The sequence below is a fragment of the Staurois parvus genome, unplaced genomic scaffold (assembly GCF_062004578.1).
Source record: "Staurois parvus isolate SC_StPar_1 unplaced genomic scaffold, SC_StPar_1.0 ptg000102l, whole genome shotgun sequence".
NCBI lineage: Eukaryota > Metazoa > Chordata > Amphibia > Anura > Ranidae > Staurois > Staurois parvus.
In genome coordinates, this window is record NW_028317898.1 from 5,683,878 (window position 1) to 5,755,966 (window position 72,089).

Genomic DNA, 72,089 nt, shown 5'->3' on the forward strand with positions numbered 1-72,089 from the left:
CTGGTACTGTCCCTTCACCACTTTCTCTACACCACCGATATCCTATATGAAAAAGGATATACAAGAGCTAAAGTAAACTAAACAGCTAGAAATATGGACTTTTGATGAGTATATATTTATGTATGAGAAGATCAGAGAATCGTCAAACCATATTTCTTTTTTGCAAATAAAATCCACGTTTTATTGAGAGCGTGTTAAAAAACACAGTATTAAAAAAGTTTAGTCACAAGTCATTGCATCAGCCACATACCATACATTCATCTGCCTATCCCCTTACCATTTAAGGACAGTCTCTTAGCATACAGTATATATATATATATAAGAGTGTGTATATATATATATATATATATATATATATATATATTTACATAGTTAGTCTGGTTGAAAAAAGACAAAAGTCCATCCTGTTTAACCATAAATAAAAAAAAAAAAAAGATGTAATCCTACACCCACAGTTGATCCAGAGGAAGGCAAAAAAAAACAGCAAAGCACAATCCAATTTGCTCCTGCAGAGGAAAGAATTCCTTCCTGATCCCCCGAAAGGCAATGGGATATTCCCTGGATCAACTTTACCTATAAATGTTAGTATCCAGTTATATTCTGTGTATCTAAGAAAGAATCCAGGCCTTTTTTAAAGCAATCCAGCTGGCCAGAAGAAACTCTTGAGGGAGTCTATACTACATTTTCACAGCTCTCACAGTGAAGAAACCTTTCCGTGTTTGGAGATTACATTTCTTTTCCTCCAGACGTAAAGAGTGCCCCCTTGTCCTCTGTGATGACCTCAGGGTGAATAGCTCTACACCGAGTTCACTATATTAACCACTGATGTATTTATACATGTTGATCATATCCCCCTTAATCTCCTCTTCTCAAGAGAGAATAAATTCAGTTCCTCTAATCTTTCATCATAGCTGAGCTCCTCCATGCCTCGTATCAGTTTGGTTGCCCAACCAAACAGCCCAACCAATATATATATGTATACAGTATATATCCAATACATTCTGCAAGTATTCATACAGTATATCAATAAATCATATATATTACATTTTCATCATTAAGCTTTCATTTATTCATCTTTACATCCCAAGGGACCAATGATTTGCCGCATGAACCTAAAAGACTCCCCCATGGGACTGCAGGGGAGGTGAGAGCCTATCAGCAAGCTTTCACAGGTACCCTTCCTAGATCAAAAAGAACAATGGGAAAATAGATGTCATGACTGTACTCAAAATGGTTGAATATCACATTATTGCTATCTGAGTGTGTAATTAAGAGCTCCACTATACAGTATATCTGTTTATTTCATAAGAATATATGTGGGTTTATTTTGGCCCTATAGTTCACCAAGTAGTATAAAATAACTATTATAGGTGCTTAAATGATAGATCCACAGTCCACACTTTCCAAACATCCACATAGAAGGACAGTCAGTTGTTTCTATGTTTATCGCTTGATGTTCTATATGTCCGCCACTAGATGTCACTCAGAACCATGTCATCCACATGCACACAAGGTGTCCAATCACTTAGCAGAATGATTGCAGGACAAGGAGCAGAAGCCGCTCTATATCTGGGGTTCCAAACTTTCTAAACAAAGGGCCAGTTTACTGTCCTTCAGTCTTTAGGGGGACCGGACTGTAGCTGACAGGAATACAAAATATTCCAGCATCAGTGGGAGTAAACAATCCCCTATCATTGCGTGACAGTGGGAGGAATTGTGCTGGGACAGACTAAAACATTTACTGTGAAAATGGCTTAAAGTAGCTTAACGTGTAATAAATTGCCTAAATCTCAATCGATTGACTTGAAACTTTGTACAGCCCAAGTTCTCAACATCCCAAATATGTCCTAGAAGTTTCATAGATTTTGGCCTTCCACAAAGAAAATGGGGGACCATAAGCTTGTTTTTTGGGGAGCTTAATGTGGCTTAATGTACAAAAAAGAGCTTAGATGTTTACCAATTTCCCCCAAACTTCACACAATAGAATACTCTATCTATGGCAACCTATTCTGAAAATTTCAGATCATTTGGTAAGTCACACCAAAAGTTATTCACGTTAAAGTGATATTAAAAGGCTGCTTTTTTTTAGCATAAAAATAACAAACGTGATACTTACCTCTTCTGATGCAGTTGGATTTGCACAGAGCAGCCCGGATCCTGCTCTTCTCAGGTCCCTCTTCTGTGCTCCTGGCCTCTCCCTCCTTTTCAGTGCCCCCACAGCAAGCAGCTTGCTATGGGGGCACCCGAGCTGTGTCACAGCTGTGTCCATTCAGACACAGAGCCCTGACTAAGCACCACCCCCTTTCTCCTCTGATTGGCTAGCTGACTTTGATTGACAGCAGTGGAATGGAAGTCACATGTTGACAAAGGTGGAATGGAAGTCACATGTTGCCAGGTGGAATGGAAATCACATGTTGCCTATCAAAAGTGGAGCTCCAGTCTGGAGCCAGATCCCTGTTTGAGCTGGTGCTGTTCATGTACATCTACCTGCTACCCACATTGGCTGAGTTTAGCATCCTGTCACTGTGAGAAGCTTGGATATCTGGATGGGTCATTCTCAGGGCTGCATGTAAAGGGGGATACCACCATTACTGCCTAACCTGAATCATTGAAGTGGATGGGTCATATTAATATACCTGGCAATTTGAAGGCTCATTGGCCCTTTGGGTCGCTGCAATAAGGTGAGGAGGCAATCCAGCCGTTGGAGGATCCTGATTTTTCACTCATACCACCTTCATCAGCAATATACAGTATGTGGTTCACTCGTTTGAAGAGTGCACAAGGGGACTTTTTCTCCATTATATATGAATGATTTAGTGGCACATTTTTCAGCAATATGTGGTTTTCTTTGAAAAGTTTTTTCTTTCACTATCTGTTATGGTGTTGGTGAACACTGCTTGTTTATGTGTTTGTGTTCACACTTATTTATCTCAATTAGGGATTGTATCCCACCAGCTAGACAACAATTGGTTGTCATTTATCACTTTGCTTTAACACATTGATGTGTTAGGAGGTCATGTGGTTTTAAAAGGTTTTTTTGTTATGAGGTTTTATGCTGACCATATCACTTTACTGCATTCACATTTGTTGTGAGTTATTTTTACAGGGCACTTTCTATTGAGGCACAATTTATGCCATTTATCTATCAAGTCACATTTTTTTCCCTGTTTTTGGGGAAGCATGTTTAGTTTTCACTTATTTATGTCATCATGTGATGTTTTTGTTTACACACGTATGTTTATTGATCTAAGTATCACATGATAATATTTATGTCGCTATGCATAAGATTATTGGTTTAATGTATATATTTATGGGTTCTATTTTGTTTATTTAGATACTATTTAGGGAGAGCAACACCATTTTTTTCATTGTTCATTAGCACATTCAGGTTTTAGTCAGGTGATAGCAGCCCCCCACATATATATATATATCTTTTTAGTGTATAGTTTGTGTAGTTGGAGTAGCGCAGGTGGTTTATCTATTAGTAATACGTATATTGTTTTTAAGGACAAACAAGGCTTTCTTTTCATGAACATTGTCTTGCAAAAAGTGCACATTTTATTCTGTAATTTGTCCTGTTTATAATGAAACTAAACTTATCACTGATATAAAGCATTGAAAAGGTTTTACAAATTAAATACATTTTTTTCACACAAAAAGATCTTTCTTTTGGTGGTATTTGATCACCTCTGAGGTTTTTATTTTTTTATGCTATAAACAAATAAATACCAAAAAGTTTGAAAAAAATTATATTTTTCAATTTTGGTTATAAGAAATATCCAGTAAACTCAAAGTTAGTCATACATTTAGGCTAAAATGTATTCTGCTATATGTCTTTTGCAAAAACAATCTCAATACATATATATTAATTGGTTTTAGTGAAAGTTATAGCATGTTATTTTTTGCCACAAATTTTTTGAATATGACAACTTTTTTTTTTAACACAAAGTTGTCACTTTAATGATATATTACTCATGCATGCCATGGGTATATGTGGAATAACACCCCAAAACACATTCTCCTACTTCTCCCAAGTATGGGGATACCACATGCGAGAGACTTTTTTGCAGCCTAGCTACATACAAGCCCCCAAAATCCAATGACCACCTCCAGGCTTTCAAAGGGCATATTTCCTCATATCACTTCCCCACTACCTACTACAGTGTCGGAGGCTCTAAAATGCTAGGATAGTACAAACACCCCCCAAATGATCCCTCTTTGGAAAGTAGACACCCCAAGGAATTTGATAAGAGGCATTGTGAGTATTTTACAGATATCATTTTTGTCACAGGGTTTTGAAAAAGAAAAAAAAATACATTTTTTTGTTTTCTTTCTTCATTTTCCAAAAACATATGGCAACAAATGAGATCTGTAAAACACTCACCATGCCTTTTAGCAAATACCTTGGAGCTTCTGCTATCCTGGCAGTTCAGGGCCAACATTAAAACTTATGCCACACATCACCCACTCTTGAAGACCAAGCCTTTTCTGACACTTCTTCTTCACATGCAAAAAACTGATTTTTGCTAGAAAATTACTTTGAAATATTATATATTTTTTTAAAGCAGAGGCCCTAGAGAATAAAATGTTGCGTGTTTATTTTTTTTACGTCACACAATATTTGCGCAGCGATTTTTTAAACGCTATTTTTTTGGGAAAAATACACTTTTTAGAATTTAATGCACAAAAACAAAATATATTGCTCAATTGTTTGATAAAATGTAAAAGATGGTGTTATGCTGAGTAAATAGATACCAAACATGACATGCTTTAAAATTGCACATGCCCATGCAATGACAACAAAGTTCATAGATTAGTATTATTGATAAGTGATGCTTTAAAAGCCTTTACAGGTCATCAATTTATATTTACACAGGAGGTCTAGTGCTAGAATTACTGCCCTCGATCTGACATTTGTGTCAATACCTCACATGCATGGTGCAACCACTGTTCACATACCGGCACAGGGTCAGCACTTGCGCATGTAGGGGGGCAAGGGTGCTTTTTTTTTTTTTCTTGACAGCTCCAATTGCTGGTATGTCTTTACACTTCAGCTGTCAGCAGGGGACCCTCTGACAGTCGCCACTCTCTGCTTAGAACAGCTATGAGAACCAAGCAGGCAGTGGTCATGTGATTGCTGAATTCTCATCCTTAGAACTGTCGGGGGACAGATTCAGCATCGAACCAATGCTGCATCCACCTGGGTTCGTATGATTTTTAAAAAAACATCACAAAAACACAGCCAAAAAGGCATTTTTACCGCGCTTTCTGAGCGTTTTTAAAGGACACGTGACTTAAAATCTGTACCAAAAACACTTCTCAGTGGCGTTTTTGAGGTGTTTTTGATTTCAATGGAAAGAAGTGTTTTTGAGGTGTTTTTCTAACTCCGCAAACATGCCCTAAAGATGCTGCAAGCAGGAGTTTTTACACGGCACCGCAATCGCATCGCCTCAGTGTGAAACATACATAGATATACATTCACATACACAGGGAAGCAATTTTCTTGAGCTTTTCAGGTGCTTTTTTTAACGCAAAACCGCTTGAAAAACTCCTCGGTCTGAAAGTTGCCTTAATTACCAGCTTTTTAAAAAAATGATATTTCTGCTGTTAGCAGGGAATCCTGCTGACAACTGAAATAAAGGAGCTTAAAGGTATCGAGCTCAGGTATTAGAGCATTTGCACAAGTACCGATACTTGTGCAAATGCTTAGTATCCTTATGTTTAAACACAGCACCCTATAGTGACCCAGAAAAGTTATCCACCTCTACCCTAGAAGGCTAATTGAACAAAATAATAAAACTTTTCCCTAAAACAAATAAATAACAATAAAATAAACAAAAAGATAAAATAAAACCCACATAAAAATATAAAACCATAAAAAATTGTCCCAAATATCCAAAATTCAAAAAATACAAAAATAATAAATAATCCAAAAAAATAATAATCCAGAAAAATAATAATCTAAAAAAATAATCCCCACAGGTGTAAATAATACTTTTCTTTCTTCTTTCATCAAACACTCCTTCTCAATATCCGCAAATCCTGATGACAGTACACCTCAAAAAGAAAAAACTTGACATAGTGTCATACCTTTTATATAATACAACACACGTGCCACGCAGCATGCAAAATCCTTTATAAATGTGTATACTCTATACACGAGTATCTATACACATGAAAATATTCTATAGTGAATATAGATATAAGTGAAACACACTCATATAAAAAAGTGTCAAAAACACCATGTGTAAAAACAACTCCCAATTAACACTGCAAGTGTGTATCTCAGTGATCCCCTGAACCCAAAACAACACTCTCCAACTCATATGCTGATGCCCACTTCCCAGCTGGGCGTGGCAGGGTTTGTGTTGATGCGTGGTGGGTGGAGCCGGTGAGTGATGGCCAGCTCTGTATATTGAGGAGCTCATCTGTATTGAAGAGACCGGCAGTCCGGGTACTTCTGAAAAAGTCATAGGAAGTGACGAAACGCGTCTGAGACATGTTTCCCTGAATCTGTCCACACTTGTATCCCTGTGAGGAGGAGCTGTTTTCACCCAGATTCTATGTGAGTTACTAATAAAGGAGGATATGTTATAGACTATCTGTGACTGTGGATTTTCTTGAGAATGGAAGAAAAACCCTAGCATTGGATAAAATCAGTTTGAGGAGAAATTAACCCAGAGTGGTGTCCTGCCTTGATGTTTTTGATATAGGGTAATTACCCATCAGCATATGAGTTGAAGAGTGTTGTTTTGGGTTCAGGGGATCACTGAGATACACACTTGCAGTGTTAATTGGGAGTTGTTTTTACACATGGTGTTTTTGACACTTTTTTATATGAGTGTGTTTCACTTATATCTATATTCACTATAGAATATTTGCATGTGTATAGATACTCCTGTATAGAGTATACACATTTATAAAGGATTTTGCATGCTGCGTGGCAGGTGTGTTGTATTATATAAAAGGTATGACACTATGTCAAGTTTTTTCTTTTTGAGGTGTACTGTCATCAGGATTTGCTGATATTGAGAAGGAGTGTTTGATGAAAGAAGAAAGAAAAGTATTATTTACACCTGTGGGGATTATTTTTTTAGATTATTATTTTTCTGGATTATTATTTTTTTGGATTATTTATTATTTTTGTATTTTTTGAATTTTGGATATTTGGGACAATTTTTTATGGTTTTATATTTTTATGTGGGTTTTATTTTATCTTTTTGTTTATTTTATTGTTATTTATTTGTTTTAGGGAAAAAGTTTTATTATTTTGTTAAATGCTTAGTATCGGCACCGATACCAATACCAGTATCCGTATTGGTGCAACCCTAAAAAAAAATCACAATCAACAATTTTTGATTAAAAACCAAAACCTTAAAGGCATAGTTCACTTTTACCAAAAAACTGCTTAAGTGGGCAAGCAGTGTCTGTACATAAAAACAAACTGTGCAACTCTGACCAAAGTTGGTCATGGTGTAGGCCACTTATGTACGTCCCAAAGCCTGATTGAAAAACTAAGTTGTCTCTGTGATATAAATTTTTTTTATATCTCTAATACATAAAAAGACAGTAATTTCTCTTTATACAGGGGTCTTTTTTCTAACTAATTCAGTATAAACTGAAGGGCAATTCTTTTGGTATAGATGCTCCACCAGTGTGTTACTTCCAGGGACTATTGTCCTATGATCCCCTCGATTTGCATAATTCCAGAGATGCAGAGCATAACAAATGTCAAAGGTCGGTTCCTTGTCCCAAACTTCATAGTACCGATTGAATGATCCGGGTCCAATAGGATAAAAATGTTCAGGGCTCAAGATAGTGATATTGCCACACATAAAATCCTCTTTTCCATTAAAGAAAGCCATATTACAAAACTGATTTCGAATACGAGTAAACAAAAATGGCCCTTGGTAGCCCCATATGTCACCACGATAATTTTTAACAAAGTCTTCCATACATTTCCAGGTGAACTCATGGTGGGAAGAGAAACCTAAAACAGCATTGCTAGAATACTGCTTTGACTCTGCAGCCAGAAAGCTGTGATGTGGTATGGGTCGAAGTGATATGAAATCAGTGTCCATGTAAATTCCACCATGTTTCCAAAGTAATGCTAACCTGCAGGCATCAGAACTGACATGGGCCCAGTATATTTCTTTTGCTGGATCAACCTGCAAATAAAATTGAGAGCCAGTTAGAAATAATAAAAAAAAAAATAACAGAATTCCAGTATTTTAAATATATAGCAAAATTTAACTTTGCACTGTTTAGTTGTGATCAAATGTTTTGCCACCTGTGTGTATAATAGGAATGTTACATTACGAATGCTGAACGTTGATGACAGATATAACGTACTAGTACCTGGCTCTTACACTTGGCACTGTACAGAAAAAGTTCACTGCAGTGTGCAGTGTTAAAAAAAAACCTACTATATTTTGTTAACCTTTAATTCTGCTTTTAAGGCACATCAAACAGTTTGAATGGTCTGGGTGCAGCAGTTTATATGATAAAGGGAGTTCTAAAGAAAGAGGGTGCACATGAGGTGTTCCTAGGCAGACTAGGTAGAGTTGGTGATATTATTCAAGAAGCTAATCTTTATACCCGGTTACGGAAAAGAGGATATAGCCATTCTTGTTTAAAGAAAACCTTTAATAAAGTTCATTAACAGGAGAGACGCTCCCTACTGTTTGGAAGATCAAAAATGAAAGACGATTCTAGGGTAAGGCTTATTACTACTTATACCAAACAGCATTCACAGATAAATAAAATTCTCCAGAAATATTGACCTCTTTTGTTGGCTGACACGACAGCAAGTAAATATATATCTCTAAACCCCATGGTTACATATAAACGAGCGCATTCTGTAAAAGATAAGTTAGTTCGGAGTCATTACAGTCCAAGTCTACCTAATCCTACCAGTAATACCGATTCCTTTTCCTGCCATAAATGTAATTTTTGCAGCCTTATGCCAAATTGTGGGGAAGTTCATCTCCCAGATGGTTCAGTCCACTGAATTAAATACAGAATTACCTGTCAAACACCAGCTATAGTTTATCTGATGAAATGCCTCTGTGCCTGTTTCTATGTGGGCAAAACAAAACGTCACTTTTTTGAACGAATAAGAGCTCACGTTTCCCTCATTAAAAATCATAAGATGGAAACTCCTATAAGTAGACATGTAGTTCTATACCATGACTTTGATCTAGGAATGATTAAATTCATGGCCCTTGAACATATTCCCCCACATGTACAAGGTGGGAATTATAACCAAATACTTCTCCAACTCGGGACACGATGGCTCTATAGGCCTAATGCTACTCAATACCTAGGCTTGAATGAATCCTTGAGTTTTAAACCTTTTTTATAATACACTTTTTGGCCCTGTCCTGCCTCCCCTTCTCCCATACAGAGATTAGATAATCATTCAAATGTTGTTGTTTTTTTCAATTACAGTCATAACAGTTTATTTATTTATGTAATTTGTATGTATAACTTGGTACTACAATCAGTGTTGGTATTTGTTTATATTCTTATTAGAATGATTTTTTGTTTAAAATTTGAATATGGTAATTTTTCTTGATTCTTAAGATGTGGACCCCCATGACTTTTCTGGATGTGAATTGTAAATGACTAATATATCCTATTAGAGCTTAACGTCCTTTTGGCAGTTGTACGGACGTCCAGGGCGTAGTCACCCTTCCACAACTTGGTTGACTCGCCTTTATATACAGCCGCAATTTCTACAAGGCTCCAAATAGTTTGAGATATAATATATTTAACTTAGAAGAACCTTTATCCAACCTGGAATTTATTATTACGTACTTAAACGCAGGAGATATAGAATGCACCTTCTGGTTAATTTTTTTATTTTTTGATCGATAGAGTTGGTGCCATTTTATTTTTTATTTTTGAGCATTTTTGATTCCAGTACTTAGGGTGCAATAGAGCAAAAGACTGTTTTGTCTTGACCAATCTCCAATTTGCTTAATTTTGATTTTCATTTTTTATTTAGTTATTCATGTTTTTGTTGACTAATTCTTTATAAAACTTCTTTTGGCCGTAATTTTTCTTTTTAGCCACAAGATGGCAGTAGAATTGGGATCTGGTTTAACCTGTTGCAGCCCAGCCACTGTATTAAAATGGTGGCAGGGCTGCGCAAAACCACGTTTTTAATCGTTTTGAACCGTGATCGGTTCCTGTCCTATCCTGTCCTGTGTTGACAGTTACACAGGACAGGATATGATGTCATTCTTCTCTGCCTGAGCACATTCCGTTCCAGACAGAGAAGAAGACAGAAGAATTGTGAGTACTAAGCACTACACTTACAGTTAGAACACACCTAGGACACATTTAACCCCTGATCGCCCCCCCCCCCCCAGTTAAGCCCTTCACTGCCCTGTCACCAGTGTCATTTATTACAGTGAACAGATTTTTACTGATCACTGTATTAGTGTCGCTGGCAATTTCTGATAGTATCAGCGCCCCTCCCAGATAGCGCCAGTTTGCCCGCTAGTACACCAGTAATCCCATTTAACCCCTTCATCACCCCCCAGTTAACCCCTTCACTGCCCTGTCACCAGTGTTATTGATTACAGTGAACAGAGTTTTACTCATCACTGTATTAGTGTCACTAGCGACTTCCGATAGTGTTAGCGTCAGTTTGCGCCCCTCCCAGATTGTGTCAGATTGCCACTAGTACACAAATAATCACATTTGACCCCTTGATTGCCAGGAACACGCTCACTTGCACGCTAAACCTCCATTGCTAGTATAGTGTCTGATTTGATCAATATCTTTGATCAGATCTGCGCTATACCAGCGTTCACATTACTATAGTATCCCCAAAAACGTAGCGTTAGCGGGATCAGCCCCGACACCTGCCAGCACCTGCGATTAGCCCCTACGCCCCCCCCTTCTCCCCCAGCAAGTGCAGTGTCAGTAGATAACTGTCACTTGATACATTACACACAAAACCGCAGTGTTCACAGAATCAGGCCTGATCTCTGTTAGCACTTGTCAGTAAATTTTTTGTAGCGGTTCAAGCAGGTGATCAAATACCACTGAAAGAAAGCTCTATTTGTGTGAAAGAAAGGACATAAATTTTGTTTGGGTGCAGCTTGGCATGACCGCGCAATTGTCAGTTAAACTAGTGCAGCGCTGTATAGCAAAAAATGGAATAAATTACAGTATCTATACCATAGTTTGTAGACACTATAACTTTCACACAAAGCAATCAATATACATTTATTGGGATTTTTATTACCAAAAACATGTAGCAGAATACATTTTGGCTTAAATTTATGACTAACTTTGAGTTTACGATATATTTTTTATAGCCGAAAGTAGAAAATAACGTTTTTTTTTCAAAATTTTGGTGATTTTTGATTATAGCGCAAAAAATAAAAAGCGCACAGGTGATCAAATACCACCAAAAGAAAGCTCTATTTCTGGGGAAAAAAAGACATAAATTTAATTTATGTATAGCATTGCATGACCGCACAATTGTCAGTTAAACTAATGCAGAGCTGTATAGCAAAAAATGGCATAAATTGCAGTATCTATACCAGGGGTCCTCAAACTATGGCCCGCGGGCCACATGCAGCTCGCTGAGGCCATTTATCCGGCCCGCCGGAAGGGGTGTATTTGCCACGAGGAAGGGACACTAAACTAAGTACAGGGGCGGGCAGGGGTTGCTATATCTTACTTGGCTCTGGTACCAGTCCCGCGATGATCCAGTCCAGGAAGCGCTGCTCCTTCATTCACTCCGGCCACTCCCTCACTCCTGCCGCTCGGCTCCGCCTCCTCACCGGTGATTGGGCGCCAGAACTGTAGCTCAGGAAAGGCACACAGGCAGCCAATCACCATCAAGGAGGCGGAGCTGAGCGAGTGCGGGAGAGGCCGGAGTGAAGGACAGCTGACAGGTAAGTGTGCCGTGCAGATGGTGCTGCCTCAACCAGGTATGCTGGCTGCAGCAGCACCATGCTGGAACAGGGGTCAGCAAGTTAAGTAACAGTGGGAGGAATAGTGCCCCATCATTGGTGTCACTGATACTAATGATGGGGCATTATTCCTCCCACTGACACCAATGATGGAACACTGTTCCTCCCCCCACTGACACCAATGATGGGGCACTATTCCTCCCCCCCACTGACACCAAAGATGGGGCACTATTCCTCCCCCCCCACTGACACCAATGATGGGGCACTAATCCCCCCCCACTGACAGCAACGATGGGGCACTATTCCTTCCTCCACTAACACCAACGATTGAACGCTATTCCTTTCCCCACTGACACCAATGATGGGGTACAATTCCTCCCACTGACACCAATGTTGGGACACTATTTCCCCCCGCACTGACACCAATGACGGTGCACTATTCCCCCCACTGACACCAGTGACGTACTATTCCTCCCACTGACACCAATGATGGGACACTATTCCTCCCACTGACACCAATGATGGGACACTATTCCTCCTGCTGACACCAATGTTGGGACACTATCCCCTTCCCCCACTGACACCAATGACGGGGCACTATTCCTCCCCCCACTGACACCAACAATGGGGCACTATTCCTCCCCCCACTGACACTAATGATGGGGCACGTTTCTTCCCACTGACACCAATGATGGGGCACTATTTCCCTCCATAAGACACACTTGGGGGGAAATGTCTGTGCGTCTTATGGAGCAGCCGGCCTAGTATTCCTGCCGCTGTTGTATGTCCGCAGCCTCTGGTCATCCCCTGTACTGAGTACAGGATATGACCAGAGACTGCAGACATAGTACAGGAGATGACCAGAGACTGCGGACACAGTACAGGAGATGATCAGAGACTGCGGACAGTGTCCGCAGTCTCTGGTTATCTCTTATACTATGTCCGCAGTCTCTGGTCATCTCCTGTACTGTGTCCGCAGTCTCTGGTCATCTCCTGTACTGTGTCCGCAGTCTCTGGTCATCTCCTGTACTGTGTCCGCAGTCTCTGGTCATCTCCTGTACTGTGTCCGCAGTCTCTGGTCATCTCCTGTACTGTGTCCGCAGTCTCCGGTCATCTCCTGTACTGTGTCTGCAGTCTCTGTTCATCCCCTGTACTGTGTCCGCAGTCTCTGGTCATCTCCTGTACAGTGTCCGCAGTCTCTGGTCATCTCCTGTACTGTGTCCGCAGTCTCTGGTCATCCCCTGTACTGTGTCCGCAGTCTCTGGTCATCTCCTGTACAGTGTCCGCAGTCTCTGGTCATCTCTGTACTGTGTCCGCAGTCTCTGGTCATCCCCTGTACTGTGTCCGCAGTCTCTGGTCATCCCCTGTACTGTGTCCGCAGTCTCTGGTCATCCCCTGCACTGTGTCCGCAGTCTCTGGTCATCCCCTGTACTGTGTCCGCAGTCTCTGGCCATCTCCTGTACTGTGTCCGCAGTCTCTGATCATCTCCTGTACTGTGTCCGCAGTCTCTGGTCCATCTCCTGTACTGTGTCCGCAGTCTCTGGTCATCTCCTGTACTGTGTCCGCAGTCTCTGGTCATCTCCTGTACTGTGTCCGCAGTCTCTGGTCATCTCCTGTACTGTGTCCGCAGTCTCTGGTCATCCCCTGTACTGTGTCCGCAGTCTCTGGTCATCCCCTGTACTGTGTCTGCAGTCTCTGGTCATCTCCTGTACAGTGTCTGCAGTCTCTGGTCATCTCCTGTACTGTGTCCGCAGTCTCTGGTCATCTCCTGTACTGTGTCCGCAGTCTCTGGTCATCCCCTGTACTGTGTCCGCAGTCTCTGGTCATCTCCTGTACTATGTCCACATTAGTTCATTGTTTTGTTTTTTTTTTAAATTATAGTCCGGCCTTCTAATGGTCTGAAGGACAGTGAACTGGCCCCGTTTAAAAAGTTTGAGGACCCCTGATCTATACCATAGTTTGTAGACGCTATGACTTTCACACAAAGCAATCGATATACACTTATTGGGATTTTTTTTACCAAAGACATGTAGCAGAATACATTTTGGCCTAAATTTATGACTAACTTTGAGTTTACTATATATTTTTTATAGCCAAAATTAAAATATACAGTTTTTTTCAAAATTTTCGTGTTTATTTTGTTTATAGCGCAAAAAAATAAAAAGCGCACAGGTGATCAAATACCACCAAAAGAAAGCTCTATTTGTGTGAAAAAAAAGGACATAAATTTCGTTTGGATACAGCATTGCATGACCGCGCAATTATCAGTTGAATTAGTGCAGCGCCAAACAGCAAAAAAAGGCCTGGTCAGGAAGGGGGGTAAATCCTCAGGAGGGCAAGTGGTTATCCAATCCAGCTTTGCTGAAATTCCACCAGTTTTGTTCCCTCCCTTAATGAGTCATGTCCTGTCAGTCTTTCATTGTAGTAATATAATACTGGCTCACACATGTGCAGTAGAGCCTTTGCACATGCGCAGTTGTACCTCAGACGTCCGCACCCGGCCGATGATGTCATATGTCGGCCGGCGTGGAGGATATAAAAGAGGGCAGGAAATTAAAAAATGGTCTTTCTGTTAATCAGCAGTGCACACTGAGTATCTTGGAGGCTGTTTTGGATCTGAACAAAGGTATTTAGATTGATCTATTTAATGGGAGGGCTTAAAAAAACTAGAAAATCTATAATTTCTGCGGAAATTGTGCGAAGTGTTCTTGACTCCACCAGTAGTCTACAACTCACACTCTAGCTTTCGTCACTCTGCTGCCTGCTCACACACCTGGGCTCCTATGGCAACTCACTCTACAGCAAGGGCAGAGAAGAGCGGTTAAAAACAAACTGCTCCAACTTGTTCACTTCACTGGCGGTTGCCATCTTCAAACGGTTGTAGTTTAAAAACTATAAATCCTACACCGAAGAGCTTTATATTGTGAGAATCACAAGACCCAGAACTACATTTCGATGCATAGTATATCTCTGAAATATTAAACATGAAGGCACAGTCGCAGTTTAGAAATTGCCCTTCAAATTTGAGGTGGCTACAGTGGAGTTTCAATGAATGTCAATGGGCGGCGTGAGTTGCAAACAAATGGTCATATTGTGAAAACTATCAGGACTATGACTTAGCCTTGGACATTTTTAGTGCCAGCAGGGATATCTGAACGTTTTGATATAAGATTTGTGTAGGTGGGCTTGAAAATGAGGGAGTGGTGGCAGTTTAGAAATCATGTCCTGATTTTTCAGCTCACACTCAAGCTTTTGTCAGCTCCCACTCTAGTTTTGAACATTCCGCCATTCATTCCTATGGGACCAATTTCACCACAAAAACGCCGATATTTTGTGAAACGTTCCACAAAATAATAGTACACCAATCGGGAACAATCCGCATGTTTCGGTATATTACTGTCTATGTAGTGTAAAAACTGTGGGAGGAGTTAGGGTGGTAATTTTGGCTATAATAATAAGAATATATATGTGAGATAACAGTAAGTGGTCTTGCCATACAAGAACACTTAAATAGTGACTTCTCTGTCACCTGAGGGCCTGCTTTATATTGCATTCTTACAGTAGTGATTATTTTTTCAGCTAATATTGTCTGGTTGTTGTCCTTTGCTGACACCTAGTGGTGGAATTGGAAATTGATCTTCAATTAAAATCTTTTCTCCCCACATTTTACTTGAATTGCAATATTTTAACAGGTAAAATCCATTGATTTAACTTTAACCCTTCATTAACTTATAACCCTTTCCTTATACTCTGTTTTGGAATTAAATTAATCTTTTGATCCCCCTATGTTTATACCTAGATGGATATATGATGCCCATTATATTTTCTAACCTTATCCCGTTACGCTTAGACGGATATTTGATGGCCATTATATTCTTCAACCTTTTTTGGACATTATAGGCCAATTAGACCTTTAGACAGAATATACTTTTATATTTCTCTGCAATTTTCAACAAGTAAAATTGACTAAGTTCATTTTCATTAACATTTCTTGATTTCTTTTTTTAAATTAAATTAGTTTCTGATCTTTGTCTATCCTATTTTGTCTAGATGGATGTTTGATGTCCATTGTTTCCTCTCCTATGGTTGTGAACGTATAGGTCAAATAGATCTTTGTTAGGTTAAACCTATATATCCTTCTAAAGCATTTAACAGGTAAAATTGCCCAAAGTTTACCTCAACCTATTGAATTATGATCTCTTCATATCTTCCGTTAAATATAATTAATCTTTTTTTTTGTCTTTCCCATTATGCCTAGATGATATTTGATGCCCATTATATCCTCTACAACTGATTTGGACGTGTAGGCCAATTAAGATCTATTTTAGGTCAGTTTCTCCTATCTTCGTGAGCTTTCACATCCACGGTGAGCCATTGAGTCTTATATATATATATATAAAATTGATTAAATACCTTGTATTGGATATATTAAAGTTGTTTGGTAATTGAACAATTAATTTTCCTTTGATATACCTTTAGACTGCCTTGGCAGTAGAAATTTCCACAAAAATTATTCCCTGAAGAAGCCCATGAGGGAGAAACATGTAGGGAGTAACTACATTTACCTAACCAAGTTTGAATCTCAGTTGGTATTCTTAGAACTGAAATTGTTTTTATATTTCTGTATTTTTTTCCTTTCTTGTGTTTTTTACAAACATGCGAAATAAAAATTAGATAACTTTTTAATGTTTGGCATTCATGTCCATGTACCCTGAAAGTCCCATCTTCTCTACTGAATATTTAGAGTTGGTGATCACGAAGAGGAAGTCTGGCACATATTGGTGTTGCACAAACCTATAAGGGTTAGAATTATAAGTTTGAACAAGATTCATATTGTAATTGTCACCAAGTGGAGGAAATTGGGAAAGTTGTCATTGAGGAATGCAAGAAATGTATGAGTGTTCACTGGATGGTTTCATAGGAGGTAGTTACAATAGTGAGACTTCAGTATGATGAGTGTGTGTGTATATATGTGTGCACGTGTGTGTGTGTATGTATGTAAGTATGATAGGGACTTTAGAAAGTAAAAGTAAACTCCTTGAGGGCAAGCCAAGAACTCATTTGAATGTAGAGTGTATATACAGTATATATAGTACAAGGGGGTAGTGTCAGCCTTCCTGTACCAGGCCCAACCCCGCCAATACAGCAGGGGACTATTTAATGCCTTTTGGGTGCAGGTAGAGTAATCCTCCACAGTGCGGTCCCCAACAATTAAATTAAAGCCTTTCCTATATCAATGTACTGTGGCATACTGGGACTTTAATTTAATCTGTGCAAAACACAGTGCTGCAGATTACTCTGCCTACTCCTGTCCCATTAATACTCCCATTTATCTGAAAAGTCAGACAGTAGGGTGATCCTTAAAATTAGAAAACAAAACAACCCCACATGGGTATAATTCTCTTTTCTAGGTTCTCTGTTTTAACCACTTCCAGTCCGGACACTTTTACCCCCTTCCTGACCACGGCAATTTTCAGCTTTCAGCGCTATCACACTTTGAATGACAATTGCTCAGTCATGCAACACTGTACCCATATGAATTTTTTACCATTTTTTTGAGACAGATAAAACTTTATTTTGGTGGTATTTATTCACTGCTGGGATTTTTATTTTTTTTGCTATGTAAATGAAAACGTCCAAAAATTTTGAAAAAAGTGTTTTTCTTATAAAATTTTGCAAATAAATAATATTTCATAATAAATCTTGGCCAAGATTTATTCTGCAAAATACTCACCATGCTTCTTATCAAATTCTTTGGAGTGTCTACTTTCCAAAAAGGGGTCATTTGGGGGGGGGGGGGGTTGGTGCTATCCTGGCATTTCAGGGCCTCCGAAACTATGATAGGTAGTCAGGAAGTGTAATGAGGAAATAAAGCCCTTTAAAAGCCTGAAGGTGCTTATTGGATTTTGGGGTCCTGTACTTAGCTAGACTGCCAAAATGTCTCACATCATATTTGTCATGTATTATGAAGAAATGTTATTTATTTGCTAAATTTTATAACAGAAACGAAGAAAAGTGCGTTTTTTTTAAAAGTTTCAGTTTTCTTTTTGTTTTATTTAGCAAAAAATAAAAACTCAGCAGTGATTAAATACCACCAAAAGAAAGCTCTATTTTTGTGAAAAAAAGAAAAAAAATTTCATATGGGTACAGTGTTGCATGACCGTGCAATTGTCATTCAAAGTGCGACAGCACTGAAAGCTGAAATTTGGCCTGGGCAAGAAGGGAGTAAAGGTGCCCGGTATTGAAGAGGTTAATCTACCCAAGTTGACCAAAAAACCCCCCCCCCACAAAAATACAAAATGCAAAACGTATAATAAAAACCATCAAAAGTGCAAAACTAATAAAAAGGAACTCCAGAAATGGATTGATAAAGCCCTTTAAAATCCTGAAGGTGCTTATTGGATTTTGGGGTCCTGTACTTGGCTAGACTGCCGAAACGTCTCACATGTGGTACCCCCATACGTGGGAGAAGTAGCAGAATGTATTTTGGGGAGTAATTCCACATATAGCCATGGCATGTGTGAGCAGTAAATCATTTAAGTGACAATTTTGTTTAAAAAAAAAAAATGTTTTTTGGCATTTTCCAAAAACTCGTGGTAAAAAAATAAATTCATCTATTGATGCAACATGCCTCTCAGCAAATAATTTGGCGTGTCTATTTTCCAAAAAGGGGTCATTTTGGGGGGTGGGGGCATTTTATGCCCAACATTAGAAGTTTATGCCACACATCCCTCACTCTTCTAACCACCGGAAGATCAAGCCTTTTCTGACACTTTTTGTTCACATGAAAAAATTCTGTATTTTTTGCTAGGAAATTATTTTAATCCCCCAAATATTATATATTTTTTTAAAGACAACCTAGTGAATAAATTGGTGGGTGCTGCAATTTTTTATCTCAAATGCAAATTAAAAAAAAAATACACTTTTTTTACTTTGAATGCACAAAAACACAATATATTGGGAAATTATTTGATAAAGTATAAAAGATGATGATATGTCGAGTAAATAGATACCAAACATGACATGCTTTAAAATTGCGCATGCCCCATGCAATGGCGACATAATGCATACATTTTTAATATCCATAGGCAACATTTTAAAAGCCTTTACAAGCTACCATTTTATATTTGCAGAGGAGGTCTAGTGTTAGAATTACTGCCCTTGATCTGACGTTCACAGCGATACCTCACATGCATGGTGCAACCGCTGTTTAAATATCGGCACAGGGTCAACGTTCGCACACACAGGTGTGCACGCGGGGGGGGGGGGGGGGGGCGCGAGGGTTTTTTTCAAAGTTATTTTATGCTATCAGAGGGAATGCAAATGTACCCTATAACTTCAATGGACATTGTAATATTTTCTTTTTTGAGAAATCTGGGGTCTATCAGACTGTACATATCTCCTCTGCCCTTACATTATCTAATCAAACCAAGATCGGTGTGATCAGATGCTTTCCCAATTTACAAATGGCGCTGTTTATATCCTGCTTTTTTGAGAAATCTGGGGTCTATCAGACTGTACATATCTCCTCTGCCCTTACATTATCTAATCAAACCAAGATCAGTGTGATCAGATGCTTTCACAATTTACAAATGGCGCTGTTTATATCCTGCGAAACTGAAGTGATGAAATGCTCGTAGCTTCCAATTTCTTAGACTATAGAGATGATTGGCACCATTCTCGTCTCCAATCAGCTCTATGTTCAGTTGGCAGAAACACAGGCTGCATTCTCAGGTTCCCCCGATTGCACGGGACTGCCCGTGAAGGCCGTGGAAGGCAGCGGGGAAGGGGGGCGGCATCATCTCCCACTGTTTGTAAAAGCAATTCTGCAGCTAATTAGCCACTAGGATTGCTTTTACATGAAAGCTGATCGCCAGCTGAAAAAAATGATATCAGGATGATGCCTGCAGCAGTAGGCATCATGCTGGTATAACCATTCAAAGTCCAGGAATGTACCAGTTTGTCGCTGATCCTTGTTGGGTATATATGCTATGTTCTTTTTTTTTTTTTGTATGCAGCCTGTGGACTGAATGAAAAAAAGAGAAGAAATATTTGCCAGAAAAAGTGTGTGGTATGCTCACCATTAGAATATAATGCCCTGCATCCATCCACTTCTAATGGTGGGCACACATTAGGTCACACGGTGCCACATGCGCCAGTTCCAAGATTGTACAAATGTCTAAATAGTGGCACGCTTGAATAAAAATTGTCCACGTATAAGTGGTACCCCATATGGAAAAAGGATGACACCAAGTCCTAAACTATCTTGCCACTACTCCACATGTAGTCTGGGCATCCGGAGGGCTCCATCTTTTCCCTCATAAATTTATGTATAGCTTGTTGCCTCTCACAGGTCTTATATATCTTGACCCCAAATCTGGCACACTTGCTGAGGAGAAATTGTTTGAATGCAAGGTGGCCAAAAAAATTAATGAGTGACTCATCAACGCAGATTTTTTGCTGGGGAGTATAGACATCTGCAAATTTTTGGTTAACCACTTCCAGACCGGCCGTTGTATATATGGCACTGCAGGGTCGGGTGGCCATTTATAAACTGCCTCTCCGCATCCAGCTTGTGCACGCTCCCCGGGAGCACGGAGCACTGCGGTCTGATGCCCGCTTTGTCCTCCGGACACAGTGAAACACCAATCATCGGACGGGACCTCTGTACAAGGTCCCGATCATGTGATCACTGATTGGCCAATCAGTGATCACATGCAAAGTAGTAAGCAAGATGTCACTTGTGACATTATTGCTTACTACGTGTGAAATCTGTGAATGATCACAGAGGTCACATGGTACAAGGCTATTCACAACAGCCTTGTACCATGTGACAAGCTGTGACCAATCACAGCTCACTCAGTAGTTCTCAATGGCTACAAGAATGCAGATAGAGAGAAAGAGAAATGATTGCTTTTACATCCTATATGGGTTTAAAAGCAATCAGTGTAAAAAAAAAAATCTTCCTCACCCCCCAAAAGTAGTACAGTGTCACCTTGGTGACACTGTACTGCTAGGGTGACAGTATGTAAAAAAAAATTAAATTAATAATATAAAAAAAAGTAAACATGTAAAAAAAAATTTGGCTTATTTATTTTTTTTACAAAAATGATAACGGAATAAATCTTGGCCAAGATTTATTATGAAATATTATTTATTTGCAAAATTTTATAAGAAAAACACTTTTTTTCTAAATTTTTGGACTTTTTCATTTACATAGCAAAAAAAATAAAAATCCCGGCAGTGAATAAATAACACCAAGCTAAAGTTTTATCTGTCTAAAAAAAATGGTAAAAAATTCATATGGGTACAGTGTTGCATGACCTAGCAATTGTCATTCAAAGTGTGATAGCGCTGAAAGCTGAAAATTGCCCTGGACAGGAAGGGGGTAAAAGTGTCCGGACTGGAAGTGGTTAAGATGATTTGCGAGGGGCTGAATTTTGTGGAGCAGATTCAGGGTCACCCCAAGGACAACAGAGTGTGTTATTGAAATGCATAAAACACATTATACTCTCATATCTATGCCTGGCCATGGCAACAGAGAACACGGGCATATGATGAATCAGGTCTGTGGACCAATACAACTGCAATTCATTTTTTTAGTAATGCCCATATTGAGGGTTAGGCCCCAAATGTAAATTCTGAAACCGTAATGAGTTTCCATGTGAATGGTCTGGCAAGGTTTGAATTTGGGTTGGCGGCGATAAATTGTTGTGCATATAAAATGCTTTGATCCACAATCAATGCATACAGATATTCCATGAAAAATAGCTCCAAAAAATCAAGGGGAGTAGTTAAATTTTCTATTTCCACCTGAATTTCAGGTTGGACAGTGAATGGGGGAAGAACGGGTGCTGCAGAATTTGTGGGTTGCCAACAGGAATTTGCAAGCACATCCAGAAGGACACTAGGGGCTCTACGGACCTGTGTGCAAATTCTTGGTGGTTGTGGGACAATACTTGTGCTCGCCACCGCACTAGCTTGTACTGCACTTATCGGAATCACCACATCACCAAGTGATACTGCAGTGCTGGTATGTGAAAGACCAGGATGTACTAGGCTGCTGGTGCTCACCAGTTCACCAAAAGATAGAGCGGCACTAGTACTGGCACTCTGCTGCATATGAGAGTCATCAAAATTTATTGGCAAGTGCTAACAGAGATCAGGCCTGATTCTGCGAACACTGCGGTTTTGTGTGCAATGTATCGAGTGACCGTGATCTACTGACACTGCACTTGCTGGGGGAGAAAGAGGGGTAAGTGTAGGGGCTAAATGCAGGTGCTGGCACTGATCCCACTAACGCTGCACTTTTGGGGACACTATACTAATGTGAATGCTGGTATAGTGCTGATCTGATCAAAGATATTGATCCATTCAGACACTATACTAGCAATGAAGGTTTATTGTGTATGAGCATGTTCCTGGCAATCAAGGGGTTAAATGTGATTACTGGTGTACTGACAGGCAATATAACGCTATCTGGGAGGGGCGTGAAAACCAAGGGAGTGCAAATCATTTATCTATATATACAGTGGGGATCGAAAGTTTGGGCACCCCAGCTAAAAATTTGTATTAATGTGCATAAAGAAGCCAAGGAAAGATGGAAAAATATCCAAAAGGCATCAAATTACAGATTAGACATTCTTATAATATGTCAACAAAAGTTAGATTTTATTTCCATCATTTACACTTTCAAAATAACAGAAAACAAAAAAATGGCGTCTGCAAAAGTTTGGGCACCCTGCAGAATTTATAGCATGCACTGCCCCCTTTGCAAAGCTGAGACCTGCCAGTGTCATGGATTGTTCTCAATCATCGTCTGGGAAGACCAGGTGATGTCAGTCTCAAAGGTTTTAAATGTCCAGACTCATCTGACCTTGCCCCAACAATCAGCAACATGGGTTCTTCTAAGCAGTTGTCTAGAAAACTGAAACTGAAAATAGTTGACGCTCACAAAGCTGGAGAAGGCTATAAGAAGATAGCAAAGCGTTTTCAGATGTCAATATCCTCTGTTCGGAATGTAATTAAGAGATGGCAGTCATCAGGAACAGTGGAAGTTAAAGCAAGATCTGGAAGACCAAGAAAAATATCAGACAGAACAGCTCACAGGATTGTGAGAAAAACAATTCAAAACCCACGTTTGACTGCACGATCCCTCCAGAAAGATCTGGAAGACACTGGAGTTGTGGTACACTATTCCACTATAAAGAGATACTTGTACAAATATGGTCTTCATGGAAGAGTCATCAGAAGAAAACCTCTTCTACGTCCTCACCACAAAAATCATCGTTTGAACTTTCTAAATGAACATATAGACAAGCCTGATGCATTTTGGAAACAAGTTCTGTGGACCGATGAGGCTAAAATTGAACTTTTTGGCCGGAATGAGCAAAGGTACGTTTGGAAAAGAAGGGGCACAGAATTTAATGAAAAGAGCCTCTGTCCAACTGTTAAGCATGGGGTTGGATCAATCATGCTTTGGGGTTGTGTTGCAGCCAGTGGCACAGGGAACATCTCACGAGTAGAAGGAAAAATGGATTCAATAAAATTTCAGCAAATTTTGGATGGTAACTTGATGCCATCTGTGAAAAAGCTGAAGTTAAAGAGAGGATGGCTTCTACAAATGGATAATGATCCTAAACACACCTCGAAATCCACGGGGGATTACATCAAGAGGCGTAAACTGAAGGTTTTGCCATGGCCTTCACAATCTCATGACCTCAACATAATTGAAAATCTATGGATAGACCTTAAAAGAGCAGTGCGTGACAGACAGCCCGGAAATCTCAAAGAACTGGAAGACTTTTGTAAGGAAGAATGGGCAAAGATACCTCAAACAAGAATTGAAAGACTCTTGGCTGGCTACAAAAAGCGTTTACAAGCTGTGATACTTGCCAAAGGGGGCAGTACAAGATATTAACTCTGCAGGGTGCCCAAACTTTTGCAGACGCAATTTTTTTGTTTTCTATTATTTTAAAAGTGTAAATGATGGAAATAATATCTAACTATTGTTGACATATTATAAGAATGTCTAATCTGTAATTTGATGCCTTTTGGAGATTTTTCCATCTTTCCTTGGCTTCTTTATGCACATTAATACAAATTTTTAGCTGGGGTGCCCAAACTTTCGATCCCCACTGTATATATGTGATTTTGTGCACCTGTGCCGCCCTGTAGCAGTATTTCTGCTATAGGGCAGTCAGGAAGCAGTTACAGAAGAGGTTTGTGTTATGGGACTGCGTTACTTTAACTGACAATTGCGGGGTCATGCAACGCTGCACCAAAATGAAATTTACATCTTTTTTTCCCACGAATTGAGCTTTCTTTTGGTGGAATTTGATTGCCTGTGCGTTTTTTTATTTTTTGCGCTATAAAAAAAGACCGACAATTTTGAGGAAAAAAAACAATATTTTGGACTTTTTGCTATAAAACATGTCCAGTAAAAAAATGTAAAAATCGAATTTCATCATTAATTTAGGCCAAAATGTATTCTGCGACATGTCTTTGCTAAAAAAAAATCCCAATACGTGTAAATTAATTGGTTTACATGAAAGTTATAGCATTTACAAATGGCGATATATACAGGTGAAACTCGAAAAATTAGAATATTGTGCAAAAGTTCATTTATTTCTGTAATGCAACTTAAAAGGTGAAACTAATATATGAGATAGACTCATTACGTGCAAAGCAAGTTAGTTCAAGCCGTGATTTGTCATAATTGTGATGATTATGGCTTACAACTCAAGAAAACCCCAAATCCACAATCTCAGAAAATTAGAATATTGTGAAAAGGTGCAATATTCTCGGCTCAAAGTGTCCCACTCTAATCAGCTAATTAAGCCATAACACCTGCAATGGGTTCCTGAGCCTTTAAATGGTCTCTCAGTCCGGTTCAGTAGGAATCACAATCATGGGAAAAACTGCTGACCTGACAGTTGTGCAGAAAACCATCATTGACACCCTCCATAAGGAGGGAAAGCCTCAAAAGGTAATTGCAATAGAAGTTGGATGTTCCCAAAGTGCTGTATCAAAGCACATTAATAAAAAGTTATGTGGAAGGGAAAAGTGTGGAAGAAAAAGGTGCACAAGCAGCAGGGATGACCACAGCCTGGAGAGGATTGTCAGGAAAAGGCCATTCAAAAGTGTTGGGGACTTTCACAAGGAGTGGACTGAGGCTGGAGTCAGTGCATCAAGAGCCACTACACACAGACGGATCCTAAACATGGGCTTCAAATGTCGTATTCCTCTTGTCAAGCCGCTCCTGAACAACAAACAATGTCAGAAGCGTCTTAGCTGTTCTAAAGAAAAACAGACCTGGTCTGTTGCTCAGTAGTCCAAAGTCCTTTTTTCTGATGAGAGCAACTTTTGCATCTCATTTGGAATCCAAGGACCCAGAGTATGGAGGAAGAATGGAGAGGCACACACTTCAAGATGCTTGAAGTCCAGTGTGAAGTTTCCACAGTCTGTGTTGATTTGGGGAGCAATGTCATCTGCTGCTGTTGGTCCACTGTGCTTCATTAAGTCCAGGGTCAATGCAGGCGTCTACCAGGAGATTTTGGAGCACTTCCTGCTTCCTTCCGCAGACGAACTTTATGGGGATGCTGACTTCATTTTCCAGCAGACTTGGCACCTGCCCACACTGCCAAAAGTACCAAAACCTGGTTCAGTGACCGTGGGATTACTGTGCTTGATTGGCCAGCAAACTCGCCTGACCTGAACCCCATAGAGAATCTATGGGGCATTGCCAAGAGAAAGATGACAGACATGAGACTGAACAATGCAAAAGATTATTGAAGCATCCTTGTCTTCCATAACACCTCAGCAGTGCCACAGGCTGATAGCTTCCATGCCACGCCTCATTGAGGCAGTAATTGCTGCAAAAGGGGCCCAAACCAAGTACTGAGTACATATGCATGCTTATACTTTTCAGAGGTCCGATATTGTTCTATGTACAATCCTTGTTTTATTGATTGCATGTAATATTCTAATTTTCTGAGATTGTGGATTTGGGGTTTTCATGAGCTGTAAGCCATAATCATCACAATTATGACAAATCAGGGCTTGAACTATCTTGCTTTGCATGTAATGAGTCTATCTCATATATTAGTTTCACCTTTAAGTTGCACTAAAAGGTGAAATAAATGCTGAAATAAATGAACTTTTGCACGATATTCTAATTTTTCGAGTTTCACCTGTATATACCGGAATTTGAATTTTTTTTTAATACTAATAATGGCGGCAATCAGCGACTTATGACGGCGATCAGTGACTTATGGCGGCAATCAGCGACTTATGGCGGACATTCTGGCACTGGGGGGGAACTGACTTGCGTCACTGACATCCCCAGTGAGACCAATACAGTGATCAGTGAAAAAAAAACAAAACACTGACACTGTACTAATGGCACTGGGGAGGAAGGGGTTAACATTTGGAGGCAATCAAAGGGTTAACTGTGTGAGGGGAGTGTTTTACTAGGGGGCGGTGGGGTGTGGTGTTCACAGTAACACACTGATCCATACAGCTGTGCTCAGCTATCCGGATCAGTGTGATCAAACTGGCAGGGAGGAGAGCTGCAGTGTAAACACTGCAGTAGTCCTCCCTGTCAGTGTTTCGCCAGGCTCCGATGGGTAATCACCAGCCTGGACCCGGTGATTGACACCCACGGCCGCGATCGGTGGCTCAGGTAGAGCAGTTACACGCTTCGTGCGCAAATGTTGGGATCCAGCCAGATGCCTAGAAAGGCAGCTGGCTCAGCCTCTCTGAGCTGCAGAGAGCCTAAGCCAGCCGCTCCCATCCTCTCCACAGCTCAGTACTCCAGTGAACATTGGAGGGGCAGAGCAGAGAGCCAGCGACTGAAAGACATCGGCTCTCTGCTCACTGAAGAGTGAGACCTGAGTGATCAGTGGTGGTTAATCACTTATTTCTCTGTGTAGAGGCAGTGGGTAACAGGTGCAGCATTGGAATTATAGATGAGTGTGAATGTTTGTCTTTTTGGAATCGTTAACTTCTCTTTTCATAGGGTAACATCACACTTTTAAGTGCTTTTCCACTTTTACAGCTAAACTGGGATAACGCTTACTTTATGTTTGTTTAATGTTCTCATTTACATAGCTTAACTTAAAAATGCTTTTATATTTTTATAAAGTTGCTGCTGATATTTAACTTGTTTTTCTCAGGAAACGCCAGAACTGAAGTTTTTCTCTACTATGAAATGTTAGGAAGAATGCTGGGAAGTTAATTTACCATCATTAAAGTGGTATTAACCATTTGCCGCCCGGTCAATGGCCGTTTGGCGGCTTCAAAGGTGTTGCTGCATTCCGGGTGCACGCCATTTGGCGTGCTCCAGCACATGTGCAGTTTGCGCTAATGCAGAGCGGCGCAGCAGCGCGATCTGTCATCGGCCGTGTACCTCGGACACGGCCGATGACAGATCCGAGTACTGGCTCCCCTTGCTGGTACCATGTGACCTGCCGTGACCAATCATAGCAGGTCACATGACAGTTGTATACAATGGATGGCTTCATTCATGCCATCCATTGTATACTAGTGCCTAGCTGTGAATGGTCACAGCTAATCACATGTACATGTCATGTGATTAGCTGTGACCAAATCACAGCTAAGCACAAAAAAAAAAAAAGCTGAATGAATCGATTTCATTCAGGTAAATGCTTGCTTATAGCAAAGTAATTCTTTGCTATAAGCAAATTGTGTAAAAAAAAAAAAAATACTGATCACTTCCCCAAAGTAGTACAATGTTACTATGGTAACATTGTACTACTTTGGTCATAGTAAAATATGAAAAAAAATCTTAAAAAAAATGTAATAAAAAATTAAAAATAATAAAAAAATTTAAAAAAATATATATATTTTTTTTTCATACTGTCACCAGTCAGTGTCGCTGTTCACCACCATGCCAGTTATATGATGATGCTGTACTGCACTGGTGACAGTATGTAAAAAAAAAATAGTGAAAATAATTTTTTTAATTTTTTCATTTTCCGAAAAATTATGACAAAAAAAATACAACTTCAAAAAACTCGCCATGCCTCTTATGAAGTACGTCAGATTGTCTACTCTGCAAAAAGGGGTCATTTGGGGATATCTGTACTATTCTGACATTCTTGGACCTCAAGAAATTAGATTGGATGTCAGTACTTCAGGATTGATCAATATTCAGATCTATACCATAGTTTGTGAACTCTATAACTTTCCTACAAACTAAATAATACATCCTAATTTGGGTTATTTTCACCAAAGACATGTAGCAGAATACATCTCAGCCTAAATTTATGAAGAACAATTATTTATTTGTAAACTTTTATAACAGAAACAAAGAAAAATGTGTTTTTTTTTTCAAACTTTTTGGTCTTTTTTTGTTAATTTAGCAAAAAATAAAAACCCCAGCGGTGATTAAATACCACCAAAAGAAAGCTCCAGTTGTGTGAAGAAAATGATAAAATTTTAGTTTGGGTACAGTGTTGTATGACCGCGCAATTGTCATTCAAAGTGTGAGAGCGCTGAAACCTGAAAAATGGCTTGGGCAGGAAGGTGTAAAATTGCACGGTATTGAAATGGTTAAACCCCAAACCAAAAATGTAATATATTGCAGTTTACCAATCTTTAGATGTGGTAGCTGGATCAGTTTTCTTTTTTAGTCTTTTTTACCGTGTTCTCACCTAGTGATCCAGCCAGTGACAACTCCTGTATTAGAGGGCCCCCACTCTAGATGAAGGAGCAAGAGACACCTTTGGACAGCAGCATTGGGGAAGAGGAATGTTAGATACACTAGTAGATTGTAACTAGCCATCGATGATGCAATTTTCTTTCCTGCAATCACGGGTTACACTTGTCCAGCTCCTATCTGACCTACATCTTGTGTACATGGACCCTTAAACAGTGTACACAAATTATGTGATTGTCCCCTTATATTGTCTTACCCTTTCATCTCATTTCTATCACTTTGTTCTATTAGTGTTTCTAAATGCTTTCATGTCAAAAACCTTGGCCTACACCTCTGAATCATCATCAATTATTGCATAAACTCAGTACCCAATAAATACTACAGGGACAAATAATATGGCCACTGACCTTAGATATCCAAGAAGGCTACTCACTCTTCTAACATTTTTCAGAAGTAGAGAAGGAAAAAAGTATTGTTAATGTGATGCTTTTTTGATGACTAAGTAAAAATGCATTTCTAATATGTTATTTAGTCACTACCAATGTATCACTTAAAAATACCTTTTGCCTTCCATACCTGTGTATTTACAGTTGTGCTCAAAGGTTTGCATACCCTGGCAGAAATTGTGAAACTTTGGCATTGATTTTGAAAATATGACTGATCATGCCAAAAAATGCTCTTTTATTGAAGGCTGATGATCATATGAAGCCATTTATTATCAAATAGTTGTTTGGCTCTTTTTAAAATCACAATGATAACAGAAATCACCCAAATGGCCATGATCAAAAGTTTATATACCCTAGAATGTATGGCCTTGGTACAGACACACAAACACACAAGGTGACACACATGGGTTAAAATGCCAATTAGAGGTAAAATGCCAATTAGATGTTAATGTCCCACATCTGTGGCTGTTTAAATTGCAATTAGTGTCAGTGTATAAATAGTCAATGAGTTTGTTAGCTCTTACGTGGAAGCACTGACTAGGCTAGATACTGAGCCATGGGGATCAGAAAAGAATTGTCAAAAGTGCTGTGTAACAAGGTAATGGAACTTTGTAAAGATGGAAAAGGACATAAAAAGCTGTCCAAAGCTGTGTGTTTCAGGAAAGAAATTCTCTGCGTCTAATACAATTCTAAGTATTAACTCATGCAAGGTCACTTTGCTGTATATAGTTTGTTTTTTTTTTTCAAATAATGTTTTTGTTGCACACCAAGAAGACAGTTTAAAACAGTTGCTCATCCTTATTCTTGTTTGTGGGAGGGAGTAAAGTTTGCCATACGCTGAATGAATGACAGGTGGTTTCTGGTGAAACAGATAAATTTCGAGTCATGGGTGGTCTAAGTAGCTCTCTATTGCCTAACATCCAAAGATCGAAGAAGCTGGCCAGGTAATTCTTGGCCGGACAGCGACCAGAGCCTATCAACTGCAGTCATCCACTATATTCTGACAATCGCCAGTGCTGGTTGTCAGGATACAATGGGGACGCTTAACTAAAACTGGAGCACTCAGAATCTGGTGCAGCTGTGCATGGTAGCCAATCTAACTACAGCTTACTGAGTTAAGTTTTAACAGTAAGACCTGGAAGACGATTGGTTTCTATGCAGAGCTACACCAGATTTTACACTCTCTAGTTTTAGTAAATCAACCCCAATGATCTCAGGAGGAGATTCATGCATCTTCTCTGTATTGCACTGAAAGAAAAATATCTATTAGTGTGTGACTAGCTTAAATTAGAGTGTGAGCAAGCTAAACCCCTGGTTTTAATGTGAACTGTTAGACAGTGTCACTTTGGTTTGTTGCAGGCTGGCTGGAAAGTGCACTGGGAATTTTTGTTTGTTGTTTTTTGACATGTGTCACCCTTCTATGTCCTTGCTGCAAAGGCCAGTTATAGGTTGTTGTGGTTGCCATTTTTTTGTACTGTTGGTGAACTGGTGAGGGTACGCACTGGATACCTTCACTGCCATTGTGCTATTGCTGGTGGCCAGTGCATCCATATACCTTTAAGGAGGGGTGAGCTCCCTCCAGGCATACCTGCCCTTAATCTATCCATTATTATATATGTGCTCCAACTCAGGAGACTCTCAAAATTGTGATTTTATTAAGGGGTTAAACTTGGATAGGATCTAGGGGTATATGGGATGCCCAGGGAACTGTACAACTTGAGAACAACTCCTTAGCAACTATGTACAAAAATGCAGATTAGCAACAGTCTCTCTTTAAGAAGCACTAAACCCCTTCGGTGTATCTTCTTAGACCCTGGATGATTCCTCCTCTTCACCCAGTTGCACTGAGAGTATTCCCTGGGCAAGGGGCCCAGAAGCTGTCAACACAACAGTCCCAGATGAGAAGCTAGTTGGTTCTTGCATTTGACCTCTCTCTCCCCTTATCTGGCCTAGTAAGTGTAAGAGTTCTCAAACTATCTTCTCCTGTTAGCTTAGTGGGTTGGTGGCTGCCTTCAGACCTTACGCTGGGCTGGCTCCTCCCCTACTACACAGGTTGTCCTCCCCAGGAGCCATTTAGGCAGTGGCTATCCTCTTTTCTAGTAACCTACCTGTAGGTAGGCTCCTTTCCCTGGGGCCTCCTCCCAGGCTCCTGACTCCAGCCTCAATCCATATTCCACCTGACACTGCACACTATTCCCCAGGCTCTCTGATTTTTGAGGGTTGCCTTGCCCAGCCTCCTGCCAGGGGACTGGCCAAGGTCCCTCAAACATGCAGATCTGGGCCTCTTCCCTTCCTCTCCCCTGATTCCAGAAAGCTCTCATGTTTCTGGAATGGTGGGAGGGCTCCAGAAGCCTTGACTTGTTAGAGACTCCCAGCCTGTCCTGAGGTGACCTCACTATCTCACTCCCAGGCTGACTCATCCCCAGGCTGCTACTCAGCCTGTATCTAGAAAATAAAAAAACAAGCATCTTATCTAGCTAACCTGGAAGACGTTACATTTAGATATATTTAACCTCTGAGTAACCGAGGTTTATCTTGATTTGCATTCTTCCTAAGGACCAGGGGAAGCTGTGAATAGCAATTTTATGAGAATTGTATTTCACTCTTTTATATATGCAAGCTTTGAAACATTTCACAATTTTCACCCAGTTGTTGCATAAAAATGACATACCATTGCAGAGTTCCCCCACTCTTCTCACACGTGTAGAATATCTATCTCAATTCTGCTAATAAAGTAACCTTCCGTAAAGCTGTTCTAAGTTCTGTACTATGTCTTCAAGTGTAGCTTTCTTAGATTTTGTTCACACCATGGTGTTAGAAAATGCACTGCGTTTACCTCAATGAGCATAAAGTATTCATAGCATTTAAAATGTAAAATGTGATCCAACAAATGACTTGATTTGTATGTGTAAATCAAACCTTGGTGGTACCCTGAGGAATTTGGAGAAGACAACAGATGTTCATAGTCTGTCTCACCCAATCATCCAGATGGAATTTACAGCCATTAAACTTGGAAATGTTTATTATAATTGTATACAGGTAGTTGTAGTTGGCAAACATGTATAATGTTTTTTTTATAAAAAAGTCTAGCTTTATTTATCTTTGACACTAAAATGCGGTATATATTGTTTCATTTGCAACAGTCTTACGCCAACCATACACTGAGCAATGTCCCTGTCAACACTCTCCTATCAGATATCCTTTAATTGAAAAATCAAGAGAGCCAAATAGAAAATTGTCAGCCAAAGAGGCTGCATCCAATTGCATGCAGCTCCTATTCAGAAATTTTGATAGCCACCAGTGCGGCCAGCAGAATATAGCACTGTACATTCTTTTATCTGCATTGTACAGTGTGGATGAAGGGATCTGTTATATTTTTTTCTTCTCCGTTCAGCCCGCAATATATCAGTGTATGACCAACTTTATTGAGATCTTGATAAAGTGACAGGAGAACTGGAAAAGGTGATTATATACTTCTTTTAATACTATGTTTGGTCTAACTGTGCTTTTGGTCCCAATCCGGACACTGAAGATCAACTTGATGGATTTCAACTGTGGTTCACACCTTATCCGGAATACAACTCCCATTATCACATCACCTCATAAACAAAAGACTCCACATAGTGCGTAAACTTTAAACATTTTAAGATCCAAATAAAACACAAAACGCGCACTCACATGTATAAGGTGCCCAACTGCACCAAGTATAATTTAGCCTCTGATATAAATTGCTCCTCAATCTGGAGAAACTGTGCCATATTGCTCACCGGCTCTATGTTGCAATGTGTCCTCAGTTCAAGTCGTATGATCCAAACACATTCCCCTTGAGAAAGTCACATGACGAGTGAGAAAACGCGTAGGGTAGGAGCTTTGGATGACGTCACAATGCAACACAGAGCCGATGAGCTTTACGGCGATAGCGGTGTACACTGATCTGCACACAGTAATACTGGAGGACACATTGCAACATAGAGCCAGTGAGCAATACAGCACCTGCAGTGTAAATTGATCCGTTATATGGCAATACGGTTAATATCGGATGACACACTACTTAAGCCTTGTTACTGCTGATGCCTCACAGCACAGTTTCTCCAGATTGCGGAGCAATTTATATCAGAGGCTTATTATACTTGGTGCGGTTTGGCACCTTATACAGTTGTGTTCAAAATAATAGCAGACATCACTAACCTGATCAATCACTGTTTTTGGTAGAAATGATATTTCTACATGGCAAATAATTGACTAGCAGGTGTAGTAGAGGAATAGAAATCCAACAGACCCAACAGTCATGACATGCATGCTGCTGATTCTGTGTAATTGAATCACTAATTGAAAGGGTAATGTTCAAAATAATAGCAGTGTGGAGTTCTATTAGTGAGGTCATTCATTCTTTAAAAACAGGTGGCAGTTATTGCCTTATTTAAGGAAGGAAGGCAGCAAATGTTGTACATACTGGTTACAGTGCATTTCTCTCTGAAATTCTGAGGAAAATGGGTCATTCCAGACATTGTTCAGAAGAACAGCGTACCTTGATTAAAAAGTTTATTGGAGAGGGGAAAACATATAAAGAAGTGCAGGAAATCATAGGCTGCTCAGCTAAAATGATTGCAAATGCTTTAAAATGGCAACCAAAACCTGAAAGACGTGGAAGTGAAAAACTACCATTCGAATGGATAGAATAGCCAAAATTGCAAGGACTCAGCCAACAATCAGCTCCAGGAAGATCAAAGAAGGTCTAAAGTTACCTGTGAGTACTGTTACAATTAGAAGACGCCTATGTGAAGCCAAGCTATCTGCAAGAAGCCCCCGCAAAGTCCCACTGTAGAAAAAAAGACGTGCTGAAGAGGTTACAATTTGTCAAAGAGCACATTGACTGGTCTAAAGAGAAATGGCACAACATTTTGTGGACTGATGAAAGTAAGATTGTTCTTTTTGGGTCTAGTGGGCGGAGACAGTTTGTCAGACGACCCCCAAACACTGAATTCAAGCCACAGTACACTGTGAAGACAGTGAAGCATGGTTGCGCAAGCATCATGATATGGGGATGTTTCTCATACTATGGTGTTGGGCCTATTTATCGCATACCAGGGATCATGGATCAGTTTGAATACATCAGAATACTTGAAGAGGTCATGCTGCCTTATGCTGAAGAGGAAATGCCCTTGAAATGGGTGTTCCAACAAGACAACGACCCCAAACACACCAGTAAACGTGCAACATCTTGGTTCCAGACCAACAAGATTGACATTATGGAGTGGCCAGCCCAATCCCCGGATCTTAATCCAATAGAAAACTTGTGGGGTGACATCAAAAATGCAGTTTCTGAGGCAAAACCAAGAAATAGAGAAGAACTGTGGAATGTAGTCCAATCATCGTGGGCTGGAATACCTGTTCACAGGTGCCAGAAGTTGGTTGACTCCATGCAACACAGATGTACAGCAGTGTTAGGAATGGACTGGCCAGCAATGGTGGGACTCACCTGCCTTTTGATCTGCAGTACCAGGGCTGGCCAGCGGGTGCTCCCAGCAATCAGAGACTCAACCTTTCAGCCAGCTAACACCTGGAACTGATGATACTGGTGTATTTAAGGGATGGCCAGACTTGCAGACTCTGCCTTGGTATTGTGTTTGTCCTGGGCCCTGTATCTGTCCTGCATCCTGTTTCTGTTCCTTTGCTGACTTCTCCTGCTCTGATCCTGGCTTGTGACCCTGACCATCCCTCTGTCTGACCCTCTGTACTACGCTGCTTGCTACCTGTTCTGATCCCTGGCTTGTGACCCGGACCATCCCTCTGCCTGACCCTCTGTACTATGCTGCTTGCTACCTGCTGAACCTGGCCTGTGACCCCGACCATTCTCCGCTTGCTCCCCCTGTACCTACCTGCCCAATTGATATTGACCCGGCCTGCCTGACGACGCTTGCTTGTATATACTGTTATCTGTGGGTGGTTTGGTTGGGTTTGTTTGCACTGTATTATGTTTAGTATTGCACTGCGTTTATGTTTGTACTGTTAGTGTTAATAAATTATATTGTTTATAACATATCTGAGGTCTGCGTTTCCCTGCTTCAGTCACACACCTCTGGTCATACCTGGGAGCCCTGACATTACACCAAGGCCAATCCTGACCAGAAGTGGCTGCACAGGGAAGCCATCTTAGCTTGTTGATGGGAAGGATGGATCTTGAGGAGGTTGAGTATTTATATCTGCTAGTGTTTGATGACAGGGAGTATGCTTATCAAACTCTGAAGGAGTATACCCGGGATGAATTGCTAGAATGTATACGGCTCGCTCATGTTCTAGTAGATCAGGGCACAGTGTTCTCTGAGGTGCAGCCATTGATTGAGGTTTGTGCAGAGTTGGTTTCATCTGGTTCCCCCGAATGCAGGGATGAATTTTTGCCACCATTTAGTGCAGACCAGGTAGAGTCCCTGGTGTGGTTATTAGAGGATGATGTGGGTTACTTTCTGGAGCGTTATTCCACATGTTCACCACAGACACTGAGAGATTGTATAAACGCAGTGCAGTCATTGACCAGACAGGCTTTGTGTAAGCTCAGCTTTGTTCAACCCCTACTGCAGACATGGACAGATTTGTTGCACCCAGCCTCAGTCAGCTTACAAAGACCCAGTCCTGCTTCTAACTCTACTCCTGTATTCCCACCAGCTCCTCCAGTTACAGCCCAGTATACTTGGCTATCTACCGCATGTCAGTACCCTGTTCCCACTCGCTGCACCTATCCTGCCTTTAACCCTGTAAAAAAGCCCTCTGTAGCAACTGCTCGCTCTCCTGTTCCATCCTCCAGTTCTTCTCTGTCTCCAGCTGCTCCATTCGTTTGCAGACCTGCGTTTACTTGCAGTGCTCCAGTAGTTAAAACCAGAAAAAAGCGAAAATTCTTTCCAACCAATACCATCCTGCCAGTATCCAAACCGGTGAGCCTGCCTTCCGTGGTTCAGACTGATGCCTCTACTCGGCCTGAAGCCTCTACTCGGCCTGAAGCCTCTACGCGGCCTGAAGCCTCTCCTCAGCCTGAAGCCTCTCCTCGGCCTGAAGCCTCTACTCGGCCTGAAGCCTCTACTCGGCCTGAAGCCTGTACTCGGCCTGATGCCTCTACTCGGCCTGAAGCCTCTACGCGGCCTGAAGCCTCTCCTCAGCCTGAAGCCTCTACGCGGCCTGAAGCCTCTACTCGGCCTGATGCCTCTCTTCAGCCTGAAGCCTCTACTCGGCCTGATGCCTCTACTCGGCCTGATGCCTCTACTCGGCCTGATGCCTCTACTCGGCCTGAAGCCTCTACTCGGCCTAATGCCTCTACCCAGCATGATGAACTGATCCAGCCTGACGATCCTATTAGGCCAGTTGACTCGATGCCCGCTGTTGATCCAGATGATCCGGTACCTGATCCGGTGCCCGCTGTCGTGCCAATTGACTCAGAGCCCGCTGTCGTACCTGGTGACTCGGTGCCCACTGCCTTGCCAGATGACGCGGTGCCCGCTGGCAAGCCAAATGACCTGATGCCTGGTGACCTAGTGTCCGCTGTCATACCTGATGACCCGATGCCCGCTGTCGAGCCAGACAATCCGGTACCTGATGACCCGGTGCCCACTGTCGTGCCTGTTGACTCGGAGACCACTGCCTTGCCAGATGACGCGGTGCCCGCTGTCGAGCCAAATGACCTGATGCCTGGTGACCCGATGCCCGCTGTCCAGCCAGACGATTCAATGTCTGACCCTGTGCCCGCGGTCATACCAGTTGACTCGGAGCCCACTGCCTTGCCAGATGACGCGGTGCTCGCTGTCGAGCCAAATAACTTGATGCCTGGTGACCCGATGCCCGCTGTCCGGTCAGACGATCCAATGTCTGACCCAGTGCCCGCGGTCATACCAGTTGACTCGGAGCCCACTGCCTTGCCAGATGACGCGGTGCCCGCTGTCGAGCCAAATGACCTGATGCCTGGTGACCCGATGCCCGCTGTCCAGCCAGACCATCCAATGTCTGACCCAGTGCCTGCGGTCATACCAGTTGACTCGGAGCCCACTGTCGTGCCTGGTGTCTCGGTGCCCGCCAATCCGCCTGGGGGCCCGAGACCTGTTGCTCCGCTTGGGGGTCCAGCGCCCGCCGCTCCGCCTGGGGATCCGGCGCCTGCCGCCCCGCCTGGGGGCCTGAGACCTGTCGCTCCGCCTGAGGGCCCGAGACCTGTCGCTCCGCCTGAGGGCCCGAGACCTGTCGCTCCGCCTGGGGGTCCGGCACCTGCCACTCCGCTTGAGGGCCCGAGACCTGTCGCTCCTCCTGGGGGTCCGGCGCCCGCCGCTCCGCCTGAGGGCCCGAGACATGTCGCTCCACCTGGGGGTCCGGCGCCCGCCGCTCCGCCTGAGGGCCCGAGACCTGTCGCTCCACCTGGGGGTCCGGCGCCCGCCGCTCCGCCTGAGGGCCCGAGACCTGTCGCTCCACCTGGGGGTCCGGCGCCCGCCGCTCCGCCTGAGGGCCCGAGACCTGTCGCTCCTCCTGGGGGTCCGGCGCCCGCCGCTCCGCCTGAGGGCCCGAGACCTGTCGCTCCACCTGGGGGTCCGGCGCCCGCCGCTCCGCCTGAGGGCCCGAGACCTGTCGCTCCTCCTGGGGGTCCGGCGCCCGCCGCTCCGCCTGAGGGCCCGAGACCTGTCGCTCCGCCTGGGGGTCCGGCGCCCGCCGCTCCGCCTGAGGGCCCGAGACCTGTCGCTCCGCCTGGGGGTCCGGCGCCCGCCGCTCCGCCTGAGGGCCCGAGACCTGTCGCTCCTCCTGGGGGTCCGGCGCCCGCCGCTCCGCCTGAGGGCCCGAGACCTGTCGCTCCGCCTGGGGGTCCGGCGCCCGCCGCTCCGCCTGAGGGCCCGAGACCTGTCGCTCCACCTGGGGGCCCGGCGCCCGCCGCTCCGCCTGAGGGCCCGAGACCTGTCGCTCCATCTGGAGGTCCGGCGCCCGCCGCTCCGCCTGAGGGCCCGAGACCTGTCGCTCCGCCTGGGGGTCCGGCGCCTGCCGCTCCGCCTGGGGGCACGATGCCTGTCGCCCCGCCTGGGGGCACGATGCCTGTCGCCCCGCCTGGGGGCCCGATGCCTGTCGCCCCTCCTGGGGTCCCGGTGCCTGTCGCCCCGCCTGGGGGCCCGGTGCCTGTCGCCCCGCCCGGGGGCCCGGTGCCTGCCGCCCCGCCCGGGGGCCCGGTGCCTGCCGCTCCGCCCGGGGGCCCGGTGCCTGCCGCTCCGCCCGGGGGCCCGGTGCCTGCCGCTCCGCCCGGGGGCCCGGTGCCTGCCGCTCCGCCCGGGGGCCCGGTGCCTGCCGCTCCGCCCGGGGGCCCGGTGCCTGCTGATCCGCCCGGGGGCCCGCTGCCTGCTGCTTCGCCTGGTAATCCGATGTGCCTCTGCCCGGAGTCCTGCCCGATGTGCCTCTGCCCGGAATCCTGCCCGATGTGCCTCTGCCCGGAGTCCTGCCCGATGTGCCTCTGCCCGGAGTCCTGCCCGATGTGCCTCTGCCCGGAGTCCTGCCCGATGTGCCTCTGCCCAGAGTCCTGCCCGATGTGCCTCTGCCCGGTGTGCCTCTGCCCGGAGTCCTGCCCGATGTGCCTCTGCCCGGAGTCCTGCCCGATGTGCCTCTGCTCGATGTGCCTCTGCCCGGAGTCCAGCCCGGTGTGCCGCTGCCCGGAGTCCTGCCCGGTGTGCCAGTCTTTGATATCCCGCCAGTTGCCAGACCCGGGCGGTGGAACATTTTGCCCAGCTAGGACTGTTTGGAGCGTCCTGAGGCCGCTCCTTGAGGGGGGGGTACTGTTAGGAATGGACTGGCCAGCAATGGTGGGACTCACCTGCCTTTTGATCTGCAGTACCAGGGCTGGCCAGCGGGTGCTCCCAGCAATCAGAGACTCAACCTTTCAGCCAGCTAACACCTGGAACTGATGATACTGGTGTATTTAAGGGATGGCCAGACTTGCAGACTCTGCCTTGGTGTTGTGTTTGTCCTGGGCCCTGTATCTGTCCTGCATCCTGTTTCTGTTCCTTTGCTGACTTCTCCTGCTCTGATCCTGGCTTGTGACCCTGACCATCCCTCTGTCTGACCCTCTGTACTACGCTGCTTGCTACCTGTTCTGATCCCTGGCTTGTGACCCGGACCATCCCTCTGCCTGACCCTCTGTACTATGCTGCTTGCTACCTGCTGAACCTGGCCTGTGACCCCGACCATTCTCCGCTTGCTCCCCCTGTACCTACCTGCCCAATTGATATTGACCCGGCCTGCCTGACGACGCTTGCTTGTATATACTGTTATCTGTGGGTGGTTTGGTTGGGTTTGTTTGCACTGTATTATGTTTAGTATTGCACTGCGTTTATGTTTGTACTGTTAGTGTTAATAAATTATATTGTTTATAACATATCTGAGGTCTGCGTTTCCCTGCTTCAGTCACACACCTCTGGTCATACCTGGGAGCCCTGACAAGCAGTTCTCAGAAACAGTGCTTATACAACTAAATATTAATTAAGTGATTCAAAGGAAAGCAAAATCTTCAAACATTTTTCAGTTTATATAGTGAATGTTTGAGTTTGTAAAGAAGAATACAAACACTGCTATTTTTTTTGAACAGTCTAATATTCACTTTTTTTCAATTTATTTAGAGGAACAACACAAATTTGATCTATTTTTCTTCATGTTTTGATTTGGAATAGAATGTGTACAGTTGCAAGAAAAAGTATGTGAACCCCTTGGGATTACGTGGAGTTTTGCATGAATTGGGCATAAAATGTGCTCTGATCGTCATCTAAGTCACAACAATAGAAGAACACAGTCTGCTGAACATAATACTACACAAACATTAGATGTTGCCATGGTTTAATTGCACATAACATGTAAACATTCACAGTGCAGGGAGGAAAAAGTATGTGAACCATTGGACTTAATAACTGGTTGACCCTCCTTTGGCAGCAATAACCTCAACCAAACATTTCCTGTAGTTGCAGATCAGACCTGCACAACGATCTGGAGTAATTTTGGACCACTCCTCTTCACAAAACTGTTTCAGTGTAGCAATATTCTTGGGATGTCTGGTGTGAATCGCTCTCTTAAGGTCATGCCACAGCATTTCAATCGGGTTGAGGTCAGGACTCTGACTGGGCCACTCCAGAAGGCGTATTCTGTGCTGTTGCAGCCATTGTTTTGTTGAATTACTTGTATGCTTTGGGTCATTGTCCTGTTGCATCACCCATCCTCTGCGGGGCTTCAGTTGACGGACAGATGGTCGTACGTTTTCCTGCAAAATGTCTTGATAAACTCTGGAATTCATTTTCCCATCAATGACAACAATCCGTCCAGGCCCTGAGGCAGCAAAGCAGCCCCAAACCATGATGCTCCCTCCGCCATGTTTTACAGTGAGGATGAGGTTTTGATGTTGGTGTGCTGTGCCTTTTTTTCTCCACACATAGTGTTGTGTGTCCTTCCCAAACAACTCAATCTTGGTTTCATCTGTCCACAGTATAATTTGCCAGTAGTGCTGTGGAATATCCAGGTGCTCTTTTGCAAACTTCAAACGTGCTGCAATATTCTTTTTGGACAGCAATGGCTTCCTCCGTGGTGTACTCCCATGTACTCCATTCTTGTTTAATGTTTTCCTTATTGTAGATGTGTCAACAAAAATGTTAGCATGTGCCAGAGATTTCTGTAGGTCTTTAGCTGACACTCTGGGATTCTTCTTTACCTCATGCAGCATTCTGCGCTGTGCTCTTGCTCTTGTCATTTTTACAGGACGACCATGCCTAGGGAGAGTAGCAACAGTGCTAAACTTTCTCCATTTGTAGACAGTCTGTCTTACCGTGGACACATGAACATCAAGGCTTTTGGAGATACTTTTGTAACCCTTTCCAGCTTCATGCAAGTCAACAATTCTTGATCGTAGGTCTTCTGAGAGCTCTTGTCTGCGAGGCATGGTTCACATCAGACAGTGCTTCTTGAAACCAGTAAACCCAAAACAGGTGTGTGTTTTTTAAGGGCAGAACAGCTGTCAGCAACACATCCAATATCATCACACTGATTGGAGTCAAGGTTGGCTCACTCCTGGCTCCAATTAGCTCTGGGAGAAGTCACTAAGCTAGGGCCTCACATACTTTTTCCTCCCTGCACTGTGAATGTTTACATGTTATGTGCAATTAAACCATGGCAACATCTAATATTTGTGTAGTATTATGTTCAGCAGACTGTGTTCTTCTATTGTTGTGACTTAGATGACGTTCAGAGCACATTTTATGCCCAATTCATGCAAAACTCCACGTAATCCCAAGGGGTTCACATACTTTTTCTTGCAACTGTAGTGTTCCCAATGCATTTGTGTGTATGGAAATAAAAGCTATTAGAAGGATTTTGAGCTTTATTCACTTTTTTCAACACACTGCTATTATTTTGAACACAACTGTACATGTGAGTGCACATTTTGTATTTTATTTGGATATTAAAATGTTTAAAGTTTACGCACTATGTGGAGTCCTTTGTTTATGAGGTGATGTGATGGTGGGAGTTGTATTCTGTACAAGGTGTGAACCACAGTTGAAATCCATCAAGTTGATCTGCAGTGTCTGTATTGGGACCAAAAGCTCAGTTAGACCAAACATAATATTATGTAAGGTCACACTGCTGGAGGTGAGCAGACATCTGGTGGTGGAATCTTGCACTTTTATGTTTTGAAGCACTTGGTGATTACAGATGTGCTTTAATGAAGATTATTGGACTTTATACTCAAAATGTTAATTCAATAAAATCTGAGTACTTACCTATTTTTTAATTCACTCTGGTCCAGTCACATGATTCTGCAGCTCTGTGTAATGGAAAGCTCGACAATGGTTCCAGGGGCCAGGTGTCACCCATTGACTCCTATGACCCAGCAATTGTGAGCACTCCTTTTCCGCTGCAGCAGCCTCTCATTGACACATGGAAGCCAGAGCTGCATGATCATATGACCAGATAAGACCGGATTAAAAATAGGTAAGTACACAGATCTTTTTTCATACAGTTTAGGCAGGATAGGTTATATATAGCTATATAGTAAGAATAGTTATAGTTGGGATTTCCTTCCTCTTCAAATACAGTCCCCTTAAATTTTTATGCAGCAAGAATGAGATTTGAAGGTATTCTCTTCTCTATAAATTAAGGAGAAGAACAGTATTTGCAAATTAATAAGAATGTAAATTATTATCCATTTGGTATAAACACTTTTATAAACAACTGACCTTTTGGTACCAGGATAGAAGAGGTGTGTCTGCTAAAATCACTTCCATTTGCAGAGGAAAGAAGTAGACATTCTTAATAGAAGAAAATACTGAAAGGTGTTTCTTTTGAACTTCCTCTTCATTTGTTTCAGTCATTCCTTTCAAGAAAAAGACCACTGATCTGTTAGGATAGTGGCGAGCTGCTGATTCAATGGCACATAGCACCAGTGATGTTGGTGGCAGTTTATCTCTAGTTTCCAAAAATATGATAGAGTCACCACTTTTTAAAATGTCAGGACTTAAACTTTTGGAGGGAATATTTGATATTGGGATTGCTTCCGTAGATTTTGTTTCCAATGATGTTTTGTCCTTTTTGTGGTTTTCAGCATCCTTTGCAGTCAAAACTTCAGTAGTTTTTGTTTCTGCAGACGTAGTAGGTAGAGATTCGTAATTGTTCTGGGTTGGTAGCAATTTTGACTTTAATGTCTTGATTATATCATTTTCAGAGAAAAACATTACATAGTTCAAGGATGAATCGTTAAACCTGGCTTTGTATAAGAAACCAATGACTAACAAAAGAAGAAGGAAGATCACTATCCTCTGGGTTTTTATCATGGTTGTAAAATATGCTTTTCAGTCTGCAAAGGAAAACAAATTTATTATTCAGATAAAACATGGCATGCTCATAAATGTGGAAGATGATTACAAATTGTTTGCATATATGTAACTTTTCTAGAATATGTGATTTCCAAAGAGTCTTTCTATAGCCAACACTTCTTTTTTTTTTTTATAAACTGGAAAAGGATCAGAAACTCTTTCGGGTTTTACTGCTGTTTAGGGCTACATCCACTCCATCTACTTCTACTGACAGCTTCCCACTGTCACTGGTTCCTAAGGAAGTCTTGGATGCTTGGGAAGAGGATCTTCCCAATCTACATAAGAACAAGGTGTCCCCCCTGGCAAGGCACCCCCCATGTTGTGAACTTGTATGGTTCAGGAGGATGGCCACATTCTTCTACCCCTTTTCCTGGCCAGGCAGATTGCATGCTTTGATTTAGGGTCTGGTATGGATTTTTTTGCTTGACGTCTCCTTTAAAAACTGTAGCAGACCTGACACACATTTGTTTTTGTTTTTTTGGGTACAAGGTACCTCCTTAAAGCCCATACCACACTCAAAGTATCTGGTATGTATTTAGGGAGAAGGGGGGGGCTATACAAACCTTTTTTGTTTCTTGCTGTAGGCTGTGCTACAGCAAAAATTACATTTACAAACAAAAAGTGATACAGGTTAAATTGCTGGCAAATGTCATTCATTGCCAGATTCATAAACAGATATATTCAAAGGCCCCAATACACATAGCCATCAAAGTCATTTGACAGCACTTTTAGAACTTTTATCCTTTGTAAAAGTCAGTGCTGCTACAGCACTTCCCGTACATCACAGAGTGCATCATTAAAGGAGAAGTACAGCTAAAGCTCTTTTGGCTGTACTTCTCCTATGGATCTCAGGTGTGCACCTCATCCTGCACTCCTCTGACTCGTTTTCAGATGACAGCGGGCTTCAGCTCACTGACATCACTCAGTCAGTCCAGGCTGTGGAAAGATCCTGACTTTAAAGTTGGGATCCACCTCAGTGTCTGGAGCAGCACCTGGCTCAGCCTTTCAGTGAGCCACCGAGAGCCTGAGCCAGCCACTTCCTTCCCCTCCACAGCCCAGTGCTTCAGTGAACGCGGGCGCAGCAGAGCAGACAGCAGTGACTGACAGTCACCACTCTCTGCTCAGAGCGGTTGTGAGAACTCAGTGAATAGTAGTCATGTGATTGCTGAGTTCTCACACTTAGAGCCGACAGGGGGACAGATGCAGCATAGGACCAATGCTGCATCCACGTAGGTAAGTATAATAGGGGGAAAAAAGCCCATACTTCTTTTTTTAAGGAATTTAATAAGTTTGGCTCATTAATTTTGAAGTCAACTTTGAAAAAACAAGGCTCTAAATACATCTTTGTCTTCTCAGAATCTCTAATTACTTAAATCTAGTTACTCATTTTGTTTGCAAAGAATCTACCATGTAGTATTTGGGCATACATATTCTCAACACTTTGACAAATTTAGCTTTGGAAAATTATACTCCCATACTTCGTCAAATACAAACATGCCTGAAATATTATGACAAACCATGCTTTTCATAAATAAGGTATACCAATACTGTCAAAATGAATATATTTTGTATATTTTCCAAACAATCCCATATCACCCCCATGAGATTTTCTCCCCCAAATTACCAGACTCATACAATTTTGTTTTTGGGACCACAAAAAATTGCACATGACTAGACATAATCATGTCTTACCAAAATGTAAAGGGCAGCCTTACCAGATATCTTTCTATTCTCATACAACTTCCGTTATAACGTTAACAGAAAAGTTATAAACTTTAGGTCAAATTAGAAAATGATCTCATTGTCCCAACTCTGATTTCTCTTATTGGCATATCTGCTAAATTTCATCCGCACAGAATATCCAGCTTTTGATACAATCTACCCTACATACATAGGATTTATATGCTGTGAGGGGCCTTTTAGTTCCTCTCCCAATCCCTTAATTGCCCCTCTGGGAACCCTGAGTTCCCTCCTGCTATGCATCACCCACATTTCCTACAATGGCATGGATCAGATAACATTACAATTGTCTGACTCTTACAGGCCTGAAAACTTCCTCCTCTCTCACAGCTCCTACCGCTTTGTCAGAACAACCATACAGCCTGATTAGTATATTCCCTATTTTCGCATCTTAAATCTTTAGTTCCACTGACCTCACTCAGCAGACGACTCATGCAGTTTGAATCTGCATACGCAAACTAAGGAACGGGGCCATTTAGTCTCCACAGTCTACAACCTCCAAGTGCAACTTACCCCCAGGTCCCAAGCATAGTGGCTAAGTGGGAACAGGAACTAGGAACATTGACCTTGACTGGGATAAAGCATTTGTTCTTACCCATAAGCTTTCAATCTCCTCATAAGCTCAGGAGCAAAACTATAGGATTTTGTCAAGATGGTATCCATCTCCTCATGTTCTTCATAAAATCAAACTTTCTCTCTCCAATACCTGCTGGTGATTGTGTTCTAATGAGGGTGCAATGACACACATATGGGGAATATGCCATCACACCACTCCTTTATGGAAACAGATTCTTGAACTTAACTAAAAATGTACAGCTGATATTATTCTCAATACCCCCCAAATCACTGTACTAAATATAATCTCCTAGATTGTTAGCTCGAAAGAGCAGGGCCCTCGAACCCCTTGTGTATTGTATTGTACTGTATTGTCTCATGTTCTGTCCCCCTTGCTACTGTACAGCACTGAGCAAACCCTTTGGCGCTATATAAACACTATATAATAATAATACCAGGTTTCTATATAGAAGTTAAATGGGGATTGTTACATCATTTTCTAATGGGAGCACATACTATTATTGCTAGTCTTTGGACCATGATACCCCTCAGATGACAATGGAGTTGTGAGATGGACTCACCAAATGGAAAGGATGTTATCACAAGATAAAGTAACTAATGATAACGACCTGATCACATGGATTGTATTGTTGTACCATCAAAGTCAATCCAATGTGGCTAGATTCACATCTTAACTATGACCAATAGCTTTTTGTTACATATAGGTGACATTGATTATGAGAGTGATAGAGAATGCGATGCTCCTATACTAACCCTCTAATGTTAGACTAACCCACTGTCTTCTTGTTTCTTTCTTTCCCCACCCCTTTTTTCACTATTTCTCTACTCTTTCTCCTACTCAGCACCTTATATATAACTATACTGTATTACCTTCTTACCTTTTCTTCATGAGTATAAGCAGGGTTTTTTTTTTCTCAAAAAATAGGTGCAGGTACTCCCTCCCTTCTGAGTCACTTCTTGTTTCCCCCCTCTACTCACCTCTGAGCACCATCACTTGGTTCCACTCCTACCCACCTCTCAGTACCACCCCTTTTAGAGTATAAATAATTCAAGTATAATTTTTATGTGTTAATGATAACAAGAAAAGCAGTATAAAGATACCCTGCAGCCAGCAACAATACCCCCATCAAGAATAGGTCCCCCCTAGCAACAAAAGATCCATCAGTAACAATAGATCCCCCAGCAACAATAGACCCCCAGCAGCTTTACATGCCCCAGAAACAATAGCCCCCCACCCAGTAACAATAGATCCCCCAGCAACAATAGAACCCCAGCAACATTACATGCCCCAGAAACAATAGCTCCCCCATAATGATAGACCCCCCAGCAACAATAGACCCCCACTAGGAGCAATATAGTAGACCTCCTAGCAGCCAGCAACAATAGATCCCTCCTTCAACAGTAGATCCATCACAATTGACCCCTAAGAACATAAGACCCCCACCAGCAACAATAAACTCCCCCTCAACAACACATCACCCCGGTGAAAATAGATTTCCCAGCAGCCAGCATCAATACTCCTCAATAAAGCCCTGAGTATAACCATATCTTCAGTCAGATAGAGTAGTAGTATGATTTCCTTCTATTATACTGTATAATAATAATTATACTAGTATTCATAGCATCTGATAGAGGTAGGTTAATCATTGTCCCAAACTGTATATTATGAGTGTCCCCACATGATCAATAAAACAAGTATGACAACATAGTCCCAATACATATAGCCAGATTCTCAATACCCTGTCCAGACTTTCCTCTTGAATGGATATGTGTATGAATATTGAAGTCAAATATGGGACAGTACTATTTCTACTATATTGTATTGGGTTGTGTGATTGGGATACAATATATTTCCTATAGTACTTTACCAGTCACAATTTTTCTTTGTGCATCTATGTGATACCAGCACTTTGTAATCTTTTCTACTAAAATAATAAATAGAGATTAAACATAAAAACAGAGATACCTCATCCTGATTTATCTGGTCCAGGCAAAAAGCACATGAGCATACGATATACATAGCTATGAAGTATGCCCATACAGACTCACCAATAAAATTGCCCACACGTCTGTAACAGCCTGTTGTTGAGTAATTATTTCAGAGGACAGCATTATCTGTTTTTAGGTTTGTGGAAAAGGAAAATTGTGTTTGGCTCTAAGATAAATTAATTAAAATGAGCTTTTCATCTTTCAGGTTCCATCCACATCTAACTTTATTGAACCATGTGCTCTTTTGAGCACTTCTTGCATTACATGCCCAGGATAGCCAATGAACTTAAGGCTCAAAGATTGTCTGAAATACAGAAAGACACTGCAAATGTGCGTCACATCTGGGGGTTTTTTCCCAGAAAAGCATTTCAATAATATCCTAAAATGTGCTCATTGAAAAAACACTATAGTTTGCCTACTAAGGTCTGCATGCAAAATGTCAATAATACCTTTACAGCTCTACAGACTAAATACCAGGGAATTTACGTAACTCAAATGAGTGCTAACGAAGCGTTGCTAAAGTTTTGCATGAATACACCAACAACTCTAGCATGCTGGAAAGCTACATCTGTTGGAAATATTCGCTTTGGGCTATTAGAACAGTGGTGTTCAGCCAGAAAATTATAAAGGGCCTCAAAGACGACCTCCAGAGGTCCGTATAATAACAACACATTTTTGCACCTCTGCACCCCAAAATTTTGGTCCTGCTACATTTTTAAGTGTATCATAATGCAAAGTGAAGTTGAAGTACAATAACTCCCAGCATTGGTGTCAGTGAATGCGTGAGTGCAATCATTACCCCCGGCATTAGTACAATAGTGAATGTAATAATAACCCCCAGGACTAGTGTCAGCCCCCCTCCCCCAGTGATCAGTGGCATCAGTGAAAGATAATCCCCCCCCCACACACACACACATTGGTGGTCAGTGACAATAAGGGTTAACCCTCCCAAAGAATTGTAGAGAGTGGCAGTAAAAGTTACCCCCCCCAGGGCACTGTGGCCTTTGACATTAAAAGTTAATCCCCCCATGGCATTGTGGTCAGTGACAGAGTAGTTAAACCTCTCCCCAGAGCATGGCCAGATCTAGGGGGGTGCTGGGGTGGGCTGCACCCCCCCAGATTTCCGTTGTGCGCCCCCTGGCTGACAGCTGATGGCCAAGTACTATCCCTCATTCACAGACTCAGGGCCGGCCCGGGACATGAGTGCGCAGACTGGTGCTTTAATCTGTGTTCAGTTAAGGCTCGTTCACACTTGGCTGTTTTACCAACGCTTGCCAAATGCCCCTATAGCATTTGGCAAGCGTTGGTCCGGCGTTTGCGGAGCGTTTTTTAACTCTAGGCAAACGCCGCATGCGCGGTTTAGCGGCGGTTGCTAGGCGTTTGCCGAGCGTTAATAACGCCCCACAAACGCCTATAATGCAGTTTGAGTGGTGTTACCGCTCCGCAAACGCCCCGCAGCCGCGTCGCAACCGCACCGCAAACGCCGGCCGGGTGTTTGTGGATTGGCACCATAGATGAGAATAGGAGGCTTCAACGCCTCCTGACTCGACCAGAGGTGTCTGTTTTGCCGTGACGCAACGTAACGTGACGCAAACGCTCCCGTTAGAACAGCACCATGTGCTGTAATGTGCAGAATTGGCAGAGGCGTTTGGGAAGCGGTAAAAACGCTTCCCAAACGCCTCTCTGCCGCCTGCACACAATGCTAGTGTGAACGTAGCCTTAAGGACAGACAGCGGCAGCGGTAGACAGGAGAGAGGTTGTGCTGTGCCCTCTCCCTCACACACGGGGTCACTAGTTCAGACTCCACACAGTTTAATTACCTGCACCCTGCCTCCTCCAAGTCCCGGCAGGTGGAAATGTGTGCAGGTAGGTAAACTTTGTTCAGTCCCAACTAGCGATCGTGTGTGGTGTAAATAATTTGTGTTTGAGATTAGAGGTGGAGGGACTAGCGACTATTAGCACTGGGGAGAGATATTTGCTAGGAGGGGGGATGGGAGGGGAATATGTGCTAGGAGGGGGATATGTGCAAGGAGGAGGAATTAGGAGGGATATGTCCAAAGAGGAGGAATTAGGAGGGATATGTCCAAGGAGGAGGAACTGGGAGGGATATGTGCGAGGAGAAAGAATTAGAGGGGTATGTGCAAGGAGGAGGAATTAGGGGGGATATGTACAAGGAGGAGGAATTAGGGGGGATATGTACAAGGAGGAGGAATTCAGGGGGGATATGTACAAGGAGGGGGGATTGGGGAGGATATGTACAAAGAGGGGGGATTGGGAGGAATATGTACGAGGAGGAATTTGGGGGGATATGTACAAGGAGGAGAGATTAAGGGGGATATGTGCAAGGAGGAGAGATTGGGAGGGGGTATGTACAAGGAGGAAGGATTAGGGGGGATATGTGTGAGGAGGAGGGATTAGGGGGGATATATACAAGGAGGAAGAATTAGGGGGGATATGTACAAGGAGGGGGGATTGGGGGGGATATGTATGATGATGAGGAATTAGGGGGATAGGTACAAGGAGGAGGGATTAGGGGGGATATGTGTGAGGAGGAGGGATTGGGAGGAGCGTATGTGCAAGGAGGAAGGATTAGGGTGATATGTGCGAGGAGGAAGGATTAGGGGGGACATGTGCAAGGAGGAGGGATTGGGGGGGATATGTGCAAGGAGGAAGGATTAGGAGGGATATGTGCAAAGAGGAGGGATTGGGTGGGATATATGCGAGGAGGAGGGATATGTACAAGGAGAGGGGTTAGGGTGGGATATGTACAAGGAGGAGGAATTCGTGAGGATATGTGCAAGGAGGAGGGATATGTACAAGGAGGAAGAGGGATTTGGGGGGATATGTGCAAGGAGGAGGGATTAGAGGGGATATATACAAGGAGGAGGAATTAGGGGGGATATGTACAAGGAGGGGGGATATGTACAAGTATAGGGGATTGGGGGGATATGTACAAAGAGGGGGGATTGGGGGGGTATGTACAAGGAGGAGGGATTAGGGGGAATATGTGCAAGGAGGAGGGATTGGAGGGATATGTGCAAGGAGCAGGGATTAGGGGGGATATGTGCAAGGAGGAGGGATTGGGGGGACATGTGCAAGGAGCAGGGATTAGGGGGGATATGTGCAAGGAGGAGGGTTTGGGGGGATATGTGCAAGGAGCAGGGATTAGGGGGGATATGTGCAAGGAGGAGGGATTGGGGGGATATGTGCAAGGAGCAGGGATTAGGGGGGATATGTGCAAAGAGGAGGGATTAGGGGGGATATGTGCAAGGAGGAGAGATTGGGGGGATATGTGCAAGGAAGAGGGATTAGAGGGGATATATACGAGGAGGAATTAGGGGGGATATGTACAAGGAGGAGGAATTAGGTGGGATATGTACAAGGAGTAGGAATTATGGGGGTATGTACAAGAAGGAGGAATTGGGGGAATATGTACAAGGAGGAGGAATTAGGGGGGTATGTACAAGGAGGGGGGATGTGTACAAAGATGGGGGATTGGGGGGATATGTACAAAGAGGGGGGATTGGGAGGGTATGTACAAGGAGGAGGGATTAGGGGGGATATGTGCAAGGAGGAGGGATTGGGGGGATATATGCAAGGAGGAGGGATTAGGGGGGATATGTGCAAGGAGGAGGGATTAGGGGAGATATGTGCAAGGAGGAGGGATTAGGGGAGATATGTGCAAAAAGGAGGGATTGGGGAGATATGTGCAAGAAGGAGGGATTGGGGAGATATGTGCAAGGAGGAGGGATTAGGGGGGATATGTGCAAGGAGGAGGGATTGGGGAAATATGTGCAAGGAGGAGGGATTGGGGGGATTCATGCAAGGAGGAGCGATTAGGGGGGATATGTGCAAGGAGGAGGGACAAGGGGGGATATGTGCAAGGAGGAGAGATTAGGGGGGATATGTGCTAGGAGGGGGTATTGAGGGAATATGTGCTAGGAAGGGTATTGGGGGGAGGAATGTGTTTGAAGGGGGGACTGAGCGGTATGTGCTATGAGGGGGGATTGGGGGAGATATGTGTTAGGAGGGGAAGGGTAAGGATATGTGCTAGGAGGTGAAAAGAGGGGGATATGTGCTATGAGAAGGGATTGGGAAATATGTGCTAGGAGGGGGGATTGGGGGGATATATGCAAGGAGGAGGGATTAGGGGGGATATGTGCAAGGAGGAGGGATTAGGGGAGATATGTGCAAGGAGGAGGGATTAGGGGAGATATGTGCAAGAAGGAGGGATTGGGGAGATATGTGCAAGAAGGAGGGATTGGGGAGATATGTGCAAGGAGGAGGGATTAGGGGGGATATGTGCAAGGAGGAGGGATTGGGGAAATATGTGCAAGGAGGAGGGATTGGGGGGATTCATGCAAGGAGGAGCGATTAGGGGGGATATGTGCAAGGAGGAGGGACTAGGGGGGATATGTGCAAGGAGGAGAGATTAGGGGGGATATGTGCTAGGAGGGGGTATTGAGGGAATATGTGCTAGGAAGGGTATTGGGGGGAGGAATGTGTTTGAAGGGGGGACTGAGCGGTATGTGCTATGAGGGGGGATTGGGGGAGATATGTGTTAGGAGGGGAAGGGTAAGGATATGTGCTAGGAGGTGAAAAGAGGGGGATATGTGCTATGAGAAGGGATTGGGAAATATGTGCTAGGAGGGGGGATTGGGGGGGATATGAGAAAGGAGAGGGGATTGGGGGGGATATGTGCAAGGAAAGGGGATTGGGGGAATATGTGCTAGGAGGAGGGGATTGGGGGAATATGTGCTAGGAGGGGGGAATATGTGTTAGGAGAGGGGATTGGTGGTGGGAGTTTTTGCTAAGAGGGGGTGGTGGATTTGGGCTAAGAGGGGGATTGGGGAGGGCATTGTGCTAGGAGGTGGTGGGGGAATTTGGGTTAAGAGGAGCGGGCTGGGGAGGATTTGTGCTAGGAAGGGGAATTTGGGGGGGTTTGGGTGGGACGGGAGGATTGAGTGGCAAATATTTGTGTTGAGAGGGGGGACTTGGACTCAAAGGAGGGGGAGTTATTCAATTGTGCTGTTGGCTTGCAGATGGAATTTATGCTTAGGGTGTGAGCGTGCTGATCAGTACTGCTTGTTTTTGTTTTCTTGAGGAGAGATTTATTCTGAGACATGAAATGAGGGCACTAAATATATCCCCTCTCCTCACAACACATAGCTGAGATTGGATTTCCTTACAGACACAGCCTCAATCTGTAGCCAGCTACACACTGTGCAGATGGATGCTGTGTCTGTGAGGGAATCTGTTCTCGGCTATGTGCTGTGTGGGGTGGAGGAGATCTGAGTACCTAGGCTGTTTGCAGTGTGGAGAAGGGAGGAGGAGAATTGCTGAGTGTTCTGCCAGCAGTGACCCTGTCCTCTTCTCTGCTCACCAATGTCTTATGCCTTGCTGACTCGTGTCCTCTGCACTGCTGACCTTGCAACCCCTTTTCTCCACCCTGCTGGCCCTTGTCCTCTGTTCTGCTGACCCTCTGCACACTGTCTTTTGTATGCTGTCCTCTGCTCTGATAACCCTCTGTACACTGTCCTACAAACGAATTACCTTTGTAGACTGCCCTATAAGCTGCTGACCCTATCTTCTGCCCTGCTGGCTCCGTATACACTGCCCTATTGACCTCACATCCTCTGCCCCACCCTGAGATTTTTTACTGCACCCCTACCTCAGACTGTCTAGATCCAGCCCTGCCCCAGAAGATTGTGGCAGTGATAGTGAAAGTTAACCCCACATCAAGGCCATTTAGGTCAGTGGCATTGAATGTTAACTCCATACCCCCATTGGTAATCACTTACCCATCACATGCTCCCGCACTGCTTTGTCTCCCCAGGACGAGATTTTGCTTGTACTGTGGACAGAGATAACTCCACCAGCAGTACAGTCTATCTTTCATCCATTGCCAAGTGCGTTCTGCTTACTGTATGGTGCCCAGTAGCCTGTGGGCTGCATGCAGAGGGCCTGTAGGCCTTGTGTTGGGCATCAGGGTTCTTGGAGCTGGTACTCTAGACTATTCTAAAATGGATGTTATTTTAATGCAGTGATCCCAAGTCAAAACCATTTTTTCTTTGCTTTGGATAAAAAAGAAGAATCTTGATCAGGTTTTAAAACTGAACTCCAGACTAAACGAGTATTGTGTAAGTACAAGAAGCATGTGTATTCTTTATGGAATGTTGATATGTGCTTGTATTCCTTCCAGATCTATGAAACTTTGCTGTTGTGTAGGATAAATATTTTATTATTTCTTTTCATGTGACAACACTGAAGAAATTACATTTTGCTACAATGTAAAGTAGTGAGTGTACAGCTTGTATAACAGTGTACATTTGCTGTCCCCTCAAAATAACTCAACACACAGCCATTAATGTCTAAACCTCTGGAAACAAATTGGGACCAATTACCCATTTTCCCTCCCCGGTGTCATGTGACTCGACTCCTTAGTGTTACAAGGTCTCAGGTGTGAATGGGGAGTAGGTGTGTTAAATTTGGTGTTATCACTCTCACTCTCTCATACTGGTCACTGGAAGTTCAACATGGCACCTCATGGCAAAAAACTCTGTGAGGATCTGAAAAAACGAATTGTTGCTCTACATAAAGATGGCCTAGGCTACAATGAGGAGCAGACGTATTTGAACACCCTGCGATTTTGCAAGTTCTCCCACTTAGAAATCATGGAGGGGTCTGAAATTCACATTGTAGGTGCATTCCCACTCTGAGAGACATAATTTAAAAAACAAATCAGGAAATCACATTGTATGATTTTTAAAGAATTTATTCGTCTTGCACTGCTGAACATAAGTATTTGAATACCTAAGAAGCAGCAAGAATTCTGGCTCTCAAAGACCTGTTACTGTGCCTTTAAAAAGTCCACCTCTACTCCACTCATTAATCTAACTTAGTAGCACCTGTCTGAGCTCTTTAAAGACGCCTGTCCACCCCACAGTCAGTCAGACGCCAACTACTACCATGGGCAAGACCAAAGAGCTATCAAAAGACACCAGAGACGAAATTGTGGACCTCCACAAGGGTGGAAAGGGCTACGGGGCAATTGCCAAGCAGCTTGGTGAAAATAGATCAACTGTTGGAGCAATTGTTAGAAAATGGAAGAGGCTAAAGACGACTGTCAGTCTCCCTCGGAATGGGGCTCCATGCAAAATCTCAGCTCGTGGGGTATCACTGATGATAAGAAAGGTGAGGAATCAGCCCAGAACTACAAGGGAGGAGCTGGTCAATGACATGAAGAGAGCTGGGACCACAGTTTCAAAGGTCGCTGTCGGTAGAACACTAAGCCGTCATGGTTTCAAATCATGCATTGCACGGAAGGTTCCCCTGCTCAAGTCATCACATGTCCAGGCCTGTCTGAAGTTTGCCAATGACCATCTGGATGATGCAGAGGAGGCATGGGAGAAAGTCATGTGGTCAGATGAGACCAAAGTAGAACTTTTTGGTCTAAACTTCACTCGTCGTGTTTGGAGGAAAAAGAAAGATGGGTTGCATCCCAAGAACACCATCCCTACTGTGAAGCATGGGGGTGGTAACATTATGCTTTGGGGAGGGGGGCTTTTCTGCGAAGGGGACAGGATGACTGCACTGTATTAAGGAGAGGATGAATGGGGCCATTTATTGTGAGATTTTGTGATTGTGAGATTTTGAGCAACAACCTCCTTCCCTCAGTCAGAGCATTGAAGATGGGTCGTGGCTGGGTCTTCCAACATGACAACGACCCCAAGCACATAGCCAGGATAACCAAGGAGTGGCTCTGTATTCTGACTCAGATTGTTGTGATAGCAATTTATCCCTTGTGAGACCTCTATGCCTAGCCTGTATAAGCAGATATAATCACTGTGGGCAATCCTTATCAGATAGCTGAACTCACCAATACTGTGTTCATCCAGAAGTTGCTTTATTCTGTACATGTGACAACAGGATACAGCAGAAAGAATGGTTTCCAGTATTATGTGGTCAAAAGATGATACTTTATGTAGCGTACTACGCAGAATACATGTGTCCCTGTTACATGTGGACTGTTAGCTGCATCCATGACACAGGAAGTGCTGTACTCAAGAAGAAGGGAGGAGCTTCATATGCAAAGGAATTTTGTCATAGATCTCAGGGAGGTAATATGAAAAACAAATGCATTACCAAATAAGGCCACTGGGGGCGGCATATAACTAACTATAGAAATATCCATAGGACATGGTACAAAGAATAAACTATATGAATTCTCATATACATTAACATAAATATTAACTGTGTAACAGCATACTCTGTAAGACACATATCAAGGTTCTGGAGTGGCCTAGCCAGTCTCCAGACCTGAGTGTTGCTCAGCGACAGCCCCGTAACCTGACAGATCAAGAGGAGATCTGTGTGGAGGAGTGGGCCAAAATCCCTGTTGCAGTGTGTGCAAACCTGGTCAAGAACTATGGGAAACGTTTGACCTCTGTAAATGCAAACAAAGGCTTCTGTACCAAATATTAACACTGATTTTCTCAGGTGTTCAAATACTTATGTTCAGCAGTGCAAGACAAATACATTCTTTAAAAATCATACAATGTGATTTCCTGAATTTTTTTTTAAATTCTGTCTCTCAGAGTGGGAATGCACCTACAATGTGAATTTCAGACCCCTCCATGATTTCTAAGTGGAAGAAATTGCAGGGTGTTCAAATACTTCTGTTCCTCACTGTATAAGAAGATTGCCAAGACCCTGAAACTGAGCTGCAGCACCGTGGCCAAGACCATACAGCAGTTTAACGGGACAAGTTCCACTCAGAACAGGCCTCACCATGGTCAACCAAAGACGTTGAGTACATGTGCTCAGTGTCATATCCAAAGGTTGTCTTTGGGAAATAGACGTATGAGTGCTGCCAGCATTGCTGCAGAAGTTGAAGGGGTGGGGAGCTCAGACCATACCCCGCTCACTGCATCAAATTGGTCTACATGGTTGTTGTCCCAGAAGGAAGCCTCTTCTACAGTTGATGCACAAGAAAGCCCGCAAACAGCAAAAAGAGCTCGATTTTGGTCTCATCTGACCACAGCACTTTCAACCAGTCCTCCTCTGCATCATTCAGATGTTCAGTGGCAAACTTCAGACAGGCCTGGACATGTGCTTTCTTGAGCAGAGGGACCTTGTGGCACTGCAGGATTTCAATCCTTGTTGGCGTAGTGTGTTACCAATTGTTTTCTTGGTGAATGTGGTTGCAGCTGCCTGGAGATCATTGACAAGATCCTCATGTGTAGTTCTGGGATGATTCCTCACTGTTCTCATGATCATTGACACTCCACGAGGTGAGATCTTCCATGGTGCACCAAACCTAGGGAGACTGACAGTTATTTTGTGTTTCTTCCAGTTGTGAATGATTGCACCAACTGTTGTCACCTTCTCCCCAAGCTGCTTGGCGATAGTTTGGTAGCCCAGTCCAGCCTTGTGTAGGTCGACAATCTTGTCCCTTACATCCTTGGACAGCTCTTTGCTATTTGCCATGGTGGAGAGTTTGGAATCTGATTGTTTGATTGCTCCTGTGGACAGGTGTCTTTTATACAGGTAACAAAATGAGATTAGCAGCACTCCCATTAACAGACTGCTTCTAATCTTAGATTGTTACCTGTATGAAAGACACCTGGTAGCCAGAAATCCTGCTGAATGATAGGGGATCAAATTCTTATTTCCTTCATGAACATGCAAATCAGTGCATAATTTGTTAGACATGCATTTTTTTTTGAATTTTTTGTTGCTATTCTGTCTCTCAGTGTTAAAATACACCTACCATTCGATTTTTAGACTGATCATTTCTTTGTGAGTGGGCAAACATTCAAAATCAGCAGGGGATCAAATACTTATTTCCTTCACTGTATGTCTTTAAAAATACAAATCTACATTTTTGGAATGCATTTACAAACATATGTAAAAATATATGTTAAATTGGCTTTTTTTAGCCAATTTCTAGCTTTCAGAGCTGTTGCACTTTGAATGACAATTGCGCGGTCATGCAACACTGTACACATATGAAATTGTTATCATTTTTTTGTCACAGAGCTTTATTTTGGTGGTATTTAATCACCTCTGGGTTTTTTATTTTTTCTTAAACAAACCAAAAACCACAATTTTGAAAAAAAAATGTTTTCTTAGTTTTTGTTGTAAAATTTTGTAAATAAGTGATTTTTCTCCTTCACTGATGTGCGCTAATGAGGCTGCAGTGATGGGCACTGATAGGTAGCACTGATGGGCACTAATGAGGAGGCACTGGTAGGTGGCACTGATGGGCATTGCCAGGCATCACTGATGGGCACTGATAGGTGGCACTGATAGGCGGCACTGAATGGCACTGTTAGGCGGCACTGACTGGCACTGATTGGCATTAATAGGTGGCACCGACTGGCACTGATGGGTGACACTGAAAGGCAGATCAGATGGGCACTGATATGAGGCATTGATGTGCACTGGTAGGCACTGATATGTGGCATTGATGTGGCACTGGCAGGTGGCATGCATGAGCACTGACAGCTGGCACTGATGGACACTGACAGGTGGCACTGCTGGGGCTACACAGATCATAAGGGCACACTGATCATCAGTGCTCTGATGATTAGTGTACATGTCCCGTCCGAGGACTGCCGATTACCGGTTCTCCTCTCCTCACGAGCTGCCAGCGTGACAGCTCGTGAGGAGATAACCGGCATTTCCCTGTTTACATGCGATCAGCTGTGATTGGACACAGCTGATCACATGACCGAGCCGACATCTTCAGCTCTTTCTGTGGAACGGTGATCCGCTGTGTCTGAGGAGCACTCCCGGAGCTGCGCATACGCGGTGAGAATGGGAGGACGTCATATGACGTCCTCCCAGAACGAAAGAACCACGTTGCACCCGTCATTGGACTATATGGTGGGCGGGAGGCAGTTAAAAAATATATTTTTTTAAATATATATATTTTTTAAATATATTCATCAGATTTTTTTAACATATAAAAGTCATTTTAACATATATGTTTATATACATTTGTAAATGCATTCCAAAAATGTAGATTTGTATTTTTACAGACATACAGTATATTTGAAATGTATTTTAAATAATATTTTTCACATATTTTGTAATAAAAACGCATTTCAACATGTAGTAAATATATATATAGTTATTGAAATATATTTTGAAATATATAGAATATGGTTAAAATTGTAGCATTTCAAATGTCAATATATTTGGGAAGAATATTTTTAAAATATATTTCAAATATATATTTCTTGCATATGGGCATGCGTGGTGACTGGCCTTGTACCTGCCCCCTCCTGTAGATGTCTAATGAAACAATTGAGTACTGTCCGTGATACTTTTTTTTATTTTGCACTAACAAACAATTTTAAGGACAAGCTTTCGGGGAGTGTCCCCTTCTTCAGGTCAAGGCAGTACTGATCACAAAGGGTTAGAAGAGATGTTATGGAGTTGGAAGAAAAAAAACCAGAGATATACCATCAAGGAACATAAAGAAGATGACGTTTGCAAACCTGTGGGACACCATTTCGCACAACCAGACCACACTTTGAGAGACCTCAATATTTTAGTTCTTAAAGGAAATTTCAAATCCATTCAGGAAAGGAAAACTTTTATACTAAGAATGATAATTCTATTTGACACAAGAGATAACAGCCTGAATTTGGACATGGTATTCCTCACTCATTATCCAACAGTTTTATGACTATCACCTCAAGCATCACTGCCTCTGTGAGTGTTGTCTCCCCCCTCCCCAGACTTTGCTTTTGCTGTGTCTTATCTCTGTTTTTCTTTTTTCTTTTCTTCCAACTTCATAACATCTCTTCTAACCCTTTGTGATCAGTACTGCCTTGACCTGAAGAAGGGGACACTCCCCGAAAGCTTGTCCTTAAAATTGTTTGTTAGTGCAAAATAAAAAAAAGTATCACGGACAGTACTCAATTGTTTCTGTCGCAAATGCACTAATACGGCTACAATCACCTCAAGCAAAATGGAAGATACTGCATATAGCCACATAAAGAAGCAGTTAACCAACCTAATCACAAAGGAAACACAGATCAACAGTGATGTCTTCTTTCTCTCAAGATGCAAAAAGAGGAATCTCATACCACAAGGTAAATACAATCAACTCTCCTTATGCAGAAGGACTTTGCAGACGCACCAGCGAGAGATTAAGGAATAACCTCATTCACAAACAGTATGGAAAAAGGGTAACTAACAGGATACAAAAGCAGTCTTTGTGAGAGACTGACAGAGAGCAGGAGAGATCCCCGTTCTGTCGGACGACCTGCTATCCCTGGAGCCTTGGCAGGGGATCAATGGTGAGCCTGCCCAACAATCCAACAAAGTAGAAGAGTGTGGAGGAAAGTCCTGGAGGGTCCCCCTGAAAGGAAGAGAGCTGATCTATCGAGAGAGATGGAGAGTGGAGCCTGAAGCTGTCTCACAAGAAGCGAAGGAAGGGTGAGTGAGTCTGGCGGTGGCCCCAAATATTCAAAAAAAAAAAAAACTGTATAGAGCTGGGAGAAAGAGAAAAGGGGGGGACCCCCAGAGAATAATAAAAATAAGGAGAAGAGCGCAAGGTGTAGCCAAAAGGCGTACAGAAAGGTGGGAAGACAGAGCTGGGAATTCTACCTCTATATCTTATCAGTATCCCTGTTTCTGTAAAGTATAAGTCTATGAGAAGAAAATAAAAGTTACAGAAGAAATGAAAAATAAAAGTACAAAAGGAACCGGGCCTAAGGGGACCCAAATTGGGACAATTAAAAAGTATACATCCCAGGGAAATGTGACCCCAGAAAGGCCCCAGAGCAGAAATGATAGAGAGTCTGATTTAAGTATGCAAAATAGTCCTAAACAATCACTGGAATTGGATATCAGTAATCAGCAAATATCAGAGATAGAAAAAGACCTACAAATCCCAAATAAAAAAGAGATGACAGAAATGTTTAAAGATCTGGAGAGAACAATAAAGCAAGAAATGGTAAATATTCGGAATGACCTGGGGCAGCTGTTGTTAAGGGTGGAAGAAACGGAGCAGAAAGTTGAAAATCAGAACCAGATTATTTCCGAATTAGAGAAGAGGATAATTAATATGGAAAAAACTCAGGAAAAATTGCAGTACAAGGCGGAAATCCAAGAGAATAGAGAAAGAAGGAGAAACATAAGGATAAGAGGGATACCGGAAAGTTTAAAAGGAGAAATATTGGAAGAGATGGTCTGCAAAATTCTGAACTATATAATGGAAAATTCTGAAATGGAAAGGACTAATATAGAAAGTATCTCTAGAAATGGGAAACTCCAGGGAAAGTATGAGAAGGACAGGCCGAGAGACATACTGGTAAAATTCTATGAAGTACAGCAAAGGGAAAGACTCTGGAGGAAAACTAAGGGAAAATCAGCTATAAAGTATGGAGAAATGGATATTCAAATATATGCGGACTTGTCACTAGAGACTCTCCGGAGGAGGAGAACTTTGAGGCCTTTGCTGGAGCAAATGAAAAAACAGAAGGTGCAATATAGATGGGGAGTTCTGGAGAGTTTAATAGGATGGAAAAATGGAATAACAGCCCAATTGAGGTTCCCAGAGGACTTGAGAAATTTTTGTGATAGACTTGAAATGCAGAAAATTGAAATAAACGGTTGGGAAGAAGATTCTGGGGGAAATAGATTAAAAAGAGGGGAGGGGTGGAGGCGGGTGGAGGGGGGACGGGGAGGGTGAGTGAAGAGAAGAGAAGTTTGTTTTTGTTTTTTTTTTGGTTTTTTTTGTTTTTTTTTTCTTCTCTCTATCCTTGCTCCCATCCCGTTGCCTTTTTTTTTCTCCCTTGACCCTTCAGCCTGACTCCTTTCTTTTCCTTTCTCAGAAAGTACAAGAAGAGAGGAGGTCAAGGGGGGGATTTGGAGGGAGGGGAGGCCGTCCATGGGAGGAGTAAAGCCCTGAGGATTAAGTCAAAGGTGGATACTGCCTCCACAGATGACGGTTAGGCAAAGTGAAGGCCTAAAAAGAAGGGGGGGGGAGGAGGGAAGGGAGGGAGAGGGAGTAGATTGAGGGGCGCATGGAGAGAGGGGGGGAGGGAAAAGGGGAGAGAAAAGGGTAGAGGGATAAAAACGCTCCATAGGAATAAGAAAGAAGAAGGAAAGGAGGAAGAAGGAGACGGCAGAAAAAGAGTAAGATGGAAGAAATCCAATATATAACCTATAATGTAAAAGGGTTAAGTTGTCCAGGAAAGAGATTCAGGTTATTTAAAGAACTCCAACATAGAAAATCCTCAGTGGTATTCCTGCAGGAAACACATCTAGAGATGGAGTCGAAGGTTAGACTGAGGACTAGATATTTTCCAACATGGTTCTATGCGGATTCACCAACTAAAAGAGCAAAAGGAGTTGCTATAGGATTCGCAAAGAATATAAGGTTTGAGCTGGAGGAGAGATTAACAGATCTGGAGGGAAGGTTTTTGTTTTTGAGAGGTAAATTACAGGGAATTGAGTGTACAATAGCAAACATATACAGCCCAAATAAGAAGCCGGAGAGGTTTTTGAGAGAAGTGTTGAGAAGATTGATGGATTTTAAAAGTGGATGCATGATAGTAGCGGGCGACCTAAACATCTGTATGGACCCGCGGATGGACACCACTTCCTCTGTGAGGAGGGAGGAAAGCAAATCTTTGAGAATGTTAAAGAAATTGATGCATGCGTGTCAGCTGGTAGACATCTGGAGAATTAGGAATATGAAGGAGAGAGATTATACTTTCTTTTCGCACGTTCATGAGACTTATTCTAGACTAGATTATATATTAGTAGAACATCGAATGATAGAGCTGGTAGTAGAAGTAAAAATTGAAGGAAGTACCCTGTCAGATCACGCCCCAGTTGCAATGAAGTTGAGATGGGGTAGAGAAAGGAGAGAAGGTTATGTATGGCGGTTGAATGAGGCACTTCTCATGGAGGAAGAGATTGGTCAAAGAATTGAGAGGGAAATTGAATGGTTTTTTGGAGAGAATGAAACAGAGGGTGTCTCGGTTGCAACGGTGTGGGAAGCTCATAAAGTTTATATCAGAGGTCTACTCATTGCAATGGGAGCAAAAAAGAAAGAAGAGAAAAGATAAATAGATTATTAAATGAAATATATGATCTTGAACAAGTGCATAAAAGGGAAAGATCTAAGGAGATAATGCAGATGTTAATAAAGAAGAAAGAAGAACTAGAGAATGTAATGGAGGAGGAAAAAAGAAGAATCTTTAATAAAATAACAAGTGAAAGATATAGATGGGGAGACAGGCCGGGAAAGTATTTAATGAGAACTTTAAGAAAAAAGAAAAATAGAAATTATATAGAGAAAATAAGAAATCCCAAGGGGGAATTTGTACATTCAACCAAGGATATTGCTAGAACATTTAAAGAATATTATAATGAGCTGTATAATATTATACCCCAGGATACGTTTAAGAAAATCGAAACAGTAAATAGAGGGGAAAGAAAGAAATGTCTAGAGGAGGCAGGCCTACCGAAAATTAGAGAAACACAACTGAACTCTTTAGAGGCAGAAATAACTTCAGAGGAAATAAAAATAGCATTAGAAAGTATGGCGGGAGGGAAAAGCCCAGGTCCGGATGGATATACGGCCAAATACTATAAAAAATATAAAGAGCTTTTAATACCTAAAATGAAGACCTATATGAATGCCTTGGGGAATGGGATGGAGATGAGGGGAGAGTCTTTACAGGCGAATATAGTATTGATACAGAAGGAGGATAAAGACCCCTAGCAATGTGCGAGTTACCGCCCAATAGCGCTGCTGAATGTAGACACTAAAATATATGCAAAGGTTCTGGCAAATAGACTGAAAGAGCTGATGCCGGAGTGGATACATGGAGATCAGGTGGGGTTTGTCTCGGGAAGAGAGGGTAGAGATAATGCTCTGAGATCATTGTTGCTTATACAGGAGGGCAAAAAAGGGAAAACCCCAATGATACTGATGTCAATAGATGCTGAGAAGGCATTTGACAGAGTGAGCTGGGGTTTTATGATGGACACTTTGGAAGCGTTAGGAATGGGAGATAGAATGAGAGGCTGGATTGGAGAGCTATACAGAGGGCCTACTGCTACCATAATGGTAAATGGAGGAAGATCAGAGTACTTTAAGATGTCAAACGGTACAAGACAGGGATGTCCATTGTCTCCATTGCTATATGTGCTATCACTGGAGCCCTTACTGTCTAGGATTAGGAAGAACATAGACATAAAAGGAATAAAGATAGGAGATAGAGAACATAAGGTAGTGGCTTATGCGGACGATTTGATGTTTTATGTCGGAAATCCTAGAACATCACTACCAAATTTAATGAAAGCCCTGAGGGAGTACGGAGACCTGTCGAACCTGAAAATTAACCCAACAAAGACTGAAATTTTAAACATAAATCTCAAAAATAGCGAAAAAGAAAAACTACAAGAGGAATTTCCTCTTCTCTGGAGAGACAAAGAATTAAAATATCTAGGAATAAAACTATCAGCCTCAAATAAGAACCTATATAAAGCTAATTATATCACGTTATTAAATGAAATGAAGGAGGAGTTAAGAAGAGTGGGAAATGGAAACCCATCATGGATAGGTCGTATAAACTTGATAAAGATGGTAATTGTCCCCAAAGTATTATATAAATTTCAAATGATCCCAATCAAACTCCCATAGGCATATTTTAAAGAACTGAGGAAAATGATAATAAAATGTATATGGAGGAATAAAAAGCCTAGAATAGGTTATGAAACGTTGATCAGAAGTAAAGAAAGAGGAGGATTGGGGGTACCAGACTTTAGGAGATATTACAAAGCGGGGATCATTGCAAGAATCTTCAACTGGATTCATAATCTGGAAAAAAGTTGGGTTAAAATTGAGAAAGCACTGAGTGGAATAAGTTTGAGCAATAGTATATGGGTACCGGCACAATATAGAGAATTAGAGGAGAGCACAAGTACGTACACATTAAATGTTTTAAAAGAATGGGATTTATTACACAGACAAAAGGGGTGGGTTTTTAATTCACAATTAATACCACTTAGGAACACAAAATATTTTATGCCAGGCAAAGATAATATAGCAGGGAAATGGATTATAAAACAGGAGGCGCAATTGAGAGATATAATGGTAGGAGAGGAAATTGGGTCATACAAGAATATGGAGGAAAGAAAGGGTGAAGTCTTTAATAAGATGGATAGATTAAGATATTACCAACTGAAGAATTTTTTTGATAGCCTTCCAAAGCCTATAAGAACTAGGAAAAACTGGAATCCATTTGAGAGAATTTTGGAGTCACGGGGAAATGGTAGACACGGAATGGCAAAAATACACAAGATACTAATGGAACTTGACACAGACACAAAATTAATGCACATAGGGAAATGGGAAAGAGATTTGGGAAGAAAAATAGAGGAGGAGGAGAAGAAGAAGATGTTCACATTAATTCACGAAAATATTAGTATGAGGGAAGTGGAAATAAATTATAAATGTTTGAATAGATGGCACATCACCCCCTACCTGGAGCACAAGATGAATAGAGAAATTTCACAGATGTGTTGGAGAGGCTGTGGAGAGGTGGGCACGTGGTATCATATTTGGTGGGAGTGCTCAGAAATACAGGTGTTCTGGCGAAAGATAGTTCACTTGATAAGGAAGATTACTAAAATCAATATAGGATTAGATCCAGAATTATGCCTCCTCCATATCTCAGAACTCCCAGTGAAAGCTTATAAGAGTTCAGGGATATGGTACTATTTAACCGCAGCAAAAAGTCTAATACCCAGGTACTGGAAGAAAAGAGAAGTGCCAACTGAGGAAGACTGGAAGGGCAGAGTAAATCAGATATCTGGGACAGAAAGATTGTATTATATGCATGAGGACAAGCTCGAGGTTTATAACAAAAAATGGAAAGGATGGGGAAAATATAAAGAAATGGTGAAATAGATGAAGTGATCATGCTCCTGGTAGTCGGTTTAGAATTGGATTCAGGAACAACAGAATTATATGGAGTAAATGAGAGAAGAGAGAACGTGGAGTGTGGGAGGGTAAGGGAAGGAGGGGAGGGAATGGTGAGAGGGAGGGGGGGATGGCAAGAAAAGAAGGTCATATATATATGAATAAATTAAATATGTTTTTGATAAATGTTTTAATAGAGATGTTGAAATGACTTGTATATGAAGTGAAAAATTAATAAATATTTATAAAAAAAAAACAAAAGCAGTCTTTGTTTGAAACCCTAACATCATTGGACCCTACCAACATTAACCAAATCAAGAATGAATTAGAAACTTTACAAAGACAAACACAAAAACTTGCCATGCATGGGAAGCAAACAAAACTTCAGAAGCTAAACCAAGAGCAGACTTTTTAGATACAACCTAAACATAAAAGCAACCCAACATCTATACCTCCTACTATCGGTGACCTGGAATCTAATCCGGAATTCCAAGGTATCCCTTGTGTAAGTGCTGACCTGACTGAAAATGTGGATATAACAGAAGAACTTGGAATCATCAACTTGTCAAATCATAAACTTTCTGAACCAGAATTAACCATTCTCTCCAAAGGCCTTACATTCTGCCCAACCACCACATTGGATCATTTACAATTATTGTCAGATATGGAGGATTTCTTCAGGAGAGTAAGGCTCAAAGAATATTTCCACAGTAAGGAAGGGTATCCTAGGACAATGGAGTGCTACACAAAGAAAAAGAACAGCTGCTTCACACCTCCACAAGGACACAACCCCAAACTGGACACCTATATTGACAGCTTCAGACTGCGAGCTACATCCCTGATATCCACCCTGCAAAAGAAAATTCTCTACACTCTTTCACCACTGGAGCGTAGGGCTGTACACGATTTGTGCAATAATCAGGCCATCACCATCAAACCAGCGGATAAAGGGGGAGCATTTGTTGTGATGGATACAAACAAATACATACAAGAAGGCCAGAGGCAGCTGGGAAATATCATCTACTATAAGAAACTGGATTATGATCTGACTCAGGACCTTACAAAGCAATTAAAAGGTCTCATTAAAACACTTCCAGCCCACCTACATTCAGAACTTATAAATGCGATTCCAGATCATCCAGAAATCGGGGACTTCTACATGCTGCCCAAAATCCACAAGCCAGGAAATCCAGGCAGACCCATCATAACAGGTATGAATACACTCACCAAACAAATCTCAGGCTTTGTAGAAGAAATTTTAAAACAGTTAGTCAAGAATACTGCTAGTTTCCTGCAAGACACAACTGACTTTCTGAACAAGATCAACAACATACAGCAATTACCATCTAATACTCTTCTAGTGACTATGGATGTAGTATCCCTGTATAGTAATATCCCTCACAAGGATGGATTAGCTGCATGTCACAGATCCTTATCATCCTCACCAAACCACAATTACACTGCTGAGGATGTTACACAGCTCATTGAATTCATACTTACACACAACTACTTTGCCTTCAATAAAGACATCTATCTTCAATGTATGGGTACTGCGATGGAAGTAAAATTGCACCCCAATATGCCAATTTATTTATGGCTGACCTGGAGGAAAAATTCCTAAACAGCATGGAACAAAAACCATACAGATACTATCTCTATATTGATGATATTTTCATCATATGGACAGAAGGTGAAGAATACCTAAAACAATTTTACTCATTAATCAACACTTTTCATCCATCAATCAAACTAAAAATGGAATACTCAAACACACACGTCAACTTCCTAGACACCACAGTATACATCAGGGATGATACGCGTCACACCTCAATACACAGGAAACCCATTGACAGATGCAACTACCTCCACAGTTCCAGCTTCCACCCCCAACACACGAAACGTGCCATCATACACAGTCAGGCCATTAGATACCACTGAATATGTTCTGACCCAAGAGACAGAGATACACATCTTGGGACACTAGCACACTCCTTCCATAAGAAAGGTTACAAGGACAAAACTATCAACACCAGCATAAACACAGCCTTGAGGACACGAAGAGAATATCTACTTCAGTACAAAGAGAAAAAAACAAACAACCGTGTACCTCTAGTAACCACATACAACCCAGCACTAGAAGGGATAAGAAAAATAATCAAAGATTTACAACCCATCATAACAGAGGATGGAACTCTAAGAGAAATATTCCAGCAAACACCAATACTGGCTTTCAGACAACCCCCCAACCTCAGAAATAAACTAATCAGTAAGAAACTTCCTTCTGATTATGATGTCACAAATAATGGAAGCAAACCCTGCAATAAAATACGCTGCAAACTGTGCAACCAAATCAATCCATCAAAAAGTGTCAGACACTCAAAAGGGATCTTCAATATCTCCGGTTTATACAGCTGCACCTCCAGACTATCACCTCAAGCATCACTGCCTCTGTGAGTGTTGTCTCCCCCCTCCCCAGACTTTGCTTTGCTGTGTCTTATCTCTGTTCTCCTTTTTTTTGTTTTCTTCCAACTTCATAACATCTTCTCTAACCCTTTGTGATCAGTACTGCTTTGACCTGAAGAAGGGGACACTCCCTGAAAGCTTGTCCTTAAAATTGTTTGTTAGTGCAAAATAAAAAAAGTATCACGGACAGTACTCAATTGTTTCTGTCGCAAATGCACTAATATGGCTACAATCACCTCAAGCAGCGTAGATGTCTAATGGCAGCCTACAGTGGGTGGAGCCAAGTGGAGTTCCTCACACAGCTTTGCTCTCCACCTAATCTATGTGCAGGCATTTGGTGCACATAGAGTGGATTTATAATCTTTTTGTCTATTAAGAAATATATTTAATTGAAAGTTTTTGTGTCCAGAATTTGGCTTTAATGCTGCCACCGTAACACCTGGCCTCAGGGATGGTGGTCAGTAGGAGGAAGAGTAGTGCCCCATCATTGGTATTAATGGGAGGAATAGTACCACATAAGTGTTATCAATAGTGCCCCATTGTTGGTGTCAGTGGGAGGAATACTGCTTCATATCATTGGGAGGAATAGTGCCCCAAGGGCCGGATAAAGGCTAACAAAGGGCCACATCTGGCTCTCGGGCTACAGTTTGGAAACCCCTGACCTAGGCAATCCAAGCAGAAGTTTGCCTCCACCCCTTTTTTGCCATCAGCCTTTTGGAACACGCCACAGGTCCCAGAAGGCTGCAGGACCATTCACAAAGCACAGTGTGGCTCACGTATGTGCAGTAGAAAGCCAGCTGTGAAGCCACACAGAGTCACAGCCAGCTTCCCTTAGCAAACATGATGCAGGGGACACAAAGAGAGGTTGAGAACCTGCCTGGGTGAGGACATCCTTTGGAACAAATTATTGGAGGTTACATCTCCTATAGTGGGATCTCTGAGACTGGGCTGTGAGCTCTCTTCCCGTCCACACATATTAGAAGCAGCAGTCAGCCAGCTATGCCTCCACCTTTGAGCTCTTTCTGCAGTGAGCACCAAGCCAGAGCAGTGAAGACTGTAAAATGCTGAGAGGAGATGGAGGGGGAGGGGAGGGTGGCGAGGGTTCCATAGAGCTGCTGGCAGAGGAGCGCTGTCACTTAAAGACACAGAAACCGGGCTTCTTTGTTTACAAGTGATAATAGTGAGCAGCCAGTGCCCGAGGTGGCGGAATATATATAAATAAAATGATATAAAATAATTCCTACCATCCCAATTCTCCAAGTAGCGAAGTGACTCACAAAATACTTTCACTATAAATACAATAATGTTATTAATCACTTATGTTATTAATCACTTCAGTTAAAGACCATGGGGCTCGATTCACTAAACAGAATTGAATTTGATATTTAGATCACATGACTCATTTGATCCACAAATCTCATGCAATATTGAAAAAGTGAATACACTATCTGTTTATGTGGTATTTACTACAAAAATAACAAACACACAATGAATACTGCTTAAACTGATGTTAAGTCCATTCACTAAAAAGTAAACAAATACATTTGCTAAAAAAAGTCATGGACTATCCACACACTATTTAAAGAATGTATTAAAATACAAGCTGGTTGCTAAGGAGCAGACACCCACCATGTCCTAACAACCAGTGAATAGATGGTTGTTAGGGAAATAGTACCCACAGGCTTCCTTAACAACTAATGAATAACTGGTTGTTAAGAAACCAGCACCTGGCACATCCTTTCTTTTATATTTATGTGTATTTACTATGTTTTAATATGTGTTTTGCTATATAATAAATCACTGTGAGGAAAATGTAAAGTAGCGATTTTTTCCTGGTTTCATGTAGAATTAGACAGATTCCAAACCACATGGTCTTAACTTCTTCTTTAGTTTCTTATGGACTAGAAGTTGGCTGGATACTGACAGAGGTTCAAACCTTTTTTTTACTTAAAAACCTCACTTAATCGGCTGTTGATGTTTAAGATGATGTAAAAATACCTCTGAGCATACTGATAATGTATATTAACTCCAGAAGCTATAACCACGGTTTATAAATATTTATGCTCATAATGGTCGTGATAGGATAGATACTGGAGGAAAATGTAACAGACCACCATGTTGCACATTTATCATCAAAGGTAACAGATTCTCTTTATAGTCCTACTAGTCCTAATTCTTCCCTTTCCTTCCCAATGCTCCTCAACATCACTGTTTACTTGCCACAACTCCAAGCAGAGAACCCAGTGAAGACCTCATGTTAGTCTGTGTCAAAGGCTTTCACAGGACCTTCTTCACACCCCTTCATGAAAATAGTTAGACCTGATGATTGAACATTAAGGCAATATGAACTGTATACAGTATGCTCCCAAGGCTTCTGTTGCCGATTGGGGTAGCTGGAGAGTGTGGGAAAGGCAAAATGAAGTAGCAGAGCAGATGTCCTTTTAAGAGAACCTGTTACTTTGGCCAGAATGTGTGTATTTTTTCTATTTACTATTGTTACAAACAAGAAAGCCTTTTTTTAGTCAGATTAAATATGGAACCTTGGATATGAATATTCATCCTCAATCAATGCAGCAAGAAAAACTGATTTTTTAACGTTTACCTGTGCTTACCATCCATTGCAAAGATAAAAAGCCTCAAGATGGAATTTACATGTGCCAAGGAGTGACTCATTGAAGTTATTCATCTCTTATAGTATGGCTCCATTTGAGGCTTCAGTCAAGAGATCTGCTCCTGGATCAGACAGCTACTACTGTGCCATCTCTTTAGATAACCCACAAGACTCTGGGAACATTTTGTTTTATAAATAAACAAATGAAAACCTGTTCCACAGCGCTCATGACCTCAGATTGGGCCAAAGGTTCACCTTCCAACATGACAATGATCCTAAGCACATAGCCAAAACAACACAGGAGCGGCTTAGGACAACTCTGTGAATGTCCTAAGTGGTCCAGCCAGAGCCCTGTCTTGAGCCCTATTGAACCTTTCTGGAGAGACATGAAAATGGCTGTCCACCAACAGTTCCCATCTAACCTGACTGAGTTTGAGAAGTTTTGAAAAGAATGGCAGATTATCCCCCAATCCAGGTGTGCAAAGCTTGCTGTGTCATACCCATAAAGACTAGAGGCTGTAATCGCTGCCAAAGATGCTTCAACAAAGTACTAAAGTACTTCTTTACTACTACTACTACTATTACTTTACTAAAGGGTAAAAGGGTCTGAATACTTAAGTACATGTGATATTGTAAAATATCGTATTGTCTCGATATTTTATTAACTTGTATTGGTGAGAAATGTTCAGATAGAAAGTCCTTCAACTGCTTGTATAAACTCAAAAAGATGATTTAATAATAACGTTGCATAAAATTAGAAATAAAATATTGGCATACAGAATGTTTAAATAATGTCCAAAAAATATAGGTAAGTTCTTGATAATAAGATTGTATATATGTATATGTGTGTGTATGTGTGTGTGTGTGTATGTCTGTCGCATCAAGGCTGCTATATAGAGCGACTCAAACCTTTGTTCTGCTATTAAAAAAGCAATCCAGCCCCCACCAACCTAAAAGTGGGTTGGTATTCTCTTGTAGTCCCACTAAGATAATTGACACCAACAGGAGGTATTAAAACAAAACCTCCAATCTACTTCTCTCAAAGTCTGAGTGTAACTTTATCTCTTACATAGATGGGGGAGGATGGGGGAAGGTATAGCTAATTGCTCTCATATGTGGCTTGAATGTAAAGGAAAAACCCAAGATATATGTTCATATATGTATATTCACAGACTCTGAAGTCTAATTACTCACTTTTCCCAAACTAGAACAAATATAACTATAATAACTCAATTATTCTATTAAGATCCAACTCATTCATACTTATGTTAGTACTGTTAATAAGAAGATATTAAATATTAGGTTAAGGAAAGCTTCTAACATTTCCCTCTCAAAATGATCGATTTTATCGAATCTTAATCATTTTCCTTATCTTAATCCATTTATACACATTCTCGTCACTTTCGTATCCATTCATGCGTTTTTGGATCTTAAGATAATTGATCTGAACATATCTTTAATTTGATTCTATAATGGGAAAACAAATTCTTTGATAAACCTTTTGTTATGTATCACATAAAAATATTTTTACCCTTATTATTTTCCTTTCCTTTCACCAAATAATTCATCCCCTTAATAAATGTATAACTGTAACATTATAGTACAATACTTTAAAGTATGTAGGTCACTTAAAAAATAGATGTTTCATATTTTCCCTCCAAAATGTGTGTAGCACACAATTCTATAATCCATACATTTTTCAAATTACCTTATTAACATTTAACCATAACATATGTTTCCTAGCTTCAATCCATACATGTATATCAAATGATTTTTTTTAAAACATACATATAACAATGTAAAGCTTGCCTAAGTTTTTCTATATGTACCTT

At 42.1% G+C, this 72,089-nt stretch overlaps 1 protein-coding gene across 1 annotated transcript; it reads right to left on the reverse strand.

The window, feature by feature from the left end:
• Positions 1-7,418: 7,418 nt before the first annotated feature.
• LOC149467763 (alpha-1,4-N-acetylglucosaminyltransferase-like) lies at positions 7,419-42,893 on the reverse strand. The gene is made up of 2 exons (XM_089671261.1): positions 42,284-42,893; positions 7,419-8,168 (listed from the first exon to the last, which is right to left on the reverse strand). Exons 1-2 carry the CDS (start codon positions 42,875-42,877, stop codon positions 7,581-7,583), a joined length of 1,182 nt encoding a protein of 393 aa, XP_089527387.1. The 5' UTR covers positions 42,878-42,893; the 3' UTR covers positions 7,419-7,580.
• Between the last annotated feature and the right edge of the window lie 29,196 nt (positions 42,894-72,089).

Excerpts from the sequence above, each read along its gene's own strand:
- LOC149467763 (XM_089671261.1), bottom strand. The coding sequence starts at position 42,877 with ATGATAAAAACCCAGAGGATAGTGATCTTCCTTCTTCTTTTGTTAGTC. Across the intron at positions 8,169-42,283 it reads TTCTATCCTGGTACCAAAAG|GTTGATCCAGCAAAAGAAAT; the intron begins GTCAGTTGTTTA and ends TTTTATTTGCAG.